Source organism: Phaseolus vulgaris, chromosome 4, assembly GCF_051622355.1.
Source record: "Phaseolus vulgaris cultivar YP4 chromosome 4, ASM5162235v1, whole genome shotgun sequence".
Taxonomy (NCBI): Eukaryota; Viridiplantae; Streptophyta; class Magnoliopsida; order Fabales; family Fabaceae; genus Phaseolus; species Phaseolus vulgaris.
The window spans coordinates 12,363,902-12,435,990 of record NC_143501.1 but is presented as its reverse complement, the minus strand read 5'-3'; the positions used below and the strand labels follow the sequence as shown (position 1 = coordinate 12,435,990).

General features: G+C 33.1%; 5 protein-coding genes and 1 long non-coding RNA gene across 15 annotated transcripts; 5 read left to right on the top strand and 1 right to left on the bottom strand.

Moving 5' to 3' along the window:
* Positions 1–27,121: 27,121 nt before the first annotated feature.
* LOC137837252 (cytochrome b-c1 complex subunit Rieske-4, mitochondrial) lies at positions 27,122–29,458 on the top strand. The gene is made up of 2 exons (XM_068646203.2): positions 27,122–27,500; positions 28,531–29,458. Exons 1-2 carry the CDS (start codon positions 27,344–27,346, stop codon positions 29,172–29,174), a joined length of 801 nt encoding a protein of 266 aa, XP_068502304.2. The 5' UTR covers positions 27,122–27,343; the 3' UTR covers positions 29,175–29,458.
* Positions 29,411–31,949, bottom strand: CCB1 (cofactor assembly of complex C). The gene is made up of 4 exons (XM_068646202.2): positions 31,369–31,949; positions 30,791–30,912; positions 29,831–29,983; positions 29,411–29,685 (listed from the first exon to the last, which is right to left on the bottom strand). The coding sequence occupies exons 1-4, from the start codon at positions 31,720–31,722 to the stop codon at positions 29,499–29,501; spliced, it is 816 nt and encodes a 271-aa protein (XP_068502303.1). The 5' UTR covers positions 31,723–31,949; the 3' UTR covers positions 29,411–29,498.
* An 8,275-nt stretch (positions 31,950–40,224) lies between these two features.
* On the top strand, positions 40,225–44,891 carry LOC137837422 (uncharacterized). Its single transcript, XR_016520310.1, has 3 exons — positions 40,225–40,496; positions 44,391–44,454; positions 44,564–44,891. It is a non-coding gene; the product is annotated as an uncharacterized LOC137837422 (long non-coding RNA).
* Positions 41,070–44,385, top strand: LOC150027909 (uncharacterized; the record flags this gene model as incomplete). Its single annotated transcript, XM_090301486.1, has 4 exons — positions 41,070–42,931; positions 43,014–43,328; positions 43,407–43,506; positions 43,582–44,385. Coding segments are annotated over exons 1-4 (3,060 nt in total), but the record flags the coding sequence as incomplete, so codon positions are not given.
* Positions 44,892–45,051: 160 nt separating the features above from the next.
* Positions 45,052–46,374, top strand: LOC150027908 (uncharacterized). Its single transcript, XM_090301086.1, has 4 exons — positions 45,052–45,110; positions 45,190–45,468; positions 45,547–45,648; positions 45,725–46,374. The coding sequence occupies exons 2-4, from the start codon at positions 45,208–45,210 to the stop codon at positions 46,217–46,219; spliced, it is 858 nt and encodes a 285-aa protein (XP_090157212.1). The 5' UTR covers positions 45,052–45,110; positions 45,190–45,207; the 3' UTR covers positions 46,220–46,374.
* Positions 46,375–60,287: 13,913 nt separating this feature from the next.
* LOC137837248 (nuclear factor kappa-B-binding protein) lies at positions 60,288–69,438 on the top strand. 10 transcript variants are annotated; one of them, XM_068646199.2, is made up of 12 exons: positions 60,491–60,620; positions 60,788–60,815; positions 62,665–63,091; positions 63,201–63,337; positions 63,975–64,088; positions 64,166–64,249; positions 64,994–65,167; positions 66,293–66,449; positions 66,808–66,968; positions 67,081–67,207; positions 67,364–68,849; positions 68,922–69,438. In XM_068646199.2, exons 3-12 carry the CDS (start codon positions 62,774–62,776, stop codon positions 69,098–69,100), a joined length of 2,937 nt encoding a protein of 978 aa, XP_068502300.1. In that variant the 5' UTR covers positions 60,491–60,620; positions 60,788–60,815; positions 62,665–62,773; the 3' UTR covers positions 69,101–69,438. The 10 variants fall into 10 exon arrangements, with proteins under 10 accessions (XP_068502298.1, XP_068502296.1, XP_068502292.1 ...); XM_068646197.2 differs by lacking the exon at positions 60,788–60,815 and having other exon boundaries at positions 60,288–60,744; XM_068646195.2 differs by lacking the exon at positions 60,788–60,815 and having other exon boundaries at positions 60,288–60,744; positions 68,916–69,438.
* The last annotated feature ends 2,651 nt before the right edge of the window (positions 69,439–72,089 follow it).

Below are 72,089 nucleotides of genomic sequence, written 5' to 3'. Positions count from 1 at the left end.
AATGCAAGACATAGATACCAATCTCTGAGTTGTCTAACAACCTCTCCAGTCTAAGTCGCAATAAGCTGTCAATGTCAGATTATTCTCAGATGGCAATAGTAATCCTTTGATATACTTCAGGACTCCAATTGCGGCATCCCAATGAGGTTTCTGTGGAGCCTGTATATATTAACTTAGGATCTGAATCGAAAACACTATGTCAGACCGATAAATCGTGAGGTATATCAGTCGTCCCAATGGACTAGATTCTTTAATAACTCCCCATCGTCTGGTGTGAGTTCTAGGTATTGCTCCATTGGAAATTTGTCTAGACAAGCACCTATAAGTCCCGTATCATGCAAAATAAAGCGCATATTTTCTTTGTGACATGTAAATACCAGCTTTGGAATGGGGAAATTCAATCCCTAGAAATTAAGTCTCCAATATTTGTAATGTGAAATCGTCGTAATAGACAGTATTTAAGACGTTACATTTCTTTCAGATCATTTCCTATCAAAAGAATATCGTCCACATAAATCAAAAGGGCAATAAATGATCAGTTATTTTGTCTTGTGAATAAAGAGTAGTCTGCCTTGGACGGCTGAGACACCTCAAAGTTGTTAATTTCGTTGTTGGTGAAATTTTTTTGGAATAGTCAACACCTTCAATCTGAGTGTACCACTTTGCGACAAGGCGCGTCTTATATTTGTCGACGCTACCATCTGAGTTGTACTTTATTTTATAGACCCATTTGCATCCGATGGGTTTCTGCCCGGCGGGTAACGGTGTCAAGATCCACGTTTGATTTAGCTGCAAGGCGGAAAGCTCTTCGTACATTGATTTTTGCCAATTTGGATCAAGGATAGCTTGAGCATAAGTGTGAGGTTCTTTGGTAGCTGTGATGTTAGCAAGATATGCACTATGTGTAGAAGAAAATTGTTAATTAGAAAGAAAATGATGCATTGGATATCCAGTTCCATTCGACAATGATTGGCTTGGGATCCCGTTACGTAGTCTTGAAGCCAGAAAGGAGGGGTTGATGTGCGACTAGATCATCGAACATGAAGGTCGGCTGAAGAAGGTTCGGTAAGGGGTGCTAGACTTCCGGGTGTGGGAGAAGAAAGTTGGTCTGCTGGATGTTCAGGTGCATTGTGACAAGTAGGAGAAGATGGTGGATCGAGTGAATGTTGGACAGGAATGGGTAAGTCAATATCAATAGCGGGCAAAATATCTTGTAATGAAGGTAAGGACTGTGTCTGAGACATTTGGCATAATAGGAAAACACTTTCATGGAAGGTGACATCCCGACTTGTAAAAAAAATGTTTGCATCTATATCAAATAATTTGTATCCTTTTTTATTGAGAGGATAACCAATAAACACGCATTGTCGAGTGCGAGGATCAAATTTTTGCTTAGGTGAAACAACAATTGCATAACAGAGACAACCAAAAGTAAGTTTTTAGGTGAGAAAGTGAATGTGGGCGATTATACAGTATCTCAAAAGGTGATTTATTTTTAGTAAATGTGATGGCAAGCAATTAATGATATATGTGGCGGTTAAAACCCATTCCCCAAAATTGTAATGGTAAATGAGATTGAAATAGGACGACTTATGTTGTGTTTAAAATGTGTTTGTGTTTGCGTTCTACTACTCTGTTGAAAAGTTTAGATGCAAGTGCATTGACATTCAATACCTTTTTTGAGACAAAAATTACGCATTGAAATAAATTCCAATTTGTTGTCAACGCGAATATGGTTTTAATTGATGCTTGAAATTGATTTTGTGTAAATGTAATGAATGATTCTAAAAGGAGTTGGGTTTTAGACTTTTGATTCATAAGATATAGACAAATACATCTAGTATACTCATCGACTATAATGAGAGAAAAAAACGTTTTCCAAAACGAGTTAGAGTTTCACAAGGACCCTAAATGTCACAATGCAATAGATTAAATGGAGAATAAGATTTTATTGTGCTTAAAGAAAAGGGTAACCTTGTTTGTTTAGCTTTGAGACAAATACTACAATTATTATGAATGAGAATGAGATTTTTACTTATAGGTAGTAATGAAGATGCAAGTTGTAGACGCATCGGAGAAGGATGTCTGAGACGCTTATGCCATAAATCAGGGTCAGTCGAAAGTTGATATGCATGGGCTTAGTTTGGAAGAGGGGACATGTAGTATAAGCATGCATGTTGTTTACCTGAGTCCATCATCCTCCCGTAGCCAAGTCCTGCAAAACGCAACCATGTGGGAAAAAAACGACACAAATTTAAATTAAAAGAAGGAACACAAAGAATATTTGAGAGTGATATTGTCATTGAATTTAATTGTGTTCGTAGATAAGATGAGCACAATTGAGCATGTGGGCGGATTAACATTTGGAATAAATGATGATGAAGTGTGTAAAACTTTGTGAATCAGATGCAATGTGATTGGTTACTCCGCTATCCAAAATTCATGATTTCGTAAAAGCAGAATTAATAGACGAGTTATGGGCAAACAGATCTACCGTGTTTATAAATGTGTCACTTTTACCATTATTGTTGAGCAAGTAAACACCATTTGCCAATTGCTGAATTTGTTCGGCAGTGAAGCCAGGTTTTCATCGAACTCAGGTGCCTTCTTTGCCATACATGATCTCTTATTTAGCGGATAAAAATGGAGAGGCGGTCAAAGCACCAAAATCGACGCTCTAATACCATATAAGAAATTGTATATAAGAAGATGGTAAGAAAAATTATAAGAAAGTTGTATATAAGAAGATGGTAAGAAAAATTATAAAAAAGTTGTATATAAAAAAATGGTAAGAAAAATTGAGATTTCTTAATCTCTTGTGTTTTTACATCATTACGTGTGTGGAGACTTTCTCCCTAAATTACAAGCTCATTATGTGGTGATCTACTGAAATTTTATCAAATTAATTACATATAATTGCGTATAATTTAATAATCATTATTTTCTTATTAATAAATACAAAGAATAATTATAGTTAATTTATATATATATATATATATATACACACGGTACTTTGGTACACTTTGTACAATATTTATTTCACAAAGATTAAAACATAAGTATTAAAAACAATCTTTTGTATTTTCATTAATATTTATTTTGATATAATTTTTCTTTTCTTTTGAGATAATAATGTAATATTTCAAGACAATACCTGTTATTTTATTCATATCCTCCATCATAGATCTGTAAGTATAAGTCAAGTTATTAGACATAATAAATTTTATAGGTATCTATCATATATAAATGAAATAATATAATTATGATAATATTTAAATAATTTATTTTGATTCAATGAATTCTAAAGTAATATACAGTGAATTAAACCAGTTCTAGAAAAAATATTCGAATTATTTCAAAAGTTTTCAATTTTAATCAATTTCCTTTTTTTAGTTCAATTTTCATTTTTTTATCAGTTCCCTTCTAAACGCGCTGAGATTCACTTGATTGCGGAAAATAATATTATTAATTATTACTATTTGTATTAACATAAATTACATGCTTTCTGTTACGTCATCCTATGCGTCAACCTTTCACCCTTTTATTCTCCCTGTCTCCTCCAGTTTCATGCACCGTTTCTCTAATGTTAAGTACATTTTTTCTTCTTCTTTCATTATTACATGTTTAGTTCTAAAAGAGCAATAGCATGGAGACAAAAAAAAAGTGTATTTAAATAAAGGAGAAAAGAGAGAGCGAGAAAAAAAAGCAATGCTCACTAGTTATTTTAATTAAATTTTTTAATAGTATTTTTACTTATTAAATTTAAAATAAATATGATTTTATTCTTCAAATTTTAAAAAAGGTCAATTTAATCTTTCAAGTTGTAAAAATAAAATTTTAGTCCTTTATAGTTAATTTTGAATTATCGAAATAATTTTTAAATAATTCATAATTTCTTGAATTTAATGTTTAAAATTTGAAATTTTAAAATGATTTTTTTGAAGGATTGAGACCGGTTTAGTATAAATTTAGAAATTCAGAACACAATTAAATTTATTAGATTCGTAACTTATTTCAAGTCATTTTTCATGTTTTCTTAAACCAGACATTTTTAATTTTATTTTACTTTTTACAAATATTTTTAACCTTTCAATTTCCATTAAATTTTATTCCTACCACTCGAATGTTTCTGCTTTATTTTTTATTTTTTAATCTTTGTTTCGACCTCAAGTCTAAGATATAGCATCGTTAGGATCAATCACCATATTTGAGATATTGTTTGCTATGGAAGTCGGTGATCCGTCACGATTTTGTCCTTAAAAGGCGATCGAGGAAGGAAGATGCATTTAAACTGCCATTGATATTGACTCCTAAGCGATGTGAGGGAAGTGGTTTCCCCCTAGTTGAAGGGCTAAGAAACCTTTTCGTTCCCATAGATGGTGTCAATGTTCTGACCTCAAGTCGGAGAGATAACATCGCTAGGGTCAATCACCACATCCGAGGTATTGTCTGCTTTTGAGGTCAGTGCTTTGTCACGGTCTTGTCCTTAAAAGGCGCCTCGGTAGACTAAGGGAGGAATGTGTATTTAAACTTCCTTGACCTCGACTTCTAAACGACGTGTGACTATATTGGCAGTATCAGAACAATTTTAATTCATTAATAGTGTAATAGTTTTTATATAAGAGTGACTATAATTCGTAAAGACATATGTGGGAAAATAGAGAGTGTATACAAATACCAAGAGAGATTCAAGTTTATGCAAGTTGGGCACACCACTAGATCCATGAACAACTGCTTATCCAATATTTTTATGAGGGATTGATATTTATGGATAGGCAGATGATAAGCATTATTAATGGAAGTGTCATGGAGGATAAAACTCCTACTGCAGCAAGGCCACTGATAGAAATATATAGTCTCCATAATCGACAATTCAATGCTAGAAGCAACTCTTTAAATCTCTACTAGAGGAGTTCATGGGATGGGGATCACCTATGCTATTGATCATTCAAAGTTGGAAAGCAAACTAGATAATCTAGCATCCTTGGTAAAAGAAATTGGCCAGTAGTCATGGACAGTTTCTAAATTATGTGGGATATGCATTTCTACTGATCATCCTACTGATGCTTTCCCTACATTGCATGAAACTGGAAGAGAAAATTACTGAATTTCCTCAAGCTTATGCTGCCAATATCTAAAATGATGGTAGACCATCTATTGATTTCAGTGGACACTCTTAACAACAACAGTACAACCATGTTTTTTCCTCCAACAAATACAATCCAGGTTGGAGGAATCATTCGAATCTGAGATGGGGGAATTTACATCAATAACAACAACCCTTTGTTCCTACTAACCAAAGCTATTGGAGCAAGCAAAGAGTCTTATCAATACCCATGCATGCAGTAGACAACAGCCTACACCACCAGTTTCTTACCAATAAAGATCAGACCTTCTTTAAAAGACACGATGAAGCAAATGACTAAGTATAACATGAATATCCAATAGATAACATAGGCAACAACTCAAATCTTAAAGAATCAGATTGGAAAAGTGGCCACTAGTATAAACCAACTGCAATCTTGAGGATTTAAAACTCAACACACTACTGTAAAAATGCTTTAAAACAATAATTTTTAATGCCCTTAGGCAACGATTTTAGAATCGTAGTAGCACCTCGTCTATAGTTTTCAATTATACACGAAGACTAAACAGTAGTAGTAGTTTATTACGCAACTATAGGTGGTGGTTATTAACAGAACCGTCGCCTATATTGTAAGTGAAATAAAAATGTAGAAGACCCAAAGAATGGTATAGGCTAGGTTATAGCCAAAACTATCGCCTATACCCTTTTCTAGGTCTTCTATGTTTAACTGCATGGAGCCATCATAGACTATGGTTATGGCTAAAATTGCAGTCTATAAAATCTTAAAGAATCAGATTGGAAAAGTGGCCACTAGTATAAACCAACTGCAATCTTGAGGATTTAAAACTCAACACACTACTGTAAAAATGCTTTAAAACAATAATTTTTAATGCCCTTAGGCAACGATTTTAGAATCGTAGTAGCACCTCGTCTATAGTTTTCAATTATACACGAAGACCAAACAGTAGTAGTTTATTACGCAACTATAGGTGGTGGTTATTAATAGAACCGTCGCCTATATTGTAAGTGAAATAAAAATGTAGAAGACCCAAAGAATGGTATAGGCTAGGTTATAGCCAAAACTGTCGCCTATACCCTTTTCTAGGTCTTCTATGTTTAACTGCATGGAGCCATCATAGACTATGGTTATGGCTAAAATTGTAGTCTATAATCGACTATAGGTGATCATTATGTGAGTAACTGCCGCCTACGATGTTAGTTATCATTGTAGTCTATGATGGGTTTATTTTTTAGTCAGTTTGTTTAATGTGTTTCCTCCTTTTAGCTAACCTTTTCATTTTAAAAGTCCAGCAAAATATATAATAATATTTCAGACAACCAGATTCACATTTATTCAAACAATCATATATATATATATATATATATTTATTGATAAATCATTTAAAATGAGTACATCTACCAATATATAATACTATTTATTTTGCTAATTTCTTATACATTAGAATATAAAATAACTTAAGAACGTATAAATTAAACCTATATTATTCATTATCTATCCTAGAGTTACACTACTAGAAAATTGTTAAATAGTGACCAAAATAGTGAAAAAAATAGGGTCACTATTTGATGTAAGTTGATTTTTAGATGTTTTCATTTATGGTAACACTTTTACTTAAGGTTGAGATTTTAACAATTAGAGGTGAGGACCTAAGGAAGATTCTCATTTGACATGAACTTAACCAAGTGGTTAAGTAAGTGTGAAGGTTCACTTCACAAAGGCAAAGATGAAAAACAAGATATGGTGAGAATGAAATGCAATTGCGAAATTGAAAATGGGGGCAAGGTTAACATCAATGGTGGACATAGCCTCCCAAATGGTGCACCATACTCATATTCATGAGGCCAAAACCGAGAACAACAATTAAGAGAAAAAGAGAGAAAAACATAAATGGAATGAAGAAGTGGAAGGAGAATGGAATGAGAAAACTTATGGGTGTGGGTGAGAAATGTCACGTCACTTGGAGGGTGATGTGCTCCAAGATGAGTGTGTGTTGGTTACTACTTAAGAGCTTCCCAATCACTCAAGATAAGACCTCAAACCTAAGAGGACATAAGCCTCATTAAGAGCTCACACAATTTGTGTAGAGTTTCTTTACTTCATTCAAATTCAACTTGGAAAATACAATGGGTAGGCCTCCTATTTATAGGTGAAGGAGCCTTGGAAAAAAAGAAAGAGCAGTAAGATGGGAAAAGGGAAAAAAAGGGCAGCCTTAGGGTTTGACTAAGTCAAACCCGCACCCTAGGCTTGTCCTTCCAGAAACTAGGTCAAAACTCCTTCCTAAAGGACTAGGAATAAGCTAAAATGATAACTACAATCCCTATTATGCTAAAGGCACCTTATTCTAACCTATATTTTCTATTTGGACCCCTAAAGTGAGCCCAAATTATTTACAACATATTCTCTTCTTTAAGAAGACCAACAGGAAGAATATTTGGTGCTCTAGTTTATGCCCATCTCCTCTGGTCAGGTCCATGAGCTCCTTGGTGGGGTCTTGAATTGTTTACTGAGATGACTACTCAGTATGTGCTTTGTCTTTTGCTTCCTTGGTCATCTTCATAGCTACTTGGTTTGTATCATGCCCCCCAAGTTCAAGAAAATTCGACCTCGAATTTAAAACTCCTGCAGATAACATAGTCAGTTTGCTCACATATAAGATAGTGCAAGGAGTGGGATGTGAACTTCACTTTTGTTCCTTAGGCTTGGGGAGTTCAAAAGATGGGTTTCTATATACAGACCATGTTTGGAAAGAATTTTTGGGAATGACAAATCTTTTTTATGAAAATCCTCTTAGAAGGTGGAAACCTTTAAGAGGTGTTTGAAAATCATTCCACAAATTCTTTAACAAAGATGGTGAGTAGTTTGAAACCTTTGGTAATGAAAAAGATAAGGAAGAAGGACACCTTGAAGATGAAATTTGTAGCATTGCACGAGTCAACATGTTTGATTTAGTTGTGGAAGATGATATTTTGTGACTAGGTTTATCTTTTCCAGTCAGCACAGAGTGATGGCAAGAATTGTTCAGCGAATTAGCACATAATACGAAAGTAAAGCACTAAAATACTTCATTCATCTCTAGTATATTGTAGCTCAAAAAGCTTATTTTTAACAACTTCAATCTGCTCATCAAGGTTCTAAAAATGTGCCACACATAACTCATGATGACTCATTTGTTCATCAGCAAAGTTGTCCATCATTCTCAGCATCAATCTTTCAAATGGAGACATGAAAGTGATGCGTTCTCCTATGATTCTAGCACTTGGACCAACATCATTATCTCCTGCTTGAAATCCAACATCAACATCACCACTAGCAGCAACAATATCAGCTTGCTTTTCTCCACCATCTTCAACATGAGCTCCATTGGAGGATCCAACTTGATCACCATCCTTACTGACCCACTTTCCACCAATTTTGGTGAAACCCATCTTGCTAAGGGAGTCATTGTTAACTTCAAGTGATGTTTTAACCACTTCATATTGCTCCTCCTCAAGATCAACTTCAAAGTAATGCATAAATTTAGAAATAAAAATAGCATATGGATAGTGGTAATCACATAACCTCATGGATTTCAACATATGTTCTTTGATGATGTGGATCCACTTTATCTTTGCCTTGTTCATGATGCAATAAATGAAAACAAGATCTTCCTCAGTCAGTTAGCACAGAGTGATTACTTTCTTTTGGAGTCAACATCCATGTAACAATGAAAGCCATAAGCCTCCCATTTAGCTTCAATCCTTCCACAAAGAAGTTTCTCACTTTGGATTGTGAATTCTTCAAACAGCTTCTATAGAACTGCATTTTGTTGAATTCTTCAACCACTCCAATATTTCCTTTATTTATCCTCTATCCAGCATACTTCAGACCAGTAATGGTAGTCCAAACTTCATGAGTGATCTCCAAATCAACCCCTTTCACATGTGAAAAGAGGTTGTCACCAACAATTTGAAGATTAGTGTAGAATACCCTCACAAGGTCTGGATAGATATTTCCAGACATTTCAAGGAACCTCTTCAGCTGCTATTCTTTCAGGAAATCCCTCACTTTAAATAGTTTTTGCTCTTTCAACCAGTTGAATGAAATGAGCTTTGGATTGTTGATAGTCTTCCTACTTGTTTCATGTAGGTATTTTTCAATCTTTTCATCTTCTCCAGAGAACTAGCTTTCAAGGCACCCACCCCTTTTTACACCACAGGTCTTCATGCTTTTGGATGAAGGAGGTGTTGAGTCCATTGAGAAATGAGAAAATTTTAAAAAGGTAGAAGAGAACAATAGTTTCAAAGTGAAAGCAGAGAAAATAATGGGTTGATTCTGTGATGGAAAACAACCTAAACAGACACAGTTATAAAAGTTGTAAAAGCAGTCAGCGAAATTGGCTTTTAGGAGTTGTTTTTCAAAGCAAAAACAATCTGTTAAGAGAGAATACTGGCACACGTCAGCCCTCAAACAGAATGAATAGAACCAACACATGCATATTTGACTAGTCATTAAGTTTCTTAAATTTTCAAGAAGATATGGAATATATTCCATTAATGATGAAAATAACTTCCAAACAACCCAAATTCAAGGCCATAATAAAATAAATTTTGACTCATAACAACTTGAGAAGGAATCAACAACTGAAACAATGTAGAGATATTTAAAATAACTTTAATGAAATGTTGTCAGAGATGAAACAATCGGTTGTTTCGTGGAAACAATCAGTTGTTTTTCTGTGACAACAATTATGATTTTTCACAATTCAAAAGTTTTCACAGAGATGAAAATACAAAATGCTACACACACATGTTTTTGTGTAAAGATGAAAAAGAGAGTTTATTTAACAACAATGAACAAAAATCACAAAATTAAAGGAATAAGTTCATAGCTTTTTTTGAAGAATGTTTTCAATTACAGAACCATAGTACATGAGTCAAGAATAAATTCTGCAAAACCCTCAAGATCAGTGTGCAATTAGGAGTTGTACTCCAAAATTTAATTATGATCATTCCCTTTGTGACTTGATCCTTTAATTCAGTGATTTTTGGTTTCTAAGAGTACCTGCATAAAACAAAATCAAGTAGCAAGATTTGGTCCCCTAACAAATTTGGGTCCATTGGCATTAATGAAATCATTTGTATCCTTAGAATTCATAGAATTCTTAGGAACCCATTTAAGAATACATTTGGGAACAAAAAACTTTCTAATTTTACAAGATCTGATAGAATGACCCTTTTTCATACAGTAAAAGCATGAAACAACCTATTGTTTTGACTTTTAGATAAGTTGTGTTTGCACGATGGTTGAATAAGGCTTTCAAACACCACTTTTCTTGCTCTGTGAAATAAAACCCAATCCAGATTTTCCAAAAACACAATTTTGAGATGCAGAACAGTCCAAAGTTTGATTTTTCTTTTGAAAGCTTATCCACGATTTTCACAAGATAGTGAACCTTCTTTTCAAGAGATTCACAATTTTCACAAAAACTTGAGTCACACTTACAAGAGTTTTTGTAAATCAATTCCAGATTTTCAAAATCATTTTTCTAATTTTCTAGTTATTCTTCCAGTGTTTTGACTCTATTTTCCAACCATTTATTCAAGCCTTTCAATCGGTTGTTCAAAATAGTCAATCTATTAGTTTCTTTGTGAGTTTCTTTGAAAGCATCAAGAAGTTGGCTATAGTTTTCAAAGTTAATTGAAGTTCTAGAACTTACACTACACATGACAGATTCTCCCTTGGCCATTAGGCAGAGATTAGCTTCTTCACCTCCTGAAGAAGAGCTAGATGAAGAAACTTCATTATCTTCCTAAGCAATGTAGGCTTTCTTAGCTTTGCCTTTCTTTTCACCTTTCTTGCTTGTTGCTCTTTCTTTGTTCTCATTATTGGGGCAATCAGCTGTAATGTGTCCATGTTCACCACAACCAAAGCAAGTATATTTGTTAGAATTAAAATCATTGAGTTTCTTGCTATTATACCTGTTGGAAGATTGATTCTTGTTGTTTTTCTTCAGGAATTTGCTGAATTTCCTGGTCAGCAAGCTTGTGTTTCTCCTTCACTGTCATCACTTGAGTCTTGAAATTTTTTGTGACCAACAGCCTTCAAGGCAATGTTCCTCACATGCTTATCCTCACTTTCTTGAACATTCAGCTTGTTCATCTCTAACTCATGTTCTCTGAGCTTCTCAAACAGTGAGGCAATGGTCATGGAGGTTAAATCCTTAAACTTAGAGATAGTAGTGACCTTGGGCTGCCAAGATCTGTCTAGGCACTTGAGGATTTTGATGTTGAGTTCCTCTTTTTCAAACATCTTCCCAAGACTTATAAGATGGTTGACAATATGGGTAAACCTTTTTTGTACCTCATCAATTGTCTCCTCTTTTTGCATCCTAAACATTTCATATTCTTGGATGAGATCATGATTCCTTGCTCTCTTCACGTCATTTGTTCCTTCATGAGTGACTTCTAGAGTATCCCACATTTCCTTTGCTAATGTACATTGAGACACCCTGAAAAACTCATCAGAACTTAATGCGAATGTAATAATGTTCTTTGCAATACAATCATATTGAGCCTTTTTGCTTTCATGCTCAGTCCATTGGGACCAAGGTTTTTCATAAATCACTTAGTCATTTTCAATCATAAGAACAAAAGGACCATTTTTAATTACATCCCAAATTTTTTTTATCAATTGATTCTACAAATATTTCCATCCTTACCTTCCAGAACTGGTAATTTACACCACAAAATAGAGGTGGTCTATTAATAGATGCACCTTCCCCAAAAGGTAGTTTATTAGCCATGAAAATAAATTTCATATTATTGGATGAGAGTGTGCTTCCCTGCTCCCTTCACGTCATTTGTTCCTTCATGAGAGGTTTCTAAAGTATCCCACATTTCCTTTGCTGATTTACATTGAGACACCCAGAAAAACTCACCAGAACTTAATGCGGATGTAATAATGTTCTTTGCAATACAATCATATTGAGCCTTTTTGGTTTCATGCTCAGTCCATTGGGACCAAGTTTTTTCATAAATCACTTAGTCATTTTATATCATAGGAACAAAAGGACCATTTTTAATTGCATCCTAAATTCTTTTATCAATTGATTCTACAAATATTTTCATTCTTACCTTCCAGAATTGGTAATTTACACCACAAAATAGAGGTGGTTTATTAATAGATGCACCTTCCCCAAAAGGTAGTTTATCAGCCATGAAAACAAATTTTTGGATCAAAACTTGAATGACTTTCAAGAACCTAGCTCTGATACCAATTGTTCTTCCTGGTGGGGTATGGCGCGTGCCTCGAGTCTGTTCTCTTCTCGGTCTAGGTTTCGTTGACCCTTAGAGGCTGAGATCGGCTACCCTCCTTGGGCTTGGTCTGCCCTGGATACGAGGTGTTGTGCTTCACGAACAGTGCCTCATTTGTGTTGATATGGGCGACAACCCGTCGTCGTATTTTGGCGAATGTGTCTTCCGGATTCTGATCAATGATTCGTTAAAAGGTTCTGCCATGATTCCCTATTCGAAGATGTTGACCATCAAGGCCTCATAATGGGTATGGAGCTTCACTGTATGTGCCCATAACCTGTTTAAATAGTTTTTTTAGAGACTCCCCTTATCTTTATTTCACACTGAAGAGGCCATATAAAATCAGAGGTTTGGCCTGGTTGATAGAGAACAGTTCCTTGAACAGCTCGGAAAACTGGTCGAAGGAGATGATGTGGCCATCAAGAAGCCCACTAAACCATTGCAGCATTGTACCTTTGAATGTACCCATGAACATCTTGCAATGGATAGTATATGTTCCCCCAAAAATAATCATTTCGGCATTGAATGCCGTAAGATGGTTTTCAGGGTCTTTTACTCCCATTAAAACGAACTTAGGAGTGATGTAGTGTGGTAGCAGAAGCGCATCCATGATCGCCTGCGAGAATGGCTTGGGATGCATTTAAACCTCGTTCCCTTGTAGAGCGCTAATCAAGTTACTATAGATTCTTGCGCAATTCCTCATTGGTCTTTCACAATTCCTCACTGTTTGACCGTGAAACATCTATCTCCGCAATCATTTGATCTTTCCTAAGAACTTGCTTAGCTCAAGCTTCTGCAAAAAAAAAATTTTGTTCGACTTTAGCCTCTGCCATTAGCCTTTCCCGCTCGACTTTGGCATCTGCTATCAGCCTTTCCTACTCGACTTTGGCCACTTGTTTGATCCACTCCTGCTCTCGCCTGTACTGCTCTTTGGCTTCTTAAAGAGATCTCACGGTGTCCATGAGCTGTTGTAGGGTGGGGTATCATTCCCTTCCGATCCCAGCGGTCCTTGCCTAGTGTTCCACATATCGTTGGAAAACTCAAACACAATTGTGGATGGGATCAAGTTTTATCGGGCCCCACAGTGGATGCCAAATGTTCTTGCCGGTTGACTCTGGTGACTAGTTTTGCCTCCAGTCTGTCTCCTTTAGAATTGGTTCTACCTCTTGTTGCACTAGAATGTGGCTCCATTGAAACTGAGGGGGCTCTACCTGTTGATCACACTCTGATGATCAAGTCAGTGAGAGCTTACTAAAATTAAAGAAGTATCCAGTTTTAGTCTTAGAAACAACGTACCTTTACCTGGGGTCTCAAGCCCCTTTTATAGCTTATCTCTTGTAATAGCTTCTCTCATGAGAATTTAATATCAACCGAAAACATAAAATAATAAAATAACAACAGGAAACCCACCTGCCAACAGGACACCATCTTAGGTGTTAACAACAATAAAATTCTTTTTTTACGTGGGCACTCTCACTCATGGTGCAATGTTAGCTACCCACACCCGTGCACCAAGCTTCGATCACTGAGCACTCTATCCAGTACAAATCCAATGACTAAAATAGTACATTTTTAGTCACGGAATATCGATGACAAAATCGGTCACCAAATGGGTCACAGAAAATCGGTCACAGAAAATCGGTCACAAAACTGGTCATAGAAAATTCACAAAATCAGTCACTAAAGGGGTCACAAAATCGATCACAAAATTGATCACCAAATGGGTTACGAAATCGGTCACACAAAATCGGTCAAAAAATTGTGACTACTATTCCGCCAAAAATTTATGTATATTTGCTTCGGTTAGATTTAATGGCCTAAACAATAGGGGGGGTAAATTGTTTGTCAAAATATTTTCACAAAGATTGGATAAGAATGAAGTTTTAACAATAATCGCAGAAAGAGTAATCAAGGAAGTTAATCAAACAAAGTAATTGAAACTGTTTGCAAAATATCAATCGGGTGAAACTTCGTTTTAACCGGTTGTTTATGGCAACAGAAATAACAAAATCAAATCAAACAGTTTATAAGGAGTGAGAGAGAGAGAAAGATTACACCATCAATTTATACTGGTTCACTCAAACTCTGAGCTACATCCAGTCCCCAAAACAACCACAGTCAGAACTCCCTCTGACCTTACAAGTTTACAAACTTTACAAGTATAGAAAAGTAATAATTACAAGAATAAAAAAGGAACAAATTACACCTGGTATTTCAGGAATCATAGAGCTCCTAAGATCATGCACAACCTTTAGGCAATCTTGCAAAACTTAGAATCAAATCTCTTCTAAAAAAGTTTTCAATCTCACTTTTTGTGTATTTTTTAATACAAAGAAAAAACATATTTATAGCTCTTAAATCTAGCTATTTTAGGCAGTTAATCATGACCCAAATCAGTTTTAATTCAACTGAAAACAGATTTAACAAGTTTTTGAAAAGTTGTTAAGGAATGTGACAATCAACCGGTTGAAATGCCGTTTTAACCAGTTGAATTGGTTTTGACAGTTAGTCAACCAAGTCAAAAATAGTTTTGAAAACCTTCAAACAAGTTAAGTGTAAAACAACCGATTATATCGTGAATTCAACCAGTTGTTTTTCTCTTTGCTTAGAAAAAAAATTTTCTCTCTTAAAACAGATTGATTCAGCTTGTGCATAGGATTAGGAATGATCTTTACAAGAATTCTAAACACCCTACAACTAAGCTTCAATCAAAGCAGCAAAGCATCAAGCCTTCATCAAAGATTTGGTTCATCAAAACTTCCATGTTCTACAATCTCCCCCTATTTGATAAAGACAAATCCCTGGGATGCTTTTTGGAATATTCTGTTTAGAATCTTGCTTAACCTGCATAATCTATTCCAATTTAATCAGACACCACAAACTAGTTTCCATTAGGTGATTTCCAAAAGGAACATCAGCCAAATCAATGTGAGAAATCAGTCAAACATGCATAAGAGCAGTATCAGAAAAACAATCGGTTATTTTGCAAGAATAACCGGTTAAAATATGTATCTGAGTTTATAACAAGTTAAAAACCAGTTAATGCAATGTTCAAACAAATGTTCAAAGTAAAAAACAGATGCAAATGTAGGAACATTACAACCCAAAGCTCATTTCTCCCCCTATTTGTCTTCACAAATAGAAAGATAGTATTAAAAAAAAACATAAAAGAAAAGAAATTGTTCAAAAAAGTAAACCAGAAATTTAAATGAAAGCCTCAAACTTGCTTCAGTCATTCCTTCCATATTGCAGATCAAACAGTTGGTTTTGAACCTCCTCAATTTGTTCATCCAAGGTCTAGAACCTTGAATCCATATGTTGAAACCTTGATTCACACAGCTCATGGAGATTTCTTTGATTCTTCGCAAAGTTATCCATCCTACTTACCATGAGCCTTTCAAAAGGAGACATTGAAGTTATCCTATCACCCATGTGGTCAGTACTTGGATCAACTTCATGAGTTCCAGCAGCAGGTTCTTCTGTGTTTGCTACAGCTTCAGTCTCATCTTCAGCATGAGTTCCACTTGGGCCAGCTTGATGTCCATCCTTCCTTACCCATCTTCCACCAATCTTGGTGAACCCCATTTTGCTTAGGGAACCACTATTGATTTCACTTGAAGGCTTGATAATCTCAGCCAGTTCTTCTTCTATATCTACTTCAAAATAATGTAGAATTTTAGAAATCCAAATGGCATAAGGATAGTGGAAACCACTTAACCTTATAATCTTTTGCATATGGTCTTTGAAGATGTGGATCCAGTTGAGCTTGACCTTGTTCATGAGTAGATTAAAAGCAAGTCTTCTTCAGAGAGAGTAGAATGAGTGTTCCCCCTTGGTGTGACAATCCAGGAAACTATGAAGGCAATAAGCCTTTCATCAAGCTTTAACCCTCCAACAAAAAAGTTTCTTACCTTTGATAGGGGATTCTTGAGACAATTCTTGTAGAATTGCATTTTGTTGAACTATTCTATCACTCCAAGATTACCTTTGTTGATTCTTAATCCAGAGAATTTCAACCCAGTTATAGCAGTCCAGACTTCATTTGTGATTTCAATGTCTACCCCCTTCACATGAGAGGTGAGAATGTCACCATTAAATTAAAGGTTTGTGTAAAATACCTATCTTGATAGATGTTTCCAGACATCTCTAGGAATCTCTTCAGCCTTTGTTCCTTTAAAAGACTCTTCACCACAGTAAGGTTCTGTTGTTTCATCCAAATGAAGGAAACTAGCTTTGAAGTGTTGACAATTTTCCTACTTGTTTCATGTAGAAACTTCTCAATAAGCGCATATTCTCCTTAAAACCAGCTTTCCAGTTTTCCACCACTCCTAACTACCTTGTCTTCATCCTCTTAGATGAGGGAGCTGTTGATGCCATGGTTTAGTTAGAGAGAATGAGGGCACACTGCAAAACAAATTTAGTGCAGAGAGAAGGAAAACAAACAGGTTGTTTCTTGTGAAAGATTGCAACTAAAAACCTCACATTTAAAAACAGAATAGTCAGTCAAAGTTTTGGCTTTTAGTGGGTTAAATTTAAAACTGAAAAATGAATCAAAATCATAACAATAGAGCAGTTTGTCAGTCCTAACAGAAAGCACGGATAACACATGCTGATTTGACCAAACTTAAGAGCAACTTTAATTTCCAATGTTTAGAAGAATATATTCCATGAAGAGCAGTTATTGCAGAGAGAATTTGTATTCAAAGCTGTAATAAATGCGTTTTTTTACCACAAACGTCAGTGGGTTTGAACAGAAAAGAAAATCAAAGCACAAAGATTTAAAACGTATTTGACTAGTGCAGATAAGGCTGAAACAATCGGTTGAATTTCTGCAACAGTTGAATAAAATTTGAAAAACCAAATTCTTTTAACAAATATAGAACATACAAGGATTTAGATTAAAGCACATAGTTTTTTGTATTAAAAACAGAAGGAATACAAAACAAAAATAATCCATAACTACAAAAGATTAAAAATACATAATTGGATTTAAAATTGAATGATCCAGTATAAGAAGAATAAAGAGTTATTCTTCAAGTTATATAATACATTTGAAGCAGTACAAAATTTTAGAACTAAGGCATTGTCTTGCTTATATGCAACCATGAGATCTTGATTCTACAGATCCTTCATGTGGAGGCAAAGTTCTGCAAAAGAAAACTTGTCAAATCACAAGATTTGATCCCTTAGAGAACTTGGGAACTTTCATGTTAGACTTATCTTTAGAACCATCAATATTTCTTGGAATCCATTTAAAGATACCTTTAGGAACAAGAAACTTACGAATTCTACAGAATCTAACAGAATGACTTCTCTTCATACAGTAAAAGCATGTAACAACCGGTTGTTTCGTTCTTTTAATCGGTTGATTTTCTGACACTGTTGAAAAAGGTTTTGAAATACCATTCTTTTTGCTCTCTGGATAAAATCCTAAGCCTGCTTTTCAAAAGACACAATTTTGAGATGCAAGAACATTCTCAAAGTTGGATTTTCCAGTTGTAAGCCTATCCACAGTTTTTACAAGGTAGTGAACCTTCTTTTCAAGAGATTCACGGTTTTCACAAAAACTAGATTTACACATGCAAGCAGAATTTTTGTAAATCAAATCCAAATTTTCAAAATCAACTTTAGATTTTTTCAACTCTTCTTCCAGTGTTTTAACTCTATTTTCAAGCCAGTTGTTCAATCCTTTCAACCGGTTGTTCAAAAGAGCCAATATATTAGCTTCTTCATGTGTTTCATTGAATGCTTCAAGTAGTTGGTAGTAGTTGTTGTTGGAAATGATGGCTTAAACAAGAAGGGGTGAATTGTTTTATCAAAGATTTTCGCAAATACTTGCTTCAGAATGAATTCTTAACAAACAACTCAGATAAGCACTTAAGGAAGGCAATCAAACAATCTAACAGAATCAGGTATCAGAATATCAACTAGTTAAAGTTATTATTTAATCAGTTGTTTATAGCAGCGAAATATCAAATAGTTAAAGAGTTTGAGGGAAAAAAGAGATTTACACACAGGAGTTATACTGGTTCACTCAATCCCTGAGCTACATCCAGTCCTCAGTCAAACCACTGAGTTTTCCACTATGTAACCAATCACAGATTACAAAAGACCACACCACAAAGAAGTGACTTTGAATCCCACAAAGCCTACTCACCCCCTTTGCAAAAACCACACCTCTAGAAAGAACACCCTCTGTCTTTACATGTTTTCAAATACAAACAGTACGTAATATGAACAATTACAAGATACTAAACATGATAGAAAGCACCTGGATTTACAGAACCAGAGATCCTATGATCAGCACTTGTTACCACACAGCAAAGCTTGACAACAATCTTGCTTTTTTAAAATCCTTTCTTAAAATCAAATCTCTTTCTCAAATCTGAATCAACACTTGGTGTATTTCTTGTATATTTGATTTGAAAACAAAGCTATACGTATAGCCTTTGAAAAGCTACCGTTTAAGGAAGATTTGAACAACTGAATCAATTAAAACAGGTTTTCAAAATATTGTTATGAAAACACACATTTAACCGGTTGAAACCACGATTCAATTGGTTGAATGAGTCAAATAGTTACACAACTTATTCAAAAGGCAGTTTCACAAATACCAGCTAGTTAAGTGACAAACAATCGGTTATTTCGATAAATCAATCGGTTGTTTCCCCTTTGCTTGGAAAAACACTTAGTTTCTTAAAATAGTTTTAATCAAGCTTTGTGTAGGCTTCAAGAACTGATCTTACAAAGATTCTAAACACCCTACTCTTAAACCCAAACCTAGAAAGCAGCACAACTCCAGGCTTCATGAGGATTTGATACATCAAAGCTCTCATCTTCAACAATTGTTACCTTTGAATGATGAAGATAAGCTTACACTGCTTGATGCTGATGCATTTAAGCATAGATTTGCCTCATTGTATATTCATCACTATCACTGGAGTCTTGTTTCCTTTTCTGATTAGCAGCTTTCAGTGCAATTCCTTTGTTGTGTTTGACCTCACTTTCTTGGACAACCAACTTATTCATCTCAATCTCATGCTCCCTTAGCTTACCAAACAAAGAAGTTATTGTCATGGATGTTAGATCCTTTGATTCAAAGATGGTAGTGACCTTTGACTGCCAAAACCTATCAAGACACTTCAAGATCTTTATGTTCAACTCCTCTTTGTCAAAGCTTTTTCCTAGACTTATAAAGTGGTTCACAATGTGGGAAAATCGTTTCTGCACATCAGAGATTGTCTCCCCTTTCTGCATTCTGAATAATTCATATTCTTGGATGAGAGCTTGCTTTCTTGCCCTCTTTACATCATTAGTTCCCTCATGTGTGACCTCAAGGATGTCCCACTTTTCTTTTGCTGAAGTGCATTGTGATACCCTGACAAACTCATCACAAATTAAAGCAGAGATTATAATATTTTTAGCAATCCAATCAAACTTTGCTTTCTTGCTATCAACCTCAGTCCATTCAGATGGAGGTTTATCAACAAAAACATCATATTTTTTTAACTTGAGGAATAAAAGGACCATTTTCAATTGCTTTCCAAATTCCTTTATATGTGAAATGCATAAAAATCTTCATTCTAACTTTTCAAAACTAGTAATTCACACCACAAAATAGTGGTGGTCTGTTTATAGAAGCACCTTCCCCAAAAAAGGTAGTTTATCAGCCATTAAAGCAGATTTTTTTTTAAAATAGAACTTGAATAACTTTCAAGAACCTAGCTTTGATACCAATTGTTAGATTCAATGGCCTAAACAAAAGGGGGGAGGGTGAATTGTTTATCAAAATATTTTCGTAAAGATTGGATAAGAATGAAGTTTTAACAACAATCACAGAAAGAGTAATCAAGGAAGCCAATCAAACAAAGTAATTGAAACTGTTTGCAGAATATCAATCGGTTGAAACTTCGTTTTAACCGGTTGTTTATGGAAACAAAAAAAACAAAATCAAATCAAACAGTTTATAAGGAGTGAGAGAGAGAGAGAGAGAGAGAAAGAGATTACACCATCAATTAATACTGGTTCACTTAACCTCTAAGCTACATCCAGTCCCCAAAACAACCACTAGGTCTTCCACTAGCAATCAATCACAGATTACACACACTCAAAGCCACAAATAGGTGATCTTGATAACCCAAGAGCACTCACCCTCTTTTGCTTTCACACAACCACAGTCAGAACACCCTCTGACCATACAGGTTTACAAACTTTGCAAGTATAGAAAAGTAACAATTACAAGAATAAAAAAGGAACAAATTACACCTGGTATTTCAGGAATCACATAGCTTTTAAGATCAGTTCTTGAACCAATGCACAACCTTTAGGAAATCTTGCAAAACTTTGAATCAAATTTCTTCTCAAAAACGTTTTCAATCTCACTTTTTGTGTATTTTTTTAATACAAAGAGAAACCATATTTATAAATCTTAAATCTAGCCGTTTTAGGCAGTTAATCATGAGCCAAATCAGTTTTAATTCAACTAAAAACATATTTAACAGGTTTTTGAAAAGCTGTTAAGGAATGTGACAATCAACCGGTTGAAATGTCGTTTTAACCGGTTGAATTGGTTTTGACAGTTAGTCAACCAAGTCAAAAACAGTTTTGAAAACCTTCAAACAAGCTAAGTGTAAAACAACTGATTATATCATGAATTCAACCGGTTGTTTTTCTCTTTGCTTAGAAAAACAATTTTCTCTTTTAAAAGCTATTGATTCAGCTTGTGCATAGGATTAAGAATGATCTTTACAAGAATTCTAAACACCCTACAACTAAGCTTCAATCAAAGTAGCAAAGCATCAAAGCTTCATCACATATTTGGTTCATCAAAGCTTCCATGTTCTGCAATACGAACTAACTAAGAAACCAAATATTAAGATAAGGAAGACTCTCAATCATGCGTTCAAGTGCAACCTCTCACAAAAGCCATTTTTCCAGGAGATTAGAATATTAAAGCAACTGCTATAGAGAATTAAAAAAATGAAACCTTTATTGATCAAAATCTCATAACTCAGTGGGGAATTACAAAGGAATCAACCAAAAAGGTTTAGCCTTCCATGCGGAGGCGAAACAAAAGAATTACAAAGAAGAAAAAAACTAAGAAAACCTTGTGAAACTCTTATCTTTCTCTTTGAAGATTGTCTTTTTATAGGTTCTTCTACTACAAGGATTTTGGGAAAATATTTTGATTTAGATTTGGTTAATAGTTTCCACTTTCGAGAATTCTTATATTTTGCAAAAGATTTGCTTCCAAATATGTTTTTGAGATATTGTATATTGTATTTTGATTGTTTCCACATGTTTATCTTTGACCCTAGTGAAGGATCATTATTATGGTGGCTAACTAAAGCATATCTGAGGAGAGATCCTTTGGAAGGGCACCATACTCATACTCTCTGCTAAGAGTAGAAGATCAAACACAAAAATATATAGAAGAAATATCTGCCTTAGTTTGTATAAATTTATAAATAGTAGAATAATATTTTGTTTGACTTTGTATTTTTTAACCATTTTTAGAATAGGAGAAAAATAATTTCTAGACACTTTAGAAACCTTCACTTAGCCTTTAAGCAAAGGTTTCTAGAACACCTTTAGAAGAGCCACACGATTTAGTTGCCTTAACCTTCACCATAGTTAAGTTCAACTTAAATTTAACTATGGTGAAGGAATACAAAGAGGCATGGTTAGAAGCTCATTTAACCTATAAATAAGAAGTTTCTCCCATTGTATTCTTTAGATTTGGATAAATGAAATTGTTTTATGCATTTTCAATGAAACTCACTCCAATTCTCTACTTCTAAGATTCTCTCAAGCATGGCAGAAACTCAAGGAAGTTGACCTAAGCTCTTCCTTAGCCCTTGCACCTAAAATTGCTTATTCCTCTTCTTCTCTCCCAAACCCATTCAGTGCAGCCCTCCATTCTTTCTGAAGACTTTCGTTGCCTCTATTACTCCTTTCCAAATCTTAAGAACAACATTGTATCATCTAGTCTTCTACCTTAGTGTTTTGCCTCCGTTTCAGCCTACTATTGACATAGAGCCAATTTGCGCGAATTGGATTTCTTCATTCTATAGGAACCTTTTGGCTTCAAGCCCTTTTTTTGGGCTTGAGGTTTCTTCGTTTTGCAGGGATTCGCTTCAAGCCAATCCTAGTGCAATCCTTTCTTTAGCATGAATAATTCTTAGGCTTAGCATTGTCTCCAAGCCAAGCCTAAGCGAATCTGAAACCTCTTTTTTTTTTTGCTTAGGTTAGCTCCAAGCATTTCCTAAGTAATTTTGAGCTTTTTTTAGCATGAAGGATTCTTTTCGTTAAGCCCTTTTGGATCCACTCAGCCTTCTAAACTCTATAATTTGATCCCTTTCTGGCCTTAATTTGCTCAACACATGCTTTGGCGCTCAGCATTCTGGAAGTTCTTCAATTCATGCTCTCTCAAGTCAATCATATTAGCCCTTCTTTATGCGCTAAGCGAAATGATCATTTTGATATTTTTTGTTTGTTGGCTCTCTTTCCTTCTTTTTCTACAAGATTCATCAAATTCTTCCTTCTTTTCTTCTTCTTTTTGAGTAAAACTTGTTTTGGGGAAAATGCATGTTTTTTAGGTTATTTTTCATGTAGTCTACTCATTATGCATATTGATATGAATTTTACAACAATTTGACACTTATCTCCCAATCACTCTTGTGAACTCGGTAGAGATAATCACTTATGGACATATGCTATAACTACTCATCGACTTTCTTATGAGCCATTACCTCCTCATCTTTAATGTGAGAAGAGGCTTAAGATTATAATGTTGCCAACATGTGTAATTTTCACTATATAAGAGACTCACTAATTGTCCCAGTCCCTTCACAAAAAATGCCCACAAACATCTCCTTGTTAGACAGGAAAATTCTAATTGTGATGTTACAAAATCTATAAATTTATGAATAGCTTATTATTATTGTTAGAATTATAGGGCTACAAGAGGGGGGTGAATTATTTTTGAAATATTTTTGCAAGTATTGAAGGTAGAGTGAAAGTCTATGAAGAATTAATCAATGGAAAATTTGTCCAACCAAATATAAAACTGTTTTTAAGCTTGATGCAGAAAATCAATCGGTTGTCAGTCGATTGTTTTTATCAGCACTTTATAAAAACAAAGTTAAAGCAATTTAAAGAGTGTAAGGATAGAGAGATTCACACATAAAGTTTATACTGGTTCACTCAACACCTGAGCTACATCCAATCCTCAGAAACCACTAAGAATTCACTATGTAATCAACCCTAGATTACAAGCTACACACACCAAGAGTGATGATCTTGAACCCCTCAAGAACACACACCACTCCTTGGCAAAAACCACACCAAGAATGTTGATCTTGATCCCCTCAATAACACACAACACTTCTTGGAAACACAAATACAAAAATACAATTATCAAGAAAGAAGGGAATAGAATACACCTGGGTAAATCACAAGATCAAAGTTTAGAATACAAGACTCAATCCTATTTCACACTTAGAAAAATATCCTAAGCTTGAATCAATCTTGGAAAATCTGCTTTTGAAAGTGTTAATTTGAATCCATAACAACCAGGAGCATATAACCACTTATTTATACTCCAATCAGTTGTTAAAAATATTTAATGCAAAAGCCAAATCAGTTTTAAAACAAACAAAACATATTGAATCAATTAAACTAAATTTTGTTAAGGATTTTCAAAAAACAATCGGTTGATTTTTCGAAACAACCGATTGAATTGGTTTGACAGCAAAGTCAAACAATTTAAAAACCCTTCAAACAAGCTGAGAGAAAAACAACCGATTAAAACGAGAAATCAACAGATTGCTTTTATGCTTCTCTTTGAAAATACATCTTTTTCAAAAGGATTAAAATCAAATAACTTTGGATCAATTCTATGAGTGGATTACAAATTCAAACTACCCAAAACACATCCAGAAACCCATCATCAAAGTCTTCAAGCAATCCACGTAGATTTGGAGACATCAAAGCCAATGTTCAACATTATTAACCCATAATTTCACTTATAAGTAACAAAATTTATTAATTTATTTATTATAAATATTATGATTATACAATGTAAGAGAAGAAAAGATAAATTAAAAAATAAAATTAAGTGAAATAAAAAATAAACGAATTGAATGAATGTATACAATTTTATAACAACTAATTGATGACACATATTTTGTACACACATTTATAACTTCATTTTACATTGATTGCACTTTCCATATGCTTTATTTGCAATTCTTAGCTAATTTCCTTTCTGTAGTAATAAATTGAGTTCATTGTACATATTTACCATAATTTTGTATTTTTTGTTTATATGATATTTTCTTACTTTTTTTGTCATAACTTTTTTGCAAATATTATTTTGGTTGATTCTAGTTACGTTGGATTCTACATTTTTCAAGAGTTTCAAAATGAAAATGTAGTTTGTTGAATTTGGAGTATTTTTATAATTTTTTTTTTAAAGGTTGAGGCATATTTGTTAAAGAACCAATGAGGATTAGCTTTTTCTTGTTTTAGTTTAGACTTTTTTTACTAAGCTTATGGACTTAATTAAAGCCCACAGACCTATGTTCTATCATACTTCAAAGCATAGTTTAATTGTGCTCTAAAGTCTAAAGTCTGATGGAAAGATATGGAAAGATAGGCAATTTGATAACTGAATATGAATTAATTGAATATGTTAATTGTGGAAACTTAGGTTTAAAGCTTTAGAAAATTACGGCAAGAGGATTGTTTGGTTCTTGAATCCTGTGGATTGGTTTGTTTTAATCTTCTTTATTTCGATTTTCGTCTCTATTACGCTTTGCATCTTCCAAATTAATTTGTAATATTGAATACAATAAATATATTTTTTTAATAATCGAAATTGATTATGTTCTATTACTATACATAGAGAAACTAAGTATATTTGATTATAAGTAGGATATTGTAAATCACTAATTTATTTATGTTATAAATATATTTCTATAATCTTTCTTAGATTTTGTTGACTGGTTATTTTTTAATAATAAGTTAAATCATATTTTTAAACAAGTCGGATTAAAATTTTAAAAAAAGTAATAATAAGTAAATAAATCGAACTTAAACCTATTAATAATAATTATAACAGTATATACGAGGTTCACTTGACAAAAGTCTGAGTGGGCATGTTTATACTCTTATACTGAAATCAATTAATAGGTATTACTTCCTGCACCCTTATATTTTTCTAGTACACTCCCATTTTATTCAGATACCTATTTGTTCTGTGGTTTTATATCTCTTTGAAATTGTACAAAGATGGAGTTTCTCTTTAGAATTGGTTGATGTGGTTTCTTTTTCATATTGTCCAAGTGAACTTTTGGATAAAAAAATAATGTGATATTTTGATAGAAAAACAAACTCCCATGTTGATCAATTAAAAGTGAAAAAATAATTATAAATTAACTAATTTAAAAGTCAAAAAAAGGGTTTTGAATTCTTCAATTAGAAAATTTATTTGGAATTGTAAAATTTAAATTGTTGAACAATATTATAAATAAATAATTTTAAAGTTTATCATTCAGAACATAATATTTAATTTCTTTGTTTTTATATTCTGCAGTAAGAAATATTTTGAGTTAATTAATCTAAATTTTGAATGAAAAATATTTTTAACATTCCTCAAAATTAACCGAGAATTAGGAAGAAAGCATCAAATTACAAGAAACAACACTTATTTAATTGTGAATTTCTTTTTTACCTCATAACTTTTTTATGTATTCTATAAATACAAAAATATCCATTTCACATTTCTAGTTTATCAAAAAATTAATTTCAGAATGGATAATTTAGAAAAAAAATTAACATGAAAAAAAATTAACATGAAAAAAAATTAACATGAAAAAAAATATTTTTTATTATACAATCTAAACGTTATTTTTTATATAAAAACTTTTAAATTACATAACCAGAAATTATATTTTAACTTTGGGATGGTGAAATCCAAGATAAATTGTATAATCAACACAATCTAAAAAAAATTACATAGACAAAAATAATTTCTAAGTTACATAATAAGAAAATCATGTATTTCTTGAATCCATCACATAAAAAAATAACAATGACAACAACGTTATGCTAAGTGAGTAATGAGAGTAAAAAGAAGTAATAGTCACATTAAAGAGACAATTTGGATTTTCTAATTGGGAATTTTTTCCAACACCTCCATAGTTTCATACTGTATTTCTATATTCTTTTACACTCCCGTACTTATTGTAATTTAAAAAATATTCTTTTAAATTTTATAATTTAAAAATCATTTTACTTTCAAATTTTATAATTTAAGAATTATTTTTAAATTCAAAAATGACTTTCAAATTATATAATTTAAAAATTAATTTTGTATTTTTAAATTTTTAAATTATAGAATTCGAAAATCATTTTCTAAATTAAAAAATAACTTCTAAATTAAATCTTACAATTTAAAATAGTCATTAAAATATATTTCAAATTCTATAATTCAGAGTATAAATATATATTTTAAATTGTAGATGTTGAACGTCTAATGCACATTGCTATCATTCAATGAAGCTTATCAGAGTGCAAGTGCCTAAGAGTCGTTTTTTTATTTCATTAAGGGTAAGATAGACTTTTCACTTAAAATATAGAAATGTAAGCATGATTAATAGAAGTGCACATGAAACTATGGAGGTGCATATTTAAGACAAGGTTTAGGCCCAAAAAGATGAATAGGACCCGAATGCAGCATCCTGCGAAAATTAGAGAGATACAAATAAAAATAAACAAGAAGCCGACATTGAAGGAGCGGTTCTGACTTCTCCTTTTCCCTCTTAATTGGAAAAGTCACCATACCAGACACTCCAATCCTCTCTACAACTTCAACTTTACCATTCCCAGTTTTCTGCAACAAAAAACAAAACTGAGAGAAGAGGAAGAAGGAAGAACACCATGTTCAGGCTCACGGCAAAGAGACTCTCTTCTCTCTCTTCGCCCTCGTGCCGATCCTACCACGCTGCTTCCGCTTTTCTCTCCCCAAACGTCGTCGTTCATGATCCCAGATCCCTGCCTTCCTCTCACCTCACCAATTTCCTTCTTCCCTTCAGAGGTTCCGATTTACCATTTCCCCTCTCTTTTTACTCTTTCCAAATTATTTTTATTTCACTTATTGCTAACGACTCTTATGTCAGAAAAAAAACATGATTTCATGTTAATTACTTTATGTGTAAGCAAATTTGCGTTAAGTTTTCTGTTGTAGCTTCTACAAATTTTGATTGTTTATATGTAAACTAATTTGCTGAAAAATCTCTAGTATAGCTTCTACAAATTTGGATTTTTTATTTGTTTACAAGTTAATTTTGACTTTTAAAAAAATCTCTAGTATAGTTGATGGGGTGCTGCAATTCCAGTCACACAACGTAACATTGTGTCTACAGTGGCCGTTGCTGATCCTTTGCTAAAACCTTACCAACATACATTTTATTAACGCCCTATTTTTATTGCTTGAATTATATTAAAAACTACTAAATTATTGGTGAAATTAGTTAGGGGCTTCTTTGGATGAATATTTCCATATTTATGTAGTTTCTCCAAATTTTACTTTTAACTTCTGCATATTTTTTCTTTTTTCTCTTCTACTAGAAGTGCTTATTGAGAAGTTAATCCAAACATGTCCTCAATAAAAAGAGTGTCTACGATAGCTAATGAGAATGAGTGTTGATAGTATTTATCTTTTTATTGTCTATAGTTTACTAATAAAAAGTAGGAAGCTTATTGTTTTAATTTGGGGTTTAGTTTTTTGGTATTTAATTGTGCCTATGCCTAGTCTTTGTACATTGGATTCTTCAACTAGGTTGAGCCATACCTCTTGCCTTGTAATTCATACTCTAATTCCTCTGGGTTAAATATGTTTGTAGTCTATACAAATAAAAAAAATGTTTGATTTGGTGTGTCATTTACAGAAATAATATATTTCAGGTATTAAGTGAAGGAACCACACTCGCAACATTTGCATAAAATGTAATTCTGTTTTAGGAACTAAAAGCAAACAATTCCCCTTGATGTCTAAAAAAGTATTTAACTCGTTATTTTTTAACTTTAAAGAACTGAATTGACTGATGTAACTTGATTTTGTCTAGGTTTTACTACTGAATCACTGATCCACACAGAAAAAAACAGCATTATTCCTGATATTCCAGCAACTATTGCTGCTATTAAGAACCCTACTTCTACGATTGTCTATGATGAGCACAACCATGAGAGGTTTCCCCCAGGTGACCCTAGCAAGAGGGCATTTGCTTACTTTGTCCTTACAGGTGGTAGGTTTGCTTATGCCTCTCTGGTCCGTCTCTTAGTCCTCAAGTTTGTGCTTAGCATGTCTGCTAGTAAGGATGTTCTTGCTCTGGCTTCACTTGAGGTTGATCTCTCCAGCATTGAGCCTGGCTCTACAGTGACCGTTAAGTGGCGTGGAAAACCGGTGTTCATCAGGCGCCGAACAGAGGACGATATCAAGCTGGCAAACAGTGTTGATGTGCTATCTCTTCGTGATCCCCAACAGGATGCAGATAGAGTGAAGGATCCAGAATGGCTCATCGTGGTTGGGGTTTGCACACATTTGGGCTGCATTCCATTGCCAAATGCTGGTGACTTTGGTGGGTGGTTTTGCCCATGCCATGGATCACATTATGATATTTCTGGCAGAATTAGGAAGGGACCAGCACCATACAACCTGGAGGTTCCTACCTATTCCTTCTTGGATGAGAACAAGTTATTGATTGGTTGAAAATGTTGGTTCTGCATACAAATGAGACGAGTTTACAATTTTTTTAATACATTTGGATAATGTTACAATGTGCCTTAAAGAAGTCTTTTAACTTAAAGTACTTGAGGGTGTTTAGCAATTGGTTTGTGTAACTTGGAAATTGTAACTGTTACCTTTTGGCGAGACTTGTATCAATAATCGCCAGGCTTTTGCTTAGCATATGACAAGTTCAGGAATATAAAATTTCGCATCATGTATAACATTTTTAATATGATTTTGATTATTAGCTTTTGTCAAATACAAAATATTCTTTAGCATTCTGATTCTACCGCCTGAAGAAATAGCTCATCTTTCAAAGACGCCTTTAACATACACCATTCCTTTTTCACTGAATTTGAGTTCCTTCCTCATTTGTTCGACCTGTTGATCATCACCTTGGGCAACGATCTCTGATAACTTTCCATCATCGGCAACTATTATTTTCACTTTAATCTGCTCCTTTCTGGATGCTCGAGTCCAGTAGTAAACGCCTCTGCATTAACCCCGAAATGTATTTGAGTATCAGCATAGCAAGACAATAACAGCAAACTCTTAGCTAAACCTCCCTCACAAAAACACAGTAACCATAATGAAAAGGAAAATAAAGTGTAGTGTAAAGTTTCAGTGTAATCACTTACGCCAGTGGACTTAAGATGGTGATCAAAAACCAGTTGTTGCCAATATCTGGGAAGGTTATAGTAAGCACAAGGGCAACGCTTGCCAAGCTGATGCAAGTGCAGAAAGTTAGTAGTGCAGCTTGACCCCTGCTTGGAACCATCTGTCCTTCAAACCTGCAAGGGAAAAAGGTTCAACATTTCAGCTTGCTCACAACAAAGCATCTGTAAGGAAGACATGAAGTATTCACATAATATAAAAAATATAGAAGCTCGGAAATCTCAGAAAAGAAAAAGTAAAAAAAAAGAAGGAAAGTAAGAAAAATGCATCTCCAAAATTAAAAACTATGCTACTTTTTTTCCAACAATAAACTCAACAGGAACTGTTCCCACATTATTCTGAGCAATAAAATTATTAAGAGCGCATTCTTACATAAGAACCGTTCTTCCATTTTAGCAAACACCTCCTACCCGCTCCAATGGTGAACTTGGAAAAGGTGAATTCTTGTGTTTAAGAACACATCAGAATTGAATATGAATAGCAAGAGATTTAGAATACATGTAAATATTTATCATACATAATCACACATTATCATACATGACAAGTTTGTTGACTATCATAATAACAATTCCTAAAGTCAATACTGTGATGAATTTTCATTGGTTAATAATGTAAAAATACAAGAGTTCATGAAAATTAAACTCTTTCTATTATTAGGAACTAACATGGATGCTTAAGTTTCCCTAAAACAAACAACTCTGATAAGCATACTCATAATTCCTGTGAGAACCTTTTATAAAAGGAAAACCACTGCACTTTCCAAATGTGATTGAGTTTTGTTGGGACAAACTTCAGCCCCCTTTCCTTTTCAAAAACAGTTATACATTTTGTTTCCTAATTATAGACTGATAGAAAGAAAGGTACCAAGAAAATTCCAAAGCAAGCAAGAACATGCACAATACAAGAATGAGACAGTAACATACGTGATTGTCTCTCCCCTATCAGTCACTGCAAAGTTGTTACGAGTGAAAAACGATAAAATCTCCCCAGCAACCTGATTCGGTGCCTTCTTTTCACCTTCACCTATAAACGTCTTCTGCACAATCTATTTCCCCATCCACCAAAACACACCAAAATAGTCAATGCAACAAAAAGATAGGCAACAACCTGAACAAAAAAAGTGCTAGTTGCATTAAAATTGATTGAAAAAAAAATAAAAAATCAGAAACAGGGTTTATTAAATATGAGATAATAAGACGTATAAAATTGTAATTTTTGGTAGGTTTAATTACTTATCTTATTATTTTATTTGTACATTTTCTATGTTCTGGCTCCTAATCTTAAAAATTAGTCATTTAGTGTTTCTCCAAACATGTTTCTTAATCTGTATTAGTCTTTCTCATCAGAAATTGTAGAGACTAAAACAGTTAATTAAGGACTAACGCAAATTACAAGTATGTGTAAGGAATCAAAGAAAGAAATGCACTGACAAAATAAAAATAAATAAAAAGTTTTGCTAGCATTTCTTAAACAAAATCTAGCAAATAAACATGGAAATTACCTTAGACTTCACAGAACGTTTAATGAGGGACCAAAGGCCAGGCACAGAGATTACAAAGAGACCCAAAGAAGTGTAATAGCTAGCCAAAGAGTAGCCCACACTATCAGCCAAGAACACAAGACTATAAGGGTTTTGCTGGTGTTGGTGGATGAAGAAGTCAGCAAGAGCAGAAGAAGAAACCAAAGGGTCATGGAGTGACACATGAGCCACATGTTTCCTTGGCTTTCTCTGATCCAACTTGAACCTCACCAAAGGGTCTACATGGTGGAGGGTGAGGCCTCTGGTTTTGGTAGAAACTGGAAGGGAACATAGAGGGTGTGGATGAGGGGCCAACAATGCCTTAGTTACTACCATTGTAGTTAAAGAAGATGGAATAGATAGACAGATAGGGTGGTTGGAGTTTAGAAAAGTTGGTTATGTTGCATAAGGGCTTCTTAGTAGTTGGATTCGATGATGTTAAAAGACAGAGGTTGTTTGAGGCGATATCTTGAAACTAAGTGATGAAAAACCGAAGCCAAAATGGGGCCACGTTTGGGAAACGAAGAAAGGATGATGATCGCACATTTGTGATAACTAGTTACTGTATTGTACCCCTGAAAGGGTTTTCTAAATTATTTTATAATTATGAATATAGAGATTTTACAATAAATATTTATATTTGGTACTATGATAAAAGAACTTCAACAAAGTATGTGTGTTTTACTTTTAAGAAATCATTCCTTTAATTTGTTAAATATATTATTTTGAAGATTTATAAATCTGATTAAAATATTTAAATGAACACATTCATAATAATATATAAAATTGTGTTTGTAAGTCTTTAAAAATGGAAAAAAAATATTCCAGTTCTATTTTAAAACTTAAAATAATAAATATATCTTTAAAAACAATAATAAAACCACTATTATAAAAAAATATTATAACTCTTTAAAATTGGAAAATTGAAAAAAAAAAACTATTCCACCACTTTTTTTAAACTTAAAATAATAATCTTTGAAAAATAATAAATTCACTCTTATATTAAATCTATTTTGTAATATAAATTTGATATTTCATTAAAAATGAACTTTTATATTAAATCTTTAAGGAAACTTATAAAAAAAATAAGTAGAATTGAAGTTTGTTAAAGATGTTACGAACTTTTTTTCACAAAATAATAACATATGTTTACAAATAATTTATTTTTCTCTATTTTTAACCTCCTTAGGTAATCTTATCCCAATTTTCATGTAGAAAATTTGTTTTGACATCCAATTGTTATAACATTAGATTGTATTGACTAACGATTGATAATATTCTTATCAAACAATATTTTATCATAAGTGATGAAATTTTTGTTATAATTTACTCCTTCTTGCATAAAACCTTTTACTATTAGTATTATCTTTAATCTTTTTTTGTTAGGCTCGATATTTTTTTTAATACCTTCTTGCATTTAATTGCTTATGATTTTTGGGTAGATTAACAACGGTCTATGATAGAAAGCATCTAGTCACCACATCTTTGGCTAGGAGGAAAGAAGAATATGAAATCTTATGGAGGAAGACTCTACACATGAAAAGTAAAATACTAAGATTTTCTTCCGTTTTTAGTCTTGTAGATATTGTATAAGTGTAAATTATTTTGTAATTGTTGTAGGTTTTTGTAGAGACATATGTTAGCTTCCTTTTGACTTTGATTTGTGCTTAAAAAATTAGCCAAAGAATCCTAGAAATCATGCTCAAATTTGACCAAACACAAGAGGAGAAGAGTGTGAATAGTAGAAGTCTCACAGCACCTATAATAAGTCATTTTTAGGTCATTTTTGTAAAGGCCTTGTTTCCATCTTGGGGCTCTGAATTTTCTAACTTTGCAATGCATTTGACCTTGTTTTTTAGTCTCACATTCCCTAGGATATGAAAAAGAAAAGGGCTTATGCATCTATAAATAAGACAATTTTTTCCATTGTACACTTATGGTTTGCTTGAATGATAATTAAATAGTTTAAATGTTTTCTTATTGTTCATTTGGGTGATAAATGAATAATGTTCTCTTCATTCTCTCCAATGAACCTCCCCTGAAAGATGAAAATCTTAACTTCTAAAGAAGTTTGGAAATTTTAAAATGTTATTCTCGTTGCTTGGGAAAAAAGTGTTTTTCCATCAATCGGTACCAAAGCTGGGTGAGAGGTCTTCAAAAGAGATAAGTCCTCCTTTCTTTTCTTGTTGTTTAGTTTTTGTGTTGCTCATATTTTCTTTGAGTTTAAGTTAGTTTATTTTCCTAATGTTTTGTTCTTAATTGATTTAATTTCTTGAATCAATTGCATGAGTCTAGGAAACTATATAACATGTTTTGCTTGTTTTATTTGGCATAGTTTGATTCCAATTTTGATATGTCTTACATAGCTTTAAACTTTTGAATTTCTTAAAATATTTTAGAGTATTGTTTAGTTCATTTGCTTGTTCATAAATTACTTAAAAGCAATCCTAAATATTTTGCACAATTTTCCTAAGTCTAGAACATGAAAACAAAAATGTTTAGCTTGAATTTCTTGAGTTCTCCTTTTGCTTTTAGTTTCTAAGAAAAGTTTTGGAAAAAAAATGTCCTTAAATACTTGGCAGTAGCTTGAAACATTCTAAGTCACTTTCCTTCAATTTTTAAGTTGATTCATTTTCTTGAATATGAAACACAAACATTTGCTAGTTGATTTGGAGTTGAATTTGAGCGAAATATGTTAATTGCTTGTAAATTCAAGTGGAGAAAAATGAAAGACATGGCCTCAAGATCTGAAAAAACAAAAAAAAAATTAAGAATTGAAAAGAAAATCATAGGTCGAAACATTCCAAAAGACAAAGATTAAAACAAATCATACCATACACTACACTCTTATATGCACTTACTTGCTTTTCTAGTTAATTCTATGACTTGATTGTTTGTGAAGCATCTTTGAGTGAATTTATTTTCATTTTAACTTCTATTGAAATTTTAGTTGTGTTTGTTTACATGTTCTTGATTCAACTTATTTCTTAATTTTGTTTTAGTACTCATAATCTAGATCTAATCATTAGGACTACTTTTGAGTGTCTTCCAAAATTTACCTTAATATTTGCTTTTCTTTCTTAAATCTCTTTTGAGTTTTTTCATGAAATATTTCATTTGATGTTGTTCAATTCAAATAGAGTTTTTCTTGTTTTTTTTCTTATTACTCTTAAGTGGAAGTAAAAACCTTCAAGTGGCGGCTCTACACCACTCATCTTGGAGTATCCCATCCTCCAAGTGGCGTGACAATCTCTCATTTTCATAAGCTTTCTTCATCTCTTCACCTTTTTTCTTCCTTTTCTTTTCGCCAATTTTCTCCATTCTCTATGTCATTGTGTTTTCTTTTTCTTATGCATTTTTCATTTTTGCCCATCATCATCTAAATTACCATATAATTGTGTTTTCTTTTTGCCCTCTAGAAGTGAACTTTCACACTTACTTAACCACTTGGTTAAGTTCGTGTTCAGTGGGAATCTTCTTTGGGTCTCTCACCATAATTGTTAATCTAAAAATCATAAAAAAAAGAGTAACCTATAAAGATGTGCAATCCTAAAGTCAAATCACATAGGGCAGATTTGTGACTTTTATGGCTAAAGTTGAACTGTGGATGAAGGTGAAATGAAATAGGGAAAATATGCTTAGAAGATGTGAGGCAAACTTCTAAGAGAATCCCTGCTAAAACACTCATAAAATTGCTAAATAGGAGGGAGCTAAGAGACAATTGAGGTTGAATGTGCAACAATTCATTAGTCAATCAAAGCTCTGATTACCAAATGATACAATCATAGCTTGCATTTCATTTGTAGATCTTTTTCTTCATTGTTTTGTTTTGAATATCTTCTACGGATGATGAACATTATTCAGAAGCATGAAGAATTGTATAAATTTAGAAGAGATGAAAATTATGACAGTGATTCTAAGTGAGGTTAGGCCAACACTTAGTTTCTAGAGTGAGGTTAAGCCAACACTACTAGGAAGAGTCTAGAAAATTGTCTAGCAAGAAGAAACTCTAGAGAGAACTTTAAAAAAGTAAAAGTGTCTCAAATTGGACATCATTTTATTACTCAAAGTTAAAAAACATGTATAAGAGACTCTTATTTATAAGAAAAAGACTCTCAAAACCTTTCAAATGAGAGTGTGACAAGTGTCACCACCTTATTAGTGCTAATTCTCTCCATTGAGAGAGTGACAAGCCTTCATTGGAGTAAAATCTTCTCTATTGAGGAGACACTAGTACAAAACACCTTAATCACTACTACGAATAACGACAGTTGATAGAATTCCATCGTACCAAAAAGTGCGATGACATCTGCATGAGTAATTTGAATTTTCGATGATAGAAATCCGTTGTACCAAACCAAATGATTTCACCTCAAAAGAGTGGCTATGTTCCAAAGTATACTTAGTCTTAGCTAGAAGTGGTTGTGTTTCAAAGAATACCCAGTCTTTGCTAGAAGTGGTTATGTTTCAAATAATACTCAGTTTTAGCCAAGAGTTACTATGTTCTAAATAATACTTTTTCTTAGTCAGGAATGGCTACATTGCAAAGATTATTTAGTCTTATTCGACAGTGGATGTGTTCCAAATAATATTATCTTATCTAGGAGTGTTTGTGATGCAATTCCAATTATGCCTTGGAGGATTGAAGATGAGGATGAAATAGAAGTTGATGAATGTTGCACCAAAACTTAGAAGTGAAATGATAATGATATGGTGTAAGTTTGGTGTTAGGTCAAGGAATAGGCTAGGCATCCTTCCTTGGGTTTCACTAGGCTTAAAGGTACTTTAACAAAGGGGAAATTGGGATAGAATGAGGTCTCAATTTCCAGAGTTCTCATTCAAATGATTCCAAATATGAGTTTACAAGTCATGAGCCACTTATTTATATGCTCTAAAGATGAAGGTAGTGTGTCCCTTACGCTACCATAACCCTATTTAACCTAACTTAACTATGGTGAAGGTTAGGAGTTTGAAGGTATCATCCCATGCTCAAGGAGGAGCTCTAGAAACCTTTGTGTGAATGTCAAGTGAGGGTTTTTAGAGTACCTTTGATGTATCCTACTCTAGAAATGGCCCAAAAATACAAAGCTTGAAAAAAAGTTTATTCTACCCTTTACATTTTATACAAGCTAAGACAAAGATTTATTCAGTAGATCTTTGAGGTTGGTCTTCTACTCTTAGCTATGTGTGTAATGGTTTGGGAAGTGAGGATGGTCCTCCATCAGGGTCCCCACCTTCAAAAGGATTTGTCCTCAGATTCGGTTCAAGGTGCCACCTTATTGTTGTGCTTTGTGATTATCCTCCTACAAGATAAAAAAATTAACATGTAGAGACAATGAAATGGTAAAACATATGATAATTTTTTAGAAAAATTAAAAATAAGAATACAAGAAAGAACCTTGCTTCCAAGGTCTATGTACCCCTTATGATGTGATTCTACTAGCCATATAGAGAAAGGTTCTTGACCTTCTTAGGAATCACCTTGAGTTGGACATTATAGAGGCACTTTTCTTAGAGTTGGATCATTGTTCTAAGACAAGAACTCACCAAAAACTAGTACCAAATCCCACTACAAGGAAATAACAATTTAGTCACCGAATTTAGCGACCGAAAATTAGTGGTCGCAATTTGCAACTGAAATAGCCACCAAATAACTGTAGTGTCAAATCTGCGACCGAAATAGCGACCGAATGAATTATTTATTATGTTAGTTAGTTTTGCGACCAAATCCGCGACCGAACATGAGAGTGACAAAACCATTGGTCGCTAAAGTGGTGGCTGTTTCGAATAACTTAGGAAAAATATATCTGCGACCGAATTAGCGACCGAATATGTTTATTTTTTAGCCACCGCTGTTATTTCGGTCGCTAAATTTTATTGCTTTTTTCTGCCACCGAATTAGCCACCGAATATTCTTACTTTTTAGCCACCGATTTTCTTTTGGTCGCTAAATATAAATGTTTATTTTTGCCACCGAATCAGCCACCAAATTTATTTATGTTTTAGCCACCGATTTTGCTTCGGTCGCTAGATATAATTGTTTATTTTTACCCCTGAATTAGCCACCAAATACGTTTATTTTTTAGCCACCGAATTTCTTTTGGTCGCTAAATATAATTGTTTATTTTACTAGTAATATTAATAATAATAATAATAGTAATAATAATAATAATTCATTTTTATATTTAAAAAATTATAGAAGGATCACATACACTTTGAATATTAATGCGTACTCATCCCTTTAAAAAATAATTAGTTGTATTACTAATTTCTTTTTCTATTTAAAAAATATGTGTCAATTATATTTGTAATTTCTTAAATTTAAATAAAATTTATTAAATATTGTTTTTATAATAGCAGCTCAAATAAAAATTCTAAATAAAATTATATAACACAATATTATTATTAATAAAATTAATCCTTTAAAAAAAATAGATTACACTATATAATTAAACTTAAATAAAATGATTTCTTTAAAATAACTTTAATTTAAAAATAAATATATTTTCCAAATTAAATTGTAAATAATTTTTTAATTATTAATTTCTTTTATTAATAACAATTTTATCACTTGTTTCTAAATTATTTTTGTTTAATTAAAAATTATTAACGTATCTGCCTTAGAAATTATAAATGTATCATTATGAAAAATAGTTAATTGATTAAAATATCCACATTTATTATATGAATATTTAAATACTTATTTAATAGTTATTTTTTAATTTTACATTTTTTAATATTATTTATGAAGAGGAGTAAAAAAGAATGTGATAATTAGATAAAATTGGAGATTTGTTTTTTTTAAGTTTCAAAGTTATTTTGAAGTTGCAGATGCTTAGGGCACCAAATACTCAAAATTGGTCCATGGTGTAAGCAAAGGTGGGGAGGAAGCTGCAAGGTGGTCGGAGGCAGAGGTGAGCGGAGGCGGAGGTTAGCGGAGGCGGAGGTGAGCGGAGGCGGAGATGAGCGGAGACGGAGGTGAACGGAGGCAGAGGTACGAACAAAGGATATTTCTCCTCTCAGTTTTGTTAACTCTTTTCTATGTTTGATAGTTTTGTTCCCCAAATGGATTAGCTTGCCTTCTACCAATCTAGTGTGTTATGTGAGGAAACTGAAATTTGGTGATATAGTGATAGTCATTGTTGAAATTTTTTGAAAGCCAGTTGCTTCTGGGATTTGTGAGTTTGGTAGTGAAACCTTAGGTTAATAGTCTGCAGCCTGAACCTTTTTCAAGCTTTCTAGTGTGCATTTGAAGCTTGTTTCTGTCCAGTTCTCTGTTATTCCCCTACATGTGTGATATGGCCGTTTGACTCCTTTTCTGGGCTTCATTTTTTCTGTCATTACATTGAGGAGTAGAAAGGTTAAAGTTGTTTAGCTTGGGCCTTCCCAGCAATTAGAGTTTAGCCCCAATTTAATCCAGTCACAGGTTGACCACTATCTCTCCAATATTAGCTGTGTCAAATCTCCAGCTGCATCAACTTCTAGATGTGTCTATTTCCAGAAGCATCCAGTTCCAACAGTTGTAAAGAGTACTTAGTGCTCCAGTGCTCTTTTTTGTGGCCTATAATCATGCCCTTTGTTTCCTTTGTAGCCTTCTGTAGTGGAGTCATATTATTTATAAAAAATTGTTTAAAACAAGCTTAAAACCCAATTTTCTAAGGTCTCACAAATAAAAGTTTAAATGTTGAAGTAACAGAAAAGTTGGAAATATTATGGATTAAAATGTCATTTTTTATTTTATTTAATGGCTTGTCTTAATTTCCCTATAGAAATCAATATTTGGGAAAAAATCTTAAATCAAACAGAAAAACTGAATTATCATTTAGTAATTAATCACTTTAAAATATCATTATTATATCTTTGAACAGTCTAAGCTCATTGTTGTGTCTTTAAAACGTGCAGAAGGGATAATATATACTTATTGGATCATGCTTACGTTGGCTGCAGCATGGATATGTTCCACTCATGAATTTTATTTTAATCAAAACTCACGACTACATTTCATTGTCATGCACTATGTCGGAAATATGTGGATGATGTTTATCTATATATTAGTAAGTCACGTTAAGTGAGAAAGTTAAACATTATTATATATTAAAAAAATTATATTTTGAGTTGGAAATAATGTGATTATATAAACAGTTGATGGTTCATTAATGTCAATTTTTTCTAGTATATTGTGTGATCAATGTTACGTCTTTCCTACTAAAGTGTTATACTCAGTGTATTTATCATTATAAGTTTACTTTAATCTAATTAACAATACTTTTTATATTTATATTTTACCTGTTATGATATTTCTTTTATAAAATACTATTGACTTTATAGTGTTAGAGAAATGAGTTAATATATAGCAATTAAGGGGCAGCATGTCTGGTTTGAGGAAGTTGTTGGAGTATTTATTTGATGATTTGATAATTAAGTGCCCTATCGTTCCACACTTGACCCTTCCTTGTCCTAAAGAGAAACCTTTCATAATGAACAGTAAGTGAAGATCTACGAAAATCCCACTTTTACTTGCATAGTGCATGCACGGTTTATTCCTATTCCTTTGCTCCTTTTCTGCGCACAACATGTTTATGCTTCTCTGTTTCGCTAGCGTTAAATCCTATCCCACTAACAATCATATAACTTCTTTTTATTTATAGGGCCATCAATATGACTAATTACAATGTTTCTTCAGCCTCATTCATCTTTTTTTCGAATGTTCTATTCTACAATATTCATTTCCCTATGTTCTAAACCAAATTAATGGTTGAACTTTAAAAAATAAAAGGTGAAAGATTTTTCCCTGTGTTCTAAACTTGCCTCTACATTCATTTCCTTAGTTTGTAGTTTCTTCTTTCTTATTCTTTTGTATGATATCGGGATGAAACTGTTGGCAATATGGCTAATCAATGGTTGATTATATCTCACTTTGTATTAGTTTTCCATGATGGTGACTAAACCTTTATTATTAGGCTGAAGCTAGTTTTACTTATTTAAATGATCTTTTTATTCAATATGACATTCTTCATCTCTCTTGTCTACAGGAAAAATATATATAGCAGCAGCTCTATATAAATAATAGAACCTCCTCCGAAGATCAGTCACAAAGTGAACCAACAAAGGTATGTTTCTCTTCCTGTCAACCCAATACTTTCATATTTGCATCCATTTTTTACTTTCTCCATTCAGTGTCCTGTTTTCTCTCTCCTAAAACAAGTGTATACATTAAGAATTTGTTGTAGTCAGATTGCATTAATGGAAATCCCCGAAGGTAGAAAGTGGATGTATAAAAGATTGAACAAAAACAAACATCTGACAGAGGAATTTAGAGAAGGAGTGTATGAGTTCCTACAACATGTTATTAGTCAAGAAAAGTTTCAAGAACAAGGTGAAATGTTAAGATGTCCTTGTATTAAATGTAGTTGTAAAGTTTTCAAGTATGTTGATCAAGTTGGGTGGGATCTTTATCAAGAGGGATTCATGCCTAATTATTATTGGTGGACAAATCACGGTGAAGAATTGCCACAATCCCCCCCAGTGGATGTTGCTAGTTCATGTTATGGAACTTGTGAACAAAGAGAAGAATTAGGTCGTTTCCATCAAATGATAATGGATCATGTGGGGCCCTCAAATGCACATTGCATGCAACCAGAGAGTGTTATTGGATCTGAGCACATGGAGGAAAATCCTGATCTTGAAACTCGAAATTTTTTAACATGCTTGCTGCTGCACAAGCACCCTTGTGGGAAGGATGCGAGAATCACTCAGAATTGTCAGCTTCTTTGGAAGCTCTAAGCTTGAAATCTGATTATAATATGTCTGAAAGATGTTTCAATAGAATGGTCCAACTTATGGGGGAGACTATGCCCAAAGATCATCGAATGGTTAATAATTTTTTCCAAGCTAAGAAGTCAGTGGAAAAATTGGGTTTGGGTTGTACGAAAATTGATTGTTGTCCAAACGGATGCATGTTGTATTATAGGGAACATTGTCATAAAAGTATAACTAATTGCTTTATTTGTGGAATGGAGCGATATAAGACAGTCACTAGGAGGGGAATTGAAAAGAAAATTGCTATTAAGAAAATGTGGTACTTTCCCATCATTCCTAGACTTAGAAGGTTATACTCTTCAATGGCAACTGCACCTCACATGAGATGGCATAGTGAGAATCAAAGGGACCCGTCTATTTTGTCTCATCCATCTGATGGAGAAGCTTGGAAGCATTTTGATAGAATGCATCCAGATTTTAGTCAAGACCCAAGAAATGTCAGATTAGCTTTATGTGCAGATGGGTTTAATCCTTTTGGTCAATATGGAAAAAGTTATTCTTGTTGGCCAGTTATCCTAACCCCATACAACCTTCCGCCTTCCATGTGCATGAAGAGAGAGTTTATGTTTTTGACAATCTTAGTTCCAGGTCCTTCAAATCCAAAGCATAAGATTGATGTGTTCTTGCAACCACTTATAGATGACTTATGCACCTTGTGGGCTGAAGGGATATTGACTTATGACGTGTCACTAAGGCAAAATTTTATGATGAAAGCTGCTTTGATGTGGACAATTAATGACTTTCCAGCTTACGGCATGTTATCGGGTTGGATGACTTCTGGTAGACTTTCTTGCCCTATATGCATGGAAAGAACAAAGGCTTTTTATCTTAGTCATAGCCACAAGATATCCTTTTTTGACTGTCATCGTCAATTTCTTTCACCTGATCATCAATTTAGGAAGAATAAAAAGGCATTCAAGAAGAAGTTTGTTGAGACTGATCCCCCTCCTCCACTTTTGTCTAGTCTTGACATTTGGAATAGGGTTGCACACTTACCAGTTTGCACTGAATTACAAGAACAACCAAATATTCCTGAATATGGTATTAAACATAATTGGAAGAAACAAAGTATATTTTGGAGGTTGCCATATTGGAAAACTCAACTTTTACGTCACAATATTGATGTTATGCACACAGAGAGAAATGTGTTTATGAATGTGTTTGACACTGTGATGGATATCAAAGGAAAAACTAAGGACACAAACAAGGCTCAATTGGATGTAGCACAAATATGCAATCGAAAAGAGCTAGAGTTGAAAAACATTGGTGGTGGCAAACTTATCAAACCAAAAGCAGCATATACATTTACGAAATCCCAAAGAGTCTTTATTTGTAAATGGGTTAAAGAACTGAAGCTTCCAGATGGATATGCTTCCAATTTGGGTAGATGTGTTGACCTTAATCAAGGCAAGTTACATGGCATGAAAATTCATGATTGTCATGTGTTCATGCAACGTTTGCTTCCAATTGCATTTGACGCATTACCAAAATCAATCTGGAAAGTTCTTATTGAACTTAGTCTTTTCTTCAGAGAATTAAGTTCGACAACACTAAATGTTGAACACCTAAGAGTTATGGAAGAAAATATTCCTGTGTTATTGTGTAAATTGGAACAAATATTTCCACCGAGCTTCTTTGATTCCATGGAACATCTTCCAATTCATCTACCTTACGAGGCAAAAGTTGGTGGTCCAGTCCAATATCGTTGGATGTATCCATTTGAGAGGTATAAAATTACTAATCACTATTATAATATTTGTTGTTTATTTATTTAATATTTAAAATTATGTATCCATATTCATTTTTAGGTTCTTACACTCCCTAAAAAAAAAAGTAAAAAATAAAGCGAGGGTGGAAGGCTCTATTTGTAAAGCTTACTTGGTGGAGGAAACATCTACATTTGCCTCATTTTATTATCCTGATCATGTTGAAACAAGAAGGACTAGGATCCCTCGTAATCTTGAAGTAGGCGAGGGTTCTTCACGTGCTCCTCCTATTTCAATTTTCAATTATCCAGGAAGAGAAATCGGAAAATGCATGACATATTATCTAAATCAAAAAGACTTTGATGCTGCCCAATTGTATGCTCTTCAAAACTGTGAAGAGGTTCAACCATACTTTGAGTAAGACAATGTTCACTCATTTGAAAAGAAAGTTAATTATGTTGCATGAGGTTTGAATAATCAATTTCTTTGTTGCAGTATTTATGTTGAATATTTAAGAGAGATTAGTCCTACTGCTTCAGAAGCTCAAATTGGCCAATACATTTCATCCTATTTTGCTACATGGTTCAAACAATATGTATGTTTTTAATTTGCCTTTTATACAAATTTTACTTTTAGATAAACATTGTGTAATTTATAATCTTTTGTTTAGGTTCTAAATCCAGAAAATAATATTGAAGATCCATTATTGGTTAACTTAGCATGGGGTCCTAAGAGAAAAGTTCAATCATGGTCTATCTATGTTATCAATGGATACAAATTTCACACTGTTCTTTGGAGTGAAGGCATGAATTCCACTAACTATGGTGTTTATGTACGAGGAACCAATGGTCAATCAGAGTCAGATTTTTATGGAATATTGTCTAATATTATTCAATTGGAGTATACTGGCTTTCCAATAATGAATGTAGTTCTCTTCCAGTGTGAATGGTTTGATAATACTCCTAATATAGGAACCAAAGTAGATAAGAACTATGGGATCGTTCAAGTAAAAGAATCACGGAGATATAATAAAGCATATGATCCATTCATATTTGCCCAACAGGCAGAGCAAGTTTATTACACCAAATATCCAGAGGGACATCAAGGTTGGTTGGGAGTAATTAAAACAAAAGCTCGTATTAGAATCATTGATAACACAGTAAGTGAGGTTGAGCATGACACTCCATACCAAGATGATGAGCTTCTACAACTTGAAGTAGTGCTACATGTTGATCCAGAATTCATTCATGATTCTCTTGCTGATGTTAATGGGGGGGGAGAAGAAGTAGATATACAATTACTAAATGAAACAAACATAGATGAACAATACGAGGAGGAATACATTTCAAGTGAGGATAACATTGAGAGTGATTTCAGTCACACAGATACCTCTTCGGTAATTCATGCATTAAAATTGATTGTATACCTTGTCCAAATTATGTTTAACATTAATTTTATTGTGGTTTCCCATAATTGTAGTGAATAACAGGGAAGATGACTGACATATTTGGTTGACATATTTGGTTGTAGAAAACACAATCAGGTTTGAGTCTTTTGATCATGATTACTTTATTTGTTTATTCAAAATTGATTGATCCACTTTGATTATTGTATTAATTACATCTTATATATGTAATATTTTTTACTTGCAGATGACACCAAGGGGTAGAGGTGGTGGTCGTAGACCACCTAATCGTGGTGGTCGAGGTGTTCGTGTTGATGATATATCTTTACCCAATACCAACATTCCCCCTTCGTTTGTTCTTCCAACAACTATGGAGTCTACACATCCTATTTATGAAGGAGCCGCCCCACTTCCTACACTTCACGGACAAAATATTGAACATCATGTAGGAGAATCAAATCCTACTACCTTTTCTACAGAGCCAACTATGAATCAACCTTCACCGATACAAGACTCTCTTACACCTGACAATGAGTCTGGCAATGTAGTTGATCAAAGACCCTGGCTTCATGCAGAAAGAGCAGAGTAAGTATATTTTAATCTAATTGTAATTCGTAAATATGATCTAATTTTCATATATCATTTTGACAATATATTTTAAACATAGTTTTTCACCTGCAAATGGACCTTCCAATGTAATCTCACGAATCATCAAGCAAAAATATGATGAACCCAGTCCCACTTGGAAGAAGGTTCGTCTTGAGCTTAGAGATAGATGGTTTGGAGAGTTCAAGGTAATTTGAGTTATGATTACATTTAAAATGATATTTTATTTTTCTACAATGTTTTTTTTCTAATTTATTTTACATGCAGAAAGAGTATAGGTGGGATATGGAACAAGACCAACTCATTAGATCCATTTTTGATACAAAAGCCTCCTGTATCTTTAAAAATGCTATGAGTAAAGTTAGGCATGGTCAAGATAAGGGGACCTGGATTCCACAACTTGTTCGAGCAACCTTGGACCAGCATTGGAGTTCTACAGAATTCCAGAACAAGAGTGCTATTGCCAAGGCGAATCGGGCTGTTGAGAAGGGAGCCTCAGCCTACTGTGGTGGTTCCATATCTACCGCAGCTCACTTTGAGAAAATGGTAATATTATTATATTTCTTCTCTTTCTATATTTAATTTAAATACAATCTATGATATCTTTTTATTGAATTTATGTAGACTAAAGAGCTTGAACGACAACCAACTGCTTGGGAGGTTGTAGAAAGAACAAAGAAATTGAAGACTGGACAATGGGTCAATGACAAGACTCGCGACCTTGCGGTATGTTTAAAATTTGTTATGGTTTAATTTTTACTATATGTTTTCTTCGCAATAATCAATTTGACTTCATTTTCAGGAGAAATATAAGAAACGTCGAGAAGAAGCCCAACAACAGCAAATGCTTGAAAGCGCATCTTCGCAAAACTCTCATGTTGCCTCTATTGATGACAATGAAATATACATCGATGTTGTTGTAAGTGGAAATAAAAAAGGGAATGTCTATGGTCTTGGTGTATTGAGCAAAAGGTTTAATAGTTCAACAAGTGCTCACTCTGCTGCAAGTCAAGCTCCAGTAGTCCATCAAATAGAAGAAATGCGTGAGATTATTCAAAAGCTAAATGATGAACTTATGACAAAACGTGTCAAGGAGCGGACACTTGAAGAAAAGATGGAGCTATTGATGAAAACTCATGAAGAGCAAAGTGAACGCATGTGCAAACAAGATGAGAAGATGCAACTCATCCTACAACACATTCAAATGAATAATCCCGCATCAGGCTCTTCAGATCCTACTACCAGTGGACATCATAAAGGAGACCAGAGTAGAGATGACAGTTCAGAAGAAGATTAGTTATATGTTGAATTATATCATAGATTTGACTCTTTTAACTAGTTTTCAACAGTTTTAGTTGTGTAGTATGATTTACCTTTAATTTGAGCACTACTTCTTCTTAAACTATGTATTTGAAGTTCATTACAATTTAGTTTGATTGAATTTTGAGTATCTCTATATGCAGGTCTGAATATTTTTATAAAATGGTCAAAATCCCATTTTAAATAGGTATTAATAATACAAATAAAAATAGCCACTGAAAATTGATTTGGTGGCTATTTAGCCACCGAAATCAAATCTGTCGCTGTAGAAGTCTCCATTTAGCCACCAAAATAGTCACCAAAAGATTTCTTTTTAGCGACCGAGAATGGTGGTCGCTATCACCTTCTAATTCAGCCACCGATTTAGCCACCGAAATTTGGGTAGCTAATTTGGGTTTTGAATTTCTGTGACCAAATTTTCTGCGACCGATTTAGTCACCGAAATTTCGGTTGCTAATTTGGTTTTCAAATTTTGGTGACTAAATTTATCTGCGACAAATTTGGCAACCGAATTTTTGGTGGCTAATTTAGTTTCTAAATTTTGGTGACCAAATTTCCTGCGACCGATTTAGCCACCGAAATGTCGGTTGCAAATTAGCGACCACTTTATAATTCGGTCGCTAACGGCTTTGCGACCAGGATTTTCGCTTCCATCTTTATTTGGTGACTGTTTCGGTCGCAGATATGATTAGCGACCGATTATAGTGATTTTAGCGACCGAATTTGGTGGTCGCTAAAAGTAATTTTTTTTGTAGTGTCCCAAACTCATTTGGATGAACCAATTATAGTCAAATTGAACCAAACAAAAGAGGTAGAATTAAGAAGTACCGAACAGAATTGCATAAGAACACATTTCAACCGAACAAAATGAATTTAAAAGGCAAAGAACAAAACATAGGTGCTGGAAAATTAAGAACAACCGAACCAAAAACAAGACAACAAGTTTAGAACAAAGAAGAAAGGAAGGAGAGAAGAAATTCTCATGAAGATGGAAGGAGGATGGATGATCTTGCCACTAGAAGTGTGGAATGCTCCTAGATGAGAGTGATGTCGCCACTTGAGGACTCCATTGATCCATCAAGATAAGACTAGAGAAGAAGGCTCAAAGCTCTCCAAAGTTCACTCAAAATTTGAGTAGAGTTTTCTTAGATTAATTCCAATCTGAATTTTACAAAGGAAACACCTCTATTTATAGCCTAAGGTGCTGAAAAATAGGTGGGAAATTTCAAATAAACTCATTTGAAATTCCCACCAAAAACAAGTCACATGGGAGGTGTGACCTTTTTCTACTATGACACCTCCCAAAAACTACACCTACACCACTCTCCTAAGTCACATGGGTAATGTGACTTTATTTTACATTTTCACACTCCTTTATTTAATAACCACACCTCCTAAAACTATACAAGAGTATTTCAAAGCTTGGCCTTGCCCCTCATGGGATGGACTTGGGCTCTTTGGGCTTTGGCCTTCTTGGGCTTGGGCTTGGGCTTTGGGCTTGGGCCTCATCTTTATTTTATGTCTTCTTTTAATTTTGAGAAGACTAGAAGGAAGAACTTCAAATGTGAGGGTGGATGTCCTCTTCCTCCATTAATAAAAGCCTCCTTTATTTGATTCTCATCATACTCCTCGAGTTGGAGAGAATTCGTCCACGAATTCTGAATCCCTGCATATAACAAAGTCAGTTTAGTTTTACAATTAAAAGTGGAAGAAAAATGTAAACATGACTTAGCATTTGTAAATAATGGGATTTTAGAAAAGGAGGTTCTATAAATCGACCAAGTTGGAAAAATTTGTTTGGGAATGATGTGATGTGTTGGAAAAAGACCTCTTAAATGGTGACAACCATTAGGAGGTATGAAGAAATTATTCCTAACAGTTTTTAACCAAGATGGTGGTGAAATAGGAACCTTGGGTAAGGAAAAAGATAAGGAAGGAAAACACCTTGGAGGTGAAAGGATTAGATCCATGTCAACTTGGCCTTCTTTGTCTTTTTCTTTTTTACTTGTGGTAGGTGGGTGAGGTAGGTCTTGTTTTACCTTTTTTATCATTAAGATTTGCTTTTGTGGACAATGAAGAGCTATGTGCCCAAAACCTAAACATTTAAAACATTTGATATTTGAAGGTTGGGTAGGTGACTTAGGATTAGAAGGATTTGTAGTAGAAACTTTCTTTGGAAACATGGTTTGTTTGGAAAAATTGGAAGGACAATTTTGAGTAGACATTTTGTTGGCATCCTTCCTAGAAGAGTTGTAGAAATTATAATCATGAGTATTTTTGAAAGTTGTTTTCAAAAGATAGGATTCTACCTTGATGGCTTGGCGAAACACTTTCTTTAAAGAAGAGTACTCATTTAATTCTAAAATTTCTCTAATATCTCTTCTCAAACCACGTACAAACCATTTTAGCTTTGACTCTTCATTAGCATGCATATTCATTTTAGTCAAAGTTGTTTCAAAATCTTTAATGTATTCTTCTACCATCCTATGTCCTTGAGGAAGCCTTTGGAACTTCAACAAGTGTTCCTTCCTAGAAGGAGGAACAAACCTCGCGCGCATACACTCTTTCAAAGCATTCCAAGAAACCACGGGAGGTTTCTTGCGATATATAATGTCCATTACAATTTTATGCCACCATTCTTTGGCATAGCCCAAAAAGGATGAAGAAACTATCCTAAGTTTATCGTCATCTTGGACCCTATACACATGAAAATAATGGTCAACCTTAGTCTCCCAATCTAAATACACATTAGGATCACTATCACCATTAAAACTAGGGACTTTTTTACAAGCAATGTTGAACACTTGGTGATATCTTTGGTCACGGTTATAGCTCTCTTCATGAGAATGATGGTGATGCCTCCTTCTTCTATGTTCTTCTTCACCAAGGACTGAAGCTTTGGAAGGAGAATGCTGTTTGTAAGATGCACCACTTGAATAGCCAGCCATTTTGCAAATAAAAAACAGCAAACACACAAAAACAGCAAACAAGTTAAGAAACAAAATTAGCAAAAACAGTGAGCTTGGCAATGAAATTGCCGAAGTGAATGGAGGCAGAAAAAAGAGGTCACTCTCAAAGAAATAATGTCCTTGCACCAATCTGATCTTGAGGCCTTGGAATCCTCAAATGAAAGATGTCAAAGCAAGCACACCAATCTCAAAAGCAACCACCACAAAACCAATGAAACAATAAAGACAAACAAGAAAAGGTATAAGCAAAGAAAGGTAATTGCAAAAGGAATACTATATGTAAGACAAACTCAAAGATTAATGAATGAAAGACAAGCAAGAAAATAACGAACTCAATGAAGAAAGAAGGCACACCAAAAGAGTCCTAGAGAAAAGTACTAGAGTAGATTTAAGAAACAAAAAAACAAGCTACTGGAATTTTTTTTTTCTTAAAATGCAAACTGTGCTTGATATTCACCGATTTAACTGGAATGAAGTAGAGCGAACTGGATTATGAAATTTAAACCACAGAAACTTCAAGATGTTAAATCAATAATGGCACTGGAATCAATTAAAAACAGTAAGCCAATTGAGAGAAATAAATTTTTCAAAATCGCTGCCAGATTACCGTATTTTTTTCGGCAGAATTGTACACTTTTTTATTTTATTTATCATTTTTTGTGTACTTCTTATTTTTGAATGATTCTTTTTTCTATTCTTTTCTAACACTTTGAATATCTCAAATCCAGAATTTCAGAATTTTCCAGTAAGTAAATCAATTGCAATAAGGAAAAACAGTAAGCACTTTTTTCAGAAACAGAGGAATCCTAATAGGAATAAAAAACAGGATTATGAACTAGCAAAGACATAATAGAAAATGATGTATTGGAACTTGTATAGGTCTAGAATACAAGTATGAACTCAATTCTAAAAAGAAAATGCACAAAGGATCAACATCAATTCAGAAAATTATATGACACCAAAGCAAGAAACAATCAAAGCAATAAAAGTACTACTAGAAGTAATGACAATTATGGAATAACATGACTAAGACAAAACTTGACATGATTACAAAATTAAAAGACACATCACAAATTTTAACAACAAGTGAAAGGAAGCTTAAGGTAAACTCTAGGAAGGATAATGTCATTCCAAAAGAGCAACCATACTCATAAGAATTATGAGTGCCATAAACCTTTTCACAAGCACTTGGTGTAAAAGAAAAACAGCAAGAATACTCAATTAAAATTCTAAAACAGAAACTTAAATTGCAAGAAATTAAAGAGCTCTTGAAATTAAAGTGCACACAACTCAACAATTAAACAAGAAGAACCTAAGACTCATGATACCACATGATGTGATTCCACTAGCCATATAGAGAAAGGTTCTTGACCTTCTTAGGAATCACCTTGAGTTGGACATTATAGAGGCACTTTTCTTAGAGTTGGATCATTGTTCTAAGACAAGAACTCACCAAAAACTAGTACCAAATCCCAAACTCATTTGGATGAACCAATTATAGTCAAATTGAACCAAACAAAAGAGGTAGAATTAAGAAGTACCGAACAGAATTGCATAAGAACACATTTCAACCAAACAAAATGAATTTAAAAGGCAAAGAACAAAACATAGGTGCTGGAAAATTAAGAACAACCGAACCAAAAACAAGACAACAAGTTTAGAACAAAGAATTAACAAAGAAGAAAGGAAGGAGAGAAGAAATGCTCATGAAGATGGAAGGAGGATGGATGATCTCGCCACTAGAAGTGTGGAATGCTCCTAGATGAGAGTGATGCCGCCACTTGAGGACTCCATTGATCCATCAAGATAAGACTAGAGAAGAAGGCTCATAACTCTCCAAAGTTCACTCAAAATTTGAGTAGAGTTTTCTTAGATTAATTCCAATCTGAATTTTACAAAGGAAGCACCTCTATTTATAGCCTAAGGTGCTGAAAAATAGGTGGGAAATTTCAAATAAACTCATTTGAAATTCCCACAAAAAACAAGTCACATGGGAGGTGTGACCTTTTTCTACTATGACACCTCCCAAAAACTACACCTACACCACTCTCCTAAGTTACATGGGTAATGTGACTTTATTTTACATTTTCACACTCCTTTATTTAATAACCACACCTCCTAAAACTATACAAGAGTATTTCAAAGCTTGGCCTTGCCCCTCATGGGATGGACTTGGGCTCTTTGGGCTTTGGCCTTCTTGGGCTTGGGCTTGGGCTTTGGGCTTGGGCCTCATCTTTATTTTATGTCTTCTTTTAATTTTGAGAAGACTAGAAGGAAGAACTTCAAATGTGAGGGTGGATGTCCTCTTCCTCCATTAATAAAAGCCTCCTTTATTTGATTCTCATCACCTTACTTGACAAGTAGACAAAATTGATCCAAGGAGTACTGTTAGTTTTAGTTTGATCATGTCATCTAGGCAAAGCTTTACTAAGGTTTTCTTTATAATTTATTTATTCATACCTAATTCATCACTAGATAGAGATTCTTCCATTTTCAACTATGTTTGTAATTGGTTTTCCACTATGTATGAAGGTAGTGAAAGACTAACCACAAATTTATTTTCTTTGGAAGTGAAAGTGATTTTATTAGAATGGTCATGGTAAAAAAATTTATCATCAAATCGCCCAGGTCATTCCAAGGAAAGATTACAAGCTTTTAAGGACATAATGTTACATAAAAAAATAATCAACATAGTGTCCTAGCGAGAGCTTGGCTTTCACTTATTGATCCTCAACTAGATCCCTATAAATTTGAATCCAAGAATTTTCAGAAAAAAGTAAATGAGCATCAAAGTTGAGATTCAACTAGCCAAGTAGTATTAAAGTTATAACATGATTTATTATCCATAATGAGAAAATAATTTTTAAGAGTTTGGTAATCTGATTGACAAATATTCTCTTTGTGTGTAGTACTAAGTTGGCTAGTGTTGTTAAATAAAGTAAGACTAGAGCAAGAGGAAATAGAAACAACGTGGGAAGTACTAGGTCTAGACTCGTCATTTTTAAAAGACTTAGAAGAAGGGGTAGACTGATAGTTTCATCTACCAAAATAGTGAACATGCCTTATGTTAATTGAGGTAAAAGGCTTACCCCATTCTCTTAATTTTAAGTTATTTTAAGAAAGCTTTAATGGTTGCTGATATATATCTTGAACTACCTCATGTTGATTTTTTTGTAGATGGAGATTTTTCTTCCCTTTTAAGAGATCCTGATTTTTATCTAAATTATCTTTCTCTTCTAACATAGTATTTTTCTCATATATAATTTTCTTCCCTATTTTAAGAAATTCTTTTGTCTCATCCCTGAGCTTTTTATTTCTCTCATGCTCTTCCACATAGTTTAGTTTTGCTTTTAAATCCCTAGATTGTGTTTTGGAAGGGTAACCCTCCTTCTTGCAATCCTTCATAGGGTAGAAGGAGTTAAGGTATTGATCCACATTATGGTGGTGATGGAAAACCTCTTCACTTGGAGAATATGATTTCTTATAAGGTTATTTGTTTCTATGATGCCCTTCCCGAGTCTGTTCTTAGGTCTATGTCAACCTTCCCCATGCTTATTCCTAGACCTATGAGTTTTACTTTCCTGAGTTTGTATGTATTTTGTAATCATTTCTCTCAACCTAGAAATTGCTTGTGAATTTTTGGCTAGTGTTGCATGGACATCAATAGGTTCTTGAGTGTTATGGTTACCATGAACACTAGAATTATGTGATGGATCACTCATTGTTGAATTGAAGAAAAAAAATGAAAGAGTTTTCATAAAAGGTTTGAATTCAACTTGAGGGATAAATGTTTTCAAAAACTATTTTTGTTTTAGGTGAAGTTAGTCAAGGATTCTATAATGAGAATTATCTAAGTTCACTACCAGGAAAGTGAGGTGAGTCACAATAGAATACTTAAGTATGAGGCCTTTCCTAGTCAGAGCTTACCTTAGATAATGCTCACAAAAGTTTTCTCAAAGAACTTCAAAATAGTTCTGAAATCTAGATTGTGTGCGTGTACGCAAATATGAAAACCTAAGACCAACGAAAGGTCTAATATAATCAAGGGGAAAAATCCTAAGTATCACAGAGATGTAAAACTCAAGAAATTAAAAGAAGGAAGACAAATATAGAAAATAAGAAAGCAAAAGAAAATGCAAGTGAAAATAAAGACTAGATGGGTCCTAAATATTTTGGAAAGTTGAGCTCAAATGGAAAATTATGTGACAACAACAATGAAAAGCCAAAAATGAAAAGCAAAAAGTAAGGCCACAATAAAAGGCTTGCACAAAACAAAATGAACCTAAAATAAGCTCTAGAATAGGTCAAGAAAACAAAAATCTAGAGTAAATTGGCACACCTAATCTAGAATTTGTGAGAATTTTTCTAGAGTGAATTTGTGAATGGAATTTTTATGCTAATATATAAACTCAAAATGTGGTAAAGCGCAACAAATTTGAGGTCAAACGGATGTATGTTCAGTGAGAAACAAATCAAGCAAGTTGACATACAGTGAAGCGCTTAACACTCAGGATTGAGTCTTACTTTCAGCGCCGACAATGATGATTCCAAAATTTATTGCAAATTTTGTACAAAGAATTTGAGGCTCAAATTTTAATCAGAAAAAAATACTATAAGAAAGGTCTGGTAAAAATTTCAACACAAAACACCAAAGTAATAAGGTGTAGTAAATTCCAAAAGAGCAAACTACACAGGAAAACTCTTTTTTATGCATAACGAACGTATTGGCTTTTATGTCTTATAAAGTTTTTTGTACTTTATATTTGGAAGTGTCGTTTTAACTGGGTATTATAAACATATCAAAGCTCTTATGTATAATTTTTCACAATTTTTTGGATGTAAAATAAATTCATAATAAAATTGGAAATCTAGGTCAAAATTTCACAATTCTGAAATTCGAAATAAACCTATGAATTCAAGGAATTAAAGAACATAACTACAAGACACCATGAAGTTTATGTAATATGAGTGCATTAATGAATAAATAGTACAATAAGAACTCAAGAATACAAAAAAGTAAAATGTAGCAAAACTTATACTACTAAAATAGACAAAGGTATTTTGATAAACACTTGGTGTGGAACTAAGAGTAATGTATCAAACACTTTGTAGTGTGGATGAAAACTAGATTGAATTGACTAATGAAATAAAATTACAACATAACAATTGACATGAAAGGATTGGAAACACAAAACAACACCTAAATTCAAACATAAATCGAATCAAACACTGAATTAAACGTAGAAACAACAAAGAATTAACAGAAACAACAAGAACAATGGTTGTTATTCACAGATTTTTATGCAGACAGATTTTTATGAAAATTGAAAATTTTTTAACCAAATATATAAGAGAGATTAAACAGTGAAGCAACATAGAAAACACAAATTGAACTGATTAAAATGAAGGAAAAAAAGCAAGAACAACGCAAAATAATGAATAGCAAAACAAACATAGTGCAAATTTTTTGTATGATGAAAAATAACCAATTTAAACATTGGAATTTGATTTTTAATCGATGAAAATAACAAATAAATGGTGGAAATTTATTAAGAATGGTGAAAAATGAAGAACAATTGCATAAAACAAAAAAAAAACAATGATGAACAATTGAAGACAACATGCTGAAAACATTGGACAAATTTTGTTTCTTTGATACTTAGCTTAACGGTTGTTTTGGAGGATTGTTTTGGAGGATGCAATGGAAGTTGATGACTGTAGCACCAAAAATGGAAAGAGAAATGGTGAAGATATGGTGTAAGTTTGGTGCTAGGTCAAAAAAAAGGTTAGGCCAACTTCCTTGGGTTTCACTAGGCTTAGAGGTGCTTTAGCAAAAAGGAGATTGAAAGAGAATGAAGTCTGAATTTTTCGAGTTTTCATTCAAATGATTCCAAATCCGAGTTTACAAGTCATGAGCCACTTATTTATAGGCTCTCAAGAAGAAGGTAGTGTGCCCCTTAAGCTACCATAACCCTAGTTAAGCTAACTTAACTATGGTGAATGTTAGAAGCTTAAAGGTGTTGTGTCATGCTCATGGAGGAGCTCTTGAAACCCTTGTTTGAATGTTAAGTGAAGGTTTCTAGAGTACCTTTGAGTTATTTTTATCCTACTTTAGAAATGACCTATAAATACAAGGCCTAAAGAAAAGTTTATTCTACCCTTATACAAGCTAACATAAAGCTTGAGGTTGGTATTCTTCTCTTAGCTATGTGTGTGATGGCTTGTGATGTTAGGATAGTCCTCCATCATGTTACGTTCCAAAGAATACTCAATCTTATCCATGAGTGGTTGTGTTCCAAAGAATGCTCATGTTATCTAGGAGTGGTCGAGTTTCAATGAATACTCTTGTGTCTCATCCAGAAGTGGTTTCATTCCAAATAATACTCTATGTTTGGACCATAGTAGTTGTGTTCCAATAATACTTTGTGTTTAGCCAGGAGTGAATACGATTCAAACATAATTCTATGTTTAACCATGAGTGGTTGCGGTTCAAATAATACTTAGTGTTGACTAAGAGTGGTTGGAGTTGACATAATACTCATTTATATCTTCCATCAGTAGTCTGTCTAATGAAACTTAATCAATTGATTGAGAATTGGACGTAGCCTTTGTTAATAGATGAACCAATATAAAAAAATAGTGTAAATCCTTATTTCCCTTATTTTTTTAGATTGAATGTTATTTAACTGTAACTAATCTTAGGAGAGATTTGCAAACCAAACTTTAGAAAATATTTTGTTTGATAGATTGTCTGTCAAGCATAAAACATCATGATACATTGAAAAAAAACAAAAAGTTTTAAAACACAACCCTACACTCCTTTCTTGTGTTTTGACCTATTTTTATAGCATATGTGTGTGTGCGTGCACATAAGTGCAACTATGGGCTTAATGGCTAATACCTAGTACTAGATATGTTCGTGGTGTGGTTTGATTTGAGTTTGGACCAATAAAAAAATGTGTAGTGCAGTTTGGTTTGGTTGAAATTAGTTAGGCAATTTGTGTAAACTAGTCAAATACATAAGAAGGGAGGATTGAATTGTGTATAAAACCTTTTACAAATTTTCACAATTATCATCTAATGATGCACAATCAGACGATAATTTTGAACTAGACAAACGATTTGTCAAAGACCTTCAAAATCGTAGTTTGAAAAATTCTCCTTCTTAAGTTAGTCAAAATTTAATAGTATGTCATCCTAATAAGATAAGGGAAAGTAGAATTTATTTCATATTTTTATATTGGTTTTTCTAACATAGCAGATTATGTTAAACTCTCAATTAACTGAAGGATTTCATTATGTAGACTACTGCTGCAAGTTATAAATTGAGTATTCTTTTGGAACTAGTCATTCCTGGCTAAACCATCAAGTGTTGTTTGGAACATATCCACTCTTAACTAAAACCGAAGTAATATTTGAACACTTAGGAACTTATGGCTAAAAGTCGAGTATTCTTTTGGAACGTAACCGATCCTTGCTAACCCATCAAGTATTATTTAGAACACAACCACTCTTGGCTAAGCCAAAGATTTGTCTAAAAGGTGATCTAAAAGATCCCAAGGGTTTTCTCACTAAAGACTATAGAGTTTTACGACATATACAAGGTTTAAGCACTATACTAGTTAGTTAATCAACATAAACAATGTTCATATAAAGTTTTCTAAAGCTAAAAAAAATCAACTACATTTCATCACTTTGCAAATCGTAACTCTTCTTCCTACTCTTTTTCTTCTTAAAGAATGTCGTTATATAAGCGTTGAAAAAAAGAGTTGTTGAAAATCCCTTTATGAATGTTGAGCAGCTTCAACTCATTTGAAAGTCTTCCTTTCATCTGATCATCTTGAACGTAGATGTTGCATTAAATATATTACATGCATCCATTATATGTTTTTCTCTTCTTAAAGAAACATCTTGATAGTTGGTAGTACTTATGTGTCCTTGATTAAAGTGTATTTACTTGAAATCGTGTAAAGTGAAGAACCGTACATGCTAGATAGTCTTTTTCGGAAGACAATGCATGTGTTAGGGAGTTGTTGAAGCATAACAATTTTAATTCATATCCCAAGAGATCTTTGATGTTAACATATGGTTTAAGGAATCATCTTGGCAGACAGAGGAAGCAAATCAAGGTTAGATTATGGTTAGAAGAGTCTATTTAGGGTTTCAATTGCACTCACTTAAGCCCAAGAGAAACCCTAGGACATACACATGCTCACACTTTGCACATGATGCAAGTGTGAAAAGCACGAGTGAACAAGTGTCATTTGATTCACTCATTACCTTATTAGGGAATTCAAATTTGAATTTATGTCTTGTTTTGGATGTCCACTTCTTCTATAAATAGGAGGCTCAATTTAGTGTATTTTTAACTTGAAATGAGTAGAGAATTTATTCAAAAATTACAACTCGCTTATTGTTAAGTTCATTAGGAGAGTTTCTCTTCTTTAAGACTTTCTTTCCTAGATTTTTTTCCTTGAGAGTTGGTTAAACCTTTTTTCAGAAAACACCTTCCTGCCACTCAAAAATCCATAAACACTTCATCTATAAATGTTTTCCATCTATCCATCAATTCCATCAATTGGAATCAATCTTAACTTAAAGGATTTCCATCATTTAGTCTATATACTTATCGTTTCTGCAATAAAACATTGTTTATCATATAAAAATGAGATTATGAAGTATTATATAATCTATTAGACTAAACATCTACTGATCTGTTTTAAATAAAATCATTTTGTCATATAAACAAAATACATATGATCATGTTTTATACTTTCTTGTTTACTAACACTTAATCAAAATATAAATAGTTGAATTTCTCTCTAAAATAATTTGAACCGAACCAACCAAAAATTTTGCTGTATGAATTTGCTTCATTTTTGCAATTGTAAAGCAACGTATTGTTGATTGAACAATCATGTAGCTTAAAATCATTAACAATGATCAAATTTTAAATAAAATATTATATATTAATTGTTGTCAAACATTACATATAAAATTATGTGATGATGAAATTTCCTACGTACACTAATAACTATTATAACAAATAAATTTAAAGATATTTGAATATATTTTTGATAAGATGAAATCCAATCTTAAAATATAACACATATTTTGAACTTAATCAAATTACAAATTTTAAAATATGTAAACTTTATTATTATTATAATAATAATTATAATAATAATAATTATAATAATAATAATTATAATAATAATAATTATTATAATATATAACATGAATTGTTGTGTTGTAAATATGACATATATATACCCATTATTTTTACCTAATTAAATCAATATTTGTTTAAAACAATCAATCATGATCCACATTAAACAATCACTTTAACAGCAATAACTAAGTCTCTCGCGAATTTTGAGTTTGATGAATATTTCCAACTCTAATATCCACGAGTAGAAAAAAATGATCAAAACTAAATAAAGTTAGAATTTTTTACTTTTTGTATGATAAACTTTATCATAAATTTTTTATTTTTGAGTACTTAAGTTATAAGCTTTTCATAAATTTAATAGTTTATCATTAACTTTGATTTTATTTTAATGTTTCAAAAGCTAAATATTATAAATTTATGAAATTAGTTATAATAAACTATATACATGATTATTATATTGTTAAAAAATATAAAGTTTGACAAATTTATAAAACGAAGCATCTATATTTCATTAGTGTTAACTTTTAAGATTATATATAATTTTTTTTTATCTTATTCATTACAATAATGTATTAATAATATATTAATATATTTAATGGTATCTAAAAATCATTATTTATGTTAGTTAATAATAGATATAAATAATTACTTATTAAATTAATTATAATTTCTTTAATATTTTTAGTCATCATTAACTAATCTAATTTTATCTTAAAATCGTATGAAATTATTTTTTATTAATAATAATCTCAATACTGAATAAATAATAACAATATAAAAAATAAGCAAAATAATGTATTCTGTTTGGATTTGACATAAAATCGTTAATTGTATTATGCAATCTAAAAAAATAAAAATAAAACATAATTTAATAAAATTATTCACCTCTTATATTGGGTTTATTTTGTTTTTATATCTCCTACCCAACATTCAGTGGATATGTTTGTTATTTGCAAGTGAGCCGTAGAATTTTAATTCCAACTTTAATCAATTTTAATTTACATTTAAATCAATTTTTTTGGTCTCATCACTATTTATATTTACTATGATAAATTTATTTTTCACACAATTTTTAATGTCAAAAAACATTTCTTATAAAAATATTTGTAATTTACTTCCTCTGTAGCAAAGGTACTATTTTTCCCCATATGATAAAGTCCAGCTTTCATTCCTTTCTTTGATTGGAGTTTTGTATTTTCACACTACGCTAGAAAGATCTTAGAAACTTCTTTCAAAAATTTGTTATTAATTAACTAATATACGAAATCCAAATATTATATTTAATTCCATATAACCCTAAAACCAAATTCAAATGTCAAATCTAGTCCCATATTACCTACCAAATCCAAATATTTTTCCATAAATAATTTATCTGGTAACACATATTACGTAACAAATAATAATATTAAAAAATATTTTTTTTATACGCGCCTCCTTACTATTTTTAACATCATTTATATAATTTTCAATCAAAATATTCCCTTTTTAGTATTTTCAAATAGTTTTCCTATAAAAAAGTTATGTTAGAATAATATAAAATAATTTTACACTATCATTTAAAATAACAATTTACTATATACAATAAATTTATTAACTTTTAAAATAATTATAATTAATACCCTTTAATCTCAAAATTTAGTGGCATCACAACCAAAAAATCTCGTTAAGAGGCGTATACCAAAAAAAAACATTTATTTATTTATCACCTACCATGCTAGATTCTGTTCCGTTGACGACAAAGTCAACGTCCCATAAAAATTTAATTATAATGATTGTTACCAACACCCAGTGGAGTTCCCATATTTAATTCACCTTCTAAACAAAGAAATAAACAATGAATAATAAATAAATAAAAAAAGCAAACAAATTAGGAGAAAAAAAAAACACATGCCCTCTTTCTTCACGTTGTGTCGTTGACATATCCTAAACCAAACACAAACCGCATCCACAACATACCCTAAGCATCTCGCACGTGCGGGAGCCGGTGAGCCGAGGCTACACGCGCGCGAAGCTGCATCAAGATTCGATGCGGAAAATAACGGTTTCGAGGGGAAACCAAACCACAGTCGTCTGATCCTCTTTCTCTCTCTCTCTTTCTGCCAATTGTGGTGTGTGTCTCTTTTCCTCGATGCTCTCTCTTAATAATACCAAACCTTCTATCACTCTCTCTCTCTATATTTCTCTCTCCACCTCTTCGATTTTTTTTTCTCTCTCTTTCTCTCTGCCCTTGCTCTTAGGTTATCGCCTATTCTATCCCTGTCTCGATTTCTATTCAACTTTTTTTTTTCGGATTAATTAATTGCGCAGCTTCGAGTTCTGCTTCGTGTGTTGCTGGAACAGGCGCGGCGAAATTGTTCACTGGTAATTTTTCTCACCAGTGTTTTTTTTTTCTTCTGATTTTTAGGGTTTCGCTGCTTCGGATGCGAAAGGAGGTAACTCGAATGCGATTCTGATGCGGTGTTTGAAATTCGATGTGGAATTCGGTGGTTTGCTTATTTTTCGAATTGAAAAAATTTCAGTGTTTTTTTTTTTTTCGTTTTTTGATTTTTGTTGTTGTTGGTGGTGTTGAGTGTAGACCACTGGCGTTCACTATGTTTGGTGATTTGAATGATTGAATATCACTGGTTTGAGTTTTGAGTTGCATTGTGGATTGTAATTCTGGGGAAATTACTCGGTTGATTTTTTGCTTATATACTTGTACTTGCGCTCTACGAGTGTGGTTGTTTGGAAACCTGCGTAAACTAAAAGTCTTTGTACAAGGAATGTTTGTTAATATTTTGCTTGATTCTCAATTGAGCGATACATATGCAATTTATTTTAATGAGTGTGCCTGATGTCTTTTTTTCTGAAGGTACTTGGATTTTATCCAATATAGGCTTTGTGAGTTGTTAAAAATAATTGAATTTGAAAACCTGTCAAAAACTATAATCTTTTGCATAAGGAATATTCATTTAATTTTTTTATTGACATTAAACAATAGATACACAGTTTTTTTTTTTTTTTTCATTTTTTCATGACCATGCATGATTTTTGTTGTTGTTGCTGCTTTTGAATATTTTATCATTTATCCTCGTGACTTGTTGAACACATGATTCGCTGTACTTGCATGTTAGTTATGGGCTAAACTTCGAAAAGCTCACATTTGTCCCCACCCACTTTGATTGAACTATTCAAAGATGTGCTACAAGTCTTGTCCATCTGTTGTGGTTTACCGGTATTTCTTATCACTGTTCTTTCTTGATTTGAAGAGGGCAAGCTTTATTTATTGGGATTATTATGAAATATGCGTGATACTGGTGATATTTCTAACAGGCAATGTGCATTGATTACTTTGTGGAGACTAGAAATCATATGAAAAACCATTGTAAATTTTTGTTCATGGGAAATCCATTCTAGTGAGAAGTTGGAGAGGGTGTTACGAAGCATCCTTTTAGTGGGAAACAATTTATTTTTTTCAAAATCTCTTTCAGAAAGCCTGCAAAAAAAGAGCATAATTTTTTACAATAAGCTCAAGTCGATATGCATAAATTATTTTACATTTGTTTTGTTGTGCAACTATGAAACAAGTGTATAAACTTGTATTATAGTATATTAATTGGATTGGTATTTTCACGTAGACATTCATTATGAATAACATCCCCTTCTGTATGTTATCTGAATTTTTAAGTTGCTTGGTTGTTTTGTTGATGTGATACTACTAAGGGCCTACATAATGCGTGGATTTGAGAGTTCTCGTAATTAGAATATAATGGCGGAGGAATAACCATTCCTGTTCTATTGCTACGTTTGCTCAGGAATGGAATGATATTTTTATTTTTCATTCTGCTTTTATGTTTGGTAGAGAAAATAAATATAAAATTCAATCTTCATTAAATGAGGAATGGTGAAATAAATTCCTGTGTAATTTTGTGGTACAAATTAATTTGGATAGACCTGTCAATCACATCTATTGATTCAAAATCAATTTTACCCAAACTTTCCACTAAAGAAGTACAAAGCAAACACTTATTTGTTCTAGCCAAAAAAAATGTGGCCTTTTACCTCTCTTGATTGGAATGGAAATTTCTGGCTCTGTAATATTAAGCATCGAGTCAAATATTTATTTTCTTCTAAACTTAGTACTTATTCTTATGGAATAAAGATAAGAACAGAATGATGCGTTACATTCTAAGAATACAAAAATATATTATGTAAAGGGTGGTGACTTTTAAAGAGAAAATAATGTTTAACTTTTCTGAATATTAGACATGGAAACGGAAAGATGATGACATTGTTTTCCAGTGGTGCCTGTGAGGTCACTTATGGATGAAAGATGTTCATTAGAAGTCAAGAAGGTGGTGTTTTGCTATATTTTGGCGTAGTGTATTTTTGAAGAATTATTCTCGTGTCCATGGCTGCTGATCAGAGGAGAAAACGAGTAAATGGTGCAAACATTGCTGGTTATGGTTCTAGAGAGCAACAAAGGATCAAAAGGAAGAATTTGGGATTAGTTCAAAATGATTTAAACATGAGATCTCACATCTCTGTTGAGTGGGATGGTAATCAGAAAAAAGTTGTTGCTAAGAGGGAACAGGTTGGCATCAGTTGGAGACAAACAAAACCATTTATCAATTCTGTTGCCAATGGTCACAAACTCGTGGCAGATGTGCTTACAGTGCCACAAGAAATTTTTGACTTAGATAATTTAAGTGATGTGCTTTCGTACGAGGTAATACCATGTTGTGGTATGTTTCTATTATTTACAGTGGAAAATAGATTTTATTTTGTATAGGAATTATGTCTAAATCATCCTCTATGAAACTTTTGGCAATTGGCAGGTTTGGAAGACCCATTTATCAGAAAATGAGAGAAACCTTCTAATGAATTTTCTTCCTAGGGACTTTGAGCCACATCAACTTGTGGAAGATTTACTTTCTGGGATTAACTTCAACTTTGGAAACCCCTTCTCAAAATGGCAAGATCTCCTTCTTTGTATTTTTTTTCTTTAAAGACATTATCTGCTCACTCTTACTATATTTAGCACTTTTACTCATAAGTACATGCTATATGTGACAATTTCTTACTTTTAAATTTTGAATGAATCAGTGGATTTGTTATTGAGGTAATGTGTGATTTGGTTTTATTATTGATCTTTGGGTTGAGTTTACCAGCATTACTAATTGCGTATTTCAGCTCTGAATTCCATTCAGTTCTTACCATATATTCTATCTTGGCTTTATTATATCTGACAGCACACTTGACCAGTTTTCTTGGGTCTCCCTTTTACTGCACACAAATTTCTCAATTTTGCAACTTGAAAGGATTTTATTTGGTTGAAATTTTGTTCTGTTATTCATTTCTACAATTCTGTTTTTTTTTTCTTTCCTCATATTCATTATGCCATTAGGCAATAATCTGTATACCCATCTGGGTTGTGATAATTTATGAATTCTGTTCTTTATGACCAAATCATATTGCAATCTCATCAAGATCTTTTTTTCTTGTGAGAAAAATATCATTAAGACGTGGTAAGCTATTTATGTAGTCTGCTAATCATTCATGGAAATCTTTTCTTTTTCATAGTCAGAAATGTCTAAAATATATATTTGCAGGGGTGCTTCGCTTTGTTTAGGTGATCTTCATCCAGACATGATTGTTTACCGGGAACAGCATCTTAAATCTGAGAAGAAAGAATACTACTCGCACATACATAATTATCATAATGAGTAAGCATTGTACATGCTCAATATGTATCATTTTTGGCATGTTGTTTAACCAGTATTGTAATTCTTATATTTTGCAGTATGATAGGATTTCTGTCCAACTTGAAGAAAAGCTGGCAAAGCTGTAAAGATCCAGAAAAGGAGATTGTGCAAAAGATATGGAGGTTGTCACTTTCCATGTATTGCAATCTAAATACACTACACAGTGACATTCAAATTTAGGACGGCACATATTCTGTAGTTCGTTTTGTAAAAATGATACCGTTGCTGTTTTCAATACCTGCATTAGTAATTCCCTTAATGTAACAAGATAGCTCATTTTTGAACAAGTTGGTCGATGCATATTCTCCTTCAGATGATAATTTTGATTCTTGATCAATTTGAGACTTCATGCTACTTGAAATTTAAGATGGTAAAATCCTGAGAATCTTTTCTCTGATGTTTCTATGATCAAATGGGGCTTTCTCATATTTTCAACTCGACTACTGTCTTCAGTAGACAATATCTTCATCCAATATGTATATGTCTGTTTTATATGTCTACTGATACAAAGTTTTAGATTGTTTAAGCATCAATATTTTATCTTGTTTCAATTGATGTTAAACTGTTACTAAAATAAAATCCTTCGGTGAAACAAATTGGTGGATTTTATTTTTTGGTGCTAAATGGATGATAGTTGACTTATTAATGATTATAATTTATTGTAGAGATAGGGGTTATGATGAGTGCTACTGTCATGAAATAGTTGTAGTTTTTGTTAATATGCAAGTACTTCTGTTATGCTACATGTGATCATCTCATGTTGGGCACTCAAAAGTATTGGTTATTGAACTTGGATTTAATGAGGTTCTGCTCTTTCTATCTTGGAATTTTTAGTGCTAATCATGTAAAAATGTTGAATTACGCAGGTCAAAGCATGTAGAGAAAAGAATGCCCTCAAAAGTGATTGAATCTAGAGTTTATGATCATGATGGGAATGTTACAGGGACATCCGAGTCATGCTCCTGGGATGCAGAGGATAAACCATGTAGTAGTGACAACCAAATTTCCTCACTGAGAAAAGATGATAAACTTCAAAGAAGGTAACTAATGAATTCATAATCTGCAATATTTAGAACTTATATACTCTCTTAACTCAGCAATCTCTGTCAAATTTTAATTCTTTATGATTATAGTGATTTCATCACTTACGCAAAGTAGAAGATTGTTCTGTTAAAGCTGTGATGTAGAAATTTAAGATATCTGTACATGGGTCAATTATTAGGATTATTAAGATTTCTGCTTGAATTAATGAACTTCCTAGTAACTCACTTTAAATCGATTACTTGTGTCATCCAATCAGATGAAAAACTCACATTTTAGAGTTTAATGCAATCTGTATAACTAGTTTAATATCATCTTCATTACCCTGTCATTGCTCATTGTGTTTGTTATTATTTTTTGTTTTTGGCATACTGTCTTCTTTTTTAGAGCTGCTTTTGGTTCTCCTTCATCGTTCCTATCATCATCATCACATTGCATTGTTCCTGTGACAAGGAATTTCTTACACCCTTTCATTTTTTTAGTTATATGGAGGTTCTTATCATCTCTGCAGTTGTAACAAAAACAACTTCCAAGCCTTATCTCTTAAAGTTGGGTTAAACAAAATAACCATGAGCAATTCCTGAAAATCTTATTCTGAAGTCAATCTTTATTTGTATACCCAAGCTTTCAGTTTCTGGACTTAGAGCTTTAGGAATTTTGATGACACTTTGGATAAGAAAATCCGTTGACATATTTGTCCTGGAATTTGGGAACTGTTCTGTTATTTTGGAACATCAACTAGCAATGCAAGAGTTCCTAGTGTAGTTTTGCTTCTTCTCTTGTGATGTTTACTGCACTGATGAATTATAAAATATTGAAAGAAGCCTCTGACTTTGTACTTAAAAGGTCACCTACTTTAAATCTCCTTAGATTTTTTATAATATTTTCCACTGTACAATGATCTTCAATGTAATCAATCCATAATCCATGCTATATGTTTTGCTGTGATCACATAGCTGAGTGTACATGAATGACAACTGTAATAAGGAACAAGGTCATTTGGGGTAAAATTTATTCCTCTGGGTTTGTATTTATTTTTATTCCAATCAAATGGTTTATTTGGCCTTATTTTGATCTATAAGTCCTTCTGTAAACATGTTTATGAAATAATATTTGTTTGGCAGGGTGCTTGAAAAAGACATTGTTAAAGGTAAGTCTAGAAATTTGATGGATTCTATGGACAGAGTGCCTAATTTGGGAGAAAAGCCCAAGACAGGAGACAAACTGCCCAAACTTAACAGTCATTCTAGTGATGGAGACAAATACATGTCATATATCAAGGTTGGGCTCTCCACTTATTTTGTTTTCTTCTCCGAGCAATACTTAATTGGCAGAGAAACAGCATGGTATCTGGGTCAGTTATCTCTTCAGTATCAATTATTAGAGGGACAAAAATAGTTGCTGAATTATCTGAAATCAATTATTGTCATTGAAACTTATAAATATTTAGACAGTGGCTAACTTATTTTTTTCCGGTGATGTCAAACTGCTGTTTCTTTGTTTCCCTTTACTTTGTTGGGGTTAGGTATTTTAGTGTAACTTCAGTTATATGGATCTAATAACAACATAAGAGGAGTATTCTGAAGATATTGTTTTGTTAGGGCATTTGGTAATTGTTTTCTTTATGCATTCATTTCAGATTAGTAGGCAGCAACATGAACTTGTTAAGAATATGAAGCAGTCTGGTAAAAGCATTCAATCTAGGTCCCTTAACCGTGTTTTGGGTAACCTTGAAAAAATTCAAGTACAACCATACAATATATTTGTCAAAGAGGAAAAGAAGAAGTTGCAGGAGCATTGGTTAGTGAGATGTTCACATGGCTATACATTTATGCAAATATGTTACTATGAACAGATTACATTTTAAAACTTTTCTCTTTATTTCTCAATAGAATATATTTTATTTGCATAGGTTGCTACTAGTAAACAATGACCTCCCTGAAGCATATGTAAATTGGAAAGAGAGACAGACACGGAGACATGCTGTGAGAAATTCTTTGGTGGCAGAGATGAAGGATAAATCAAATTCATTCATAGAGGTTTGTTGTAGAGTTTTCTTATTAGAGTCTTCTATAATTTGCTATAATTTGGTTGCATATCTCGTTTCAGTTTCTCAATATCCTTGGTCCCATATCATGTGCATTTTTTCATAATATCTATACTTAAAATATCTGTAATTAAAAATTTTCCCTCAGGAAGAGGATGATGTAAACTCAGGTAGTGAACTTAAGGATCAGGATGATGTGAATTCAGGGAGTGAACTTCATGATCAGGTCAAGGGCAACATTAATTCAGGGAGTGAACTTCAGGATCAGGATGATGACAACATCAACTCAGGGAGTGAACTTCAGGATCAGGATGAGGACAACATCAACTCAGGGAGTGAACTTCAGGATCAGGACGAGGATAGCATTAGCTCAGGAGGCAAGGCAAAGGATCAGAATGAGGATAACGTGAATGCAGGAGGTGAGCTACAGGATCAGGATGAGGATAATGTGAGCTCAGGAAGTGAACTTCGAGATCAGGGGGAGGATAATATAAACTCAGGTGATGAGCTTCAGGATCAGGTGAAGGATGGAGGTCTGAATGATCATTCTGACATGAAAGATGGTGAAGATTTTATTTCTAGGTCCCCTGAGAATCAGTCCCTGCACAATTCTTATGTTGGAGGTGATGATGAGTTCAACCAGATGAGTGTGGATACAGAAAAGAATATTCTTTTATCAAAATCAAATAATACTTCACCGAATAAAGATGAGTATTCGAGGAATATGAACTCTCGGGATGTTTCCATTGATGAAGTAGCGCCTTTCACTTCTAGTGGTGATGTATGGCAAGGAGTTGAAATGCCGCATTCATACTATGATTCTGCAGTGACTCATGAGTACACTGCCAGTGGGTTATCAGTGGCCGATCCTCAAGCCAGTGAAGAGCAGCCAACCCGTATGATTGATCTTGAAGCTGATTTGCGTCAAGAGACAGGGAAAGAGTTGTTAGGTAGGCAATTAGATGACGGGACTTTCAATTCTTACCAAATCCAGGATCGAAATGTCTTACTTCAATCTCTCTTCAAAGGAGAGGGGCTGTTACCTTATCATCGTGAACAGAAAGGAGCTGATTTAGATTTCCAGACTTCTAACAATGTTATGATGGGTGATGGTCAATTTTCCAGTCATTTCAAGGAGCCCTCCTTGCAAACGTCACTGACATTGGACCAGGGGCGCAGGAGAGCTACTGAGGTTTTCATGCCAGAAAACATGTCCCATAATATTTATTCAGATGGAGGAAGGTACACAATCCCCAGGCAAGATCCAATGATCCCCAGACAAGAACAGTTACTACCCAGGCGAGATCCAATAATCCCCAGACAAGAACAGTTAATACCCAGGCAAGATCAAATAATCCCCAGACAAGAACAGTTAATACCCAGGCAAGATCCAATGGCTGCAGTAAGTATGACTGATTGGGCTACTAATAATGCTCGCATAGCTGGGCCTTCCCAATCTCACTTAAATACTGGAGATTTTATTGGTCATCATTGGTTTCCTGCCGATCATCAAGTACGCGGTAGCTGGAATGGACCTGACAGTGGTAGTCTTTCAGGTCAAAGTCTTGGCACTGGAGCAAGCTGTGATCAGAGTTTATTTAGTATTCTGTCAGAGTGTAATCAATTACGTTCAGGTAGCCCTTATGATTCAGTTAGAAATACTGACCAGTTTCTTGCACACAGAACTTATGGATTAGTAGATGCAGGTACGCCAAGGGTGAACACAATGGCACCACCGGCTTCTCATCCATTAGATTACTTCACTGGACGTGAAGCACCTAGTGGTCTGGTGCCTGATGATATAACATGGATGGGCTTGCCACATCAGAATTCATCATTACATGATCAAATGGGAAAGCCATACCTTAGGTCATGGAACCGCTAGTGAATGTTTTACCGAATGTTACCGAAGTAAGCTTGACGGTGAGAAGAAATGCACAGTTGTCCATGTGATAGAATTTTGACTTAAGCAAAGATCCAGAGAAGCTGGGTATACATACCCTGTGAGATGAGATAGGTTTCTGTACATACCTATACTGAGGCCAACTCAACACCCTGTACATATCTAGATATTAGATGCGCAGGAAAGAAACCAAGGTTATTTAGGCAAGTTACATATTTTATTCTTATTTTTTATTTATTTTTTTCTTTGCTTCTAGAGAGACATTCTTTAATAATTTTGGAAGAAGAAATGCTGGAGGCTGATCCCTCTTTTTTGAGTCACCTAGTTTGAGTTCTTTTTCATTGTTCTGGTCATATTCAATTGCTTTTATTGTCGTGTATGATTCACAGTGGCAACCAAATAAGGTTTTAGCACATGGAGATGAGCATAGATGGGTTTTTTCTGAGTCGATAAGACTCCAAATCCTAATCGGAAGACATTATACTTAGTTATAAGTCTTTTTTTAAAATTTCTATCCTTTAATAATTAATAATTGATTTTTGATGGGAATATCATTATTTATAAATAATAAATGGTAAGTTATCTCCTTTTCCTCACTAGGAGAATTAAAAAAAAAATCTATTAGTCTTAAATTTTTCATTGATGTTTTACTCTTAAGAAATATTAAAGTGAATGTGTTGTATAGTCCAGGATAAATGGAGGGTTTTAAAATCATTTCACAAATAATAACAGATTACTCCTATCTCAATTTAAAAATGAGATTTATTTGCTACATTTCTTTATTTTTCTGTATGGATTTTATATCAAAGTGGATTGTTAATTGTTTTTGGAGCGTAATATTTATCTTTTGGAGCGTAAGATAAGTTGTTCGAAAGTAACATCTAGATTAAGTAGTTAAGATTATTTGTTCAAAAGAATTATAGGTAGAATCATTTCCTCGAATAATTAGATTACTTAAAAGTTGATTTAAAAGTTGATTTTGTTATAACGGATTGGTCTCTAAAAATTTATAAATGTAGTTTGATTCTAGTGAAAGTACTTATTCAATCTCTTTTATTTATCCACTAAAGTATTTCTCTAAGTCTTACTAACTTGAACATGGAGCTCTAGGTGGATTTTCACTTTTTACTTCATCAACAAGTTCGAACTTCACCTCAATCAAAGTTCGATTTTCTCAAAACATCTCCCAATCTACCTAGAATGCTTCGTGAAGTTTGAGTAAAACTATTCTCATACCATAACTCTTATGGTACAAACCATAAGTCAAATTATAGCGTTAACATCTTTGTATCGTTTGATGGAGTCTATTCTCCATCTTCCCTTGATGTCCTTAAAACCTATATGGAGTCTATTTTCTAGAAGAATGGAGAAAGTGTTCAAAAGGTCATCGTTGGCATGTAGAACAAGTTTGACAATGACTTGGAACTTCTACGAAATCAACATTGTGACAAGTTATAAGCTATCCAAGAGAAACTCACCATAATACACAAATATCGGTCTACACTAGTTCGAGCAAAATTTGCAAGCATAAACACAACACACGAGTCTTGTTCCGTTATGCTTAATAAATTTGTCGAGGATATTGACCAATTGGCTTGTGATACTTGATCCTAGAGGGTACCTACAAACTTAAGGACACAACGAGCTCAATTTGGAAGTCATTCCCGAGCTGTTGGAAGAACCGTCAACTTGTCACAACCCATTAGCCAGATCCAAGGTCCAGTCACGCATAGGGAATCATGAGTATGTGATCAACAAAGGTCCTTTAAAGTTGTGCTAATCCCCATTGAATGTAGAGATGCGAGCCAACCTAGATAGTTTTCATCGCGATTGAAGTCATGAAGGCTCGACTTTCTAACAAATGGAAGTGGTTGTGTGTCGAAAAGTACGTCGACTCCTCGAACCAAGATGCACATGTTAAGGCCTATCTCACCTAGACCAACCTATTTTCCAAATATTTGGAAGTACATTGTGAATTATTCCCCACTACTTTCAAGGCACCAAACATGAAATGATATTACTTTCTTCCTTGAAATTTGATAGACTCATTCGACACATTCTATGCGAGGTTCTCAGCTCGGTTTGCAAACTGCAAATTTCATATCTTAATTGTCTCAATGATATTTGAATGAAATATATCTTTTAGAATGATAATAAACTATTTAATATACTGATAGACTTCAACGATCAAAATTAAATTAGTATTGGAAAATTTAAAAACATTTTGTTCAAAAGAAAGTTTGTGAAAATTAGAGATATAATTGATTACAGATTCAATTTAGTTTTGAAATTAAGTTTTGGGAATTAAATCTCAGTTAAAGTACGATTTACTTCAACGTTTAAAATTTATACCAAACTTAGAAAGTTTTTGAATTCATGTTACCAGTAAAGATTCTAGTGTAGAAAGTTTTTTAAATTGGGAATTTGAAATTTAAATGTATATGATATTGTCCATTGAATTTAACGATGATTATTACTAATTATGAGTTTTAAATTGTTTCCAGAAAATGTTTATACACTAAAGACATAAAATAAGATTAAATAAAAAAATTTCATATACAACATCTAACAGGAAAAAGAAGGTGCTACAATGCAAATTTGAGGAGACTTCAAGTTATGATGATTCATGTTCAAATTCTTACAAGAAAAGATTTTTTCGAATACCAATGGTGTGAAATTAAAAGATCAAGACGAGCAAATAATATCATATCAAAAGTTTTTATATAGAGCGTCTAATGGAAAAACAAAGATGTTATAGTGCAAGAATTATGCAGATATAGAGTTATGCAAATTCAAGCTTCAACATTCAAATTCATTTATAATTTTTTTTAGAGTCCAAGATTAATAAATACACATTCAAGACGCACATATATCATATCAAAATTTTCTTCTTAGAGTATCTAATACAAAAATAACAAAGAGCAACGAAAGATTTTTGCAAAACATGAAGTACATAAGATTCAAGCTTCAA

Coding starts and splice junctions, on each gene's coding strand:
- LOC137837252 (XM_068646203.2), top strand. CDS start 27,344: ATGTTCAGGCTCACGGCAAAGAGACTCTCTTCTCTCTCTTCGCCCTCG. Junction 27,501..28,530: donor TTTCCTTCTTCCCTTCAGAG/GTTCCGATTTAC, acceptor GATTTTGTCTAG/GTTTTACTACTGAATCACTG.
- LOC150027908 (XM_090301086.1), top strand. CDS start 45,208: ATGGAACAAGACCAACTCATTAGATCCATTTTTGATACAAAAGCCTCC. Junction 45,469..45,546: donor CAGCTCACTTTGAGAAAATG/GTAATATTATTA, acceptor GAATTTATGTAG/ACTAAAGAGCTTGAACGACA. Junction 45,649..45,724: donor ACAAGACTCGCGACCTTGCG/GTATGTTTAAAA, acceptor CTTCATTTTCAG/GAGAAATATAAGAAACGTCG.
- LOC137837248 (XM_068646191.2), top strand. CDS start 62,774: ATGGCTGCTGATCAGAGGAGAAAACGAGTAAATGGTGCAAACATTGCT. Junction 63,338..63,974: donor GGAAACCCCTTCTCAAAATG/GCAAGATCTCCT, acceptor ATATATTTGCAG/GGGTGCTTCGCTTTGTTTAG. Junction 64,250..64,993: donor ATTGTGCAAAAGATATGGAG/GTTGTCACTTTC, acceptor TGAATTACGCAG/GTCAAAGCATGTAGAGAAAA.
- CCB1 (XM_068646202.2), bottom strand. CDS start 31,722: ATGGTAGTAACTAAGGCATTGTTGGCCCCTCATCCACACCCTCTATGT. Junction 30,913..31,368: donor AACGTTCTGTGAAGTCTAAG/GTAATTTCCATG, acceptor ATGGGGAAATAG/ATTGTGCAGAAGACGTTTAT. Junction 29,984..30,790: donor GATAGGGGAGAGACAATCAC/GTATGTTACTGT, acceptor TTTCCCTTGCAG/GTTTGAAGGACAGATGGTTC.